Raw genomic sequence first — 72,089 nt, 5'->3', positions numbered from 1 at the left:
AAAAGAATAGGTTATATGATATGAAAAGTGCATGCTGCATACAAAGTTATAATTATTTCAGTTCATCATAACATTGTGCTGAAAAGATATATGCTATTATATAATTCAGCTACAATAACCAAGTAGGTCTCCGAACCTAAAGATTCAAGAAAGATGGAATTACTTGGAAGCATACATAAAGTATTTCAGGTGTCCAGCCAATTATTACCATAAATCATATCCAAGGAGTATAAATGCCTTAATATAATTTGCAAGCTCCAATCTACTACTTACTACTTCAGATAAATCAGCCAGATTTCCTTGTTAAACAGAAATAGCCACTATTCTATAATTTTTACTATGTATAATTTTTTCACATGCTATTTGATGCAGTAGCACTATTATAGAGACTATTATATTCACCCACGCTTTACAGGAGAGACAGCTGAAGTTCAGTGTCTAAAGCTCAGCTTATAGACCTGGAGATCATGATACAAAGCCAGGTCTCCAGCCTGCAAACTCCACACTATATCTTGCTGTCACACATGAGCTCTAAGTTGACCATTTATTATCTATTGCCCTCAAAGAAATCATGACAAATAAAGTAGGATACTTCAGATATGACCCATATGTAGAGCCCACAACAAATAATTAACCCAAGTAGCAGCTATTTATTGAGAGCCTACTATGTGCTACGTAAGCAATGGGCAAGACAGATGAAAATGCCTGCCTCATGGATTTTAATGGAAATGACTGGGGTAGAGAGAGAGAGGACAATAAATAAAATAAAATAAGTAAACAGATGATGTGTTCAATAATGATCAGTGTGAAAGGAAAACGAAACAGAGAGGAGAGTAGGAAGCACTAGCAGGTGCTGTTAGTTTGAATGTTAGGGAAGATCTCACTGAGAATGTGGCATTTTAGCAACAATCTAAGGGGAGAGAGATGAAAAAGCTGGTAAACTGTCATTTAAAGGATTATAAGGAACAAAACTGAGAACATGACTCTATCACAGCTTCCCAAACCTCCAAAATCTTCTACATCCAACGTGAAGGTAGAAGGTAGGAAGATAAGCCATGGTCACCATCCACCAATGTGGCTTAGTAGGGTCTGAGGAGAAAGAGAGCTTTGGGGTGACTCTGGGTGGTGTCGGGGTGAGTGAAGTGCCAGCAGTGAAACATAGGGGGCGCTGAGCTGACAAAATGCCATTCACTTGAGGGAAAGGATGCTCTTCCACTCAGGTTGGGAGAGAGCTCCAGATCAAGACTCTTTTTATTCCTCCATCTTTTTTCCCCCTAAAGTTTTCATCTTTGCTTCTTTTGTTTCTATCATCTTTTCTTTCTAATTTTCATATAATGGGAAAAGGAAAAGACCTTGAGAAATGGTAAATAACTGGAAAGGAGGGTCAAATCAATTCCTCCTTTCCCACCCCCTCCTCCCAATAATTTCACTCACTGCTCATCTTAAAACTTGCATTTTTCCTGACTGTATCTAATCCCCTTTTCTCACGTAAAGCCATCCTGTTTGACAGTTAAAAAAATAAAATCTACGTTTGCATCCATAAACCATTGATTCCACTGGGTGATCAATGAGTTTAATCTTTGAAGGATTCAGCCTAAACCATTTTAACCCTTGGTTTGCTTTTATTTAGTGAATTATTCCATTTGACTGAACTATGACACTCAGAACGGCCAGTTTGAGTTTGTCAAGTGTGGGCATATCCTACAAGGAGAAATAAAATTGAACCTAGCCATCCATCTTCAGTTAATTTGGACTATCTAGAAAGAAGTTGCCAAAAATTTTTACTGTAATATTTCTGGATAATGTTGGAAGATAAAATATTTCTCACTTTTCTCCCTTCTTCTACCTCCAGCAGGTGTATTCAGTATTACACCAGATTGCCTTCCATGATGCTGTCCCAAGGAATCATCCATCTGGGTTGCCTTTATACATTTTAAATCACAGTGATGAATACCCGACTTTAAAATTTTACAGATGGTGTCTTGTTTTGGCTGGTCTTACTTTAAGAGAAAACTTATGATTTATCTGGGGGGAAAACAGCTCCTCACTTCACAGATTTCTCAAACCTTTCCAACATTTAAAATATTTGCTGCAATAGAAATAAATGGAATGCCCCAACCTGATTCACTGATGCCAGTAGGGTTAAATTCTGGGCTTAAATTATGGATAGAATTGGAAATGATATTTTGAAAATTTAGTTTCTGTAAGTTTAGAAATGCACAGACTTAGAGAGAGTCTAATTGGAAAGGCTATTAGTAGTCATCAATCTGTACTCTTACTCGATGTATAAAACCACTATACAGTGGCCCAGTAAATGGTTGTCTAGTTTATGCTTGAACACTAATAGCTTGTCTTTCAAAATATACCAGATACTCATGCTGTGTTTAGTTGATGGAGAATTAATTAGAAATATGATACCCTCTACTGTCTCTATAGAGGTGAATACCTTTGTCCTTTCATTTAAACTGTGCAATTTCTGGACACATCTAAATACCCTCATGTGTTTTCAAAGATTCTTGAAACAAACTTGGATTGGTAATAGAGTAGTGACTGTATTTTCAAAAACAATTTTTTTAACATTTTATTTTATTTTTGAGACAGAAGGAGACAGAGCACGAGCTAGGGAGGGGCAGAGAGAGAGGGAGACACAGAATCTGAAACAGGCTCCAGGCTCTGAGCTGTCAGCACAGAGCTCATGCAGGGCTTGACCCACGAACCGCCAGATCATGACCTGAGCTGAAGTCAGACGCTTAACGACTGAGCCACCCAGGCGCCCTGGGTAGTCACTGATATTCAAACAGTAATAGCCAAGAAATCTAACTTCTGCAAAATTCTAATGTGGTCTATTTTTTCTAATGCAGATGCTTCTCTGAAAAGGATTCTGAGGTTTACATTCTCTTTGAACTTCTTTTCCCTAATTATAATGAGAACGTAAAGTGTGTTTTTCTGAAATTATATTGCCCAAACTATTAAGACCGATATCTGAATTATTTAATTTCCTTTTTCTCTGTTTTAAGCACATGGAATTCATATGCATTTTTCATTGCAAATATGTTAGTCACATTTCTTTAAAAATGGAATTCTCAGTATCAGGTCTGTCTTAAATGTCTAACTCCATTTTACCTACTCCACTTACGCCACATGTCTGTATCTCAACTCATTAACAATTTGAGATAAGAGTAGTTATTCCATGGAAAATAGTACAACTTTGTTATTCTTAAGCACACAATTGATGTTTTTTTCTATAGTTTTCAAATAATTTTAAAGACTTAGTGTGTATTGGTGCTGTGATCAAAAGCTCAAGTCCAGGAGTCAGACATCCTGTGTTTGAATGTTAGATCTTTTACTTTTTCATTATGTGACTTGAGCTAATTCGTGAATCTCATCCCTAAGATGCGTAATAATTATACTTCTATTATAAGTCTAGATTTAAAAGTGATATTCCGCGTGAAAATGTTTATCCTTCTGCCTATCACAAAGTAAACTTAAATGAAATTTTAGTTATTATTACTTGTAATTTTTGCTAAACACAAATTTGAATTGATAATACTCACAAAGATAGTTTTCTGGACCATGCCACATTGGTTAAGAGTCAACAACATCATCTACCTATTTGTTTGACCAATTAATCCCAGTTTCCCAGAGATTTCCTGGGTGTTAGTGCTGATAGCCCTATATCCAGGGGATCTTCCTTTCACCTGGGAAAACCATGGCAATTGGTAAGCATACCCAGAATCCACATCTCCAGCCTGTATATATAATTCCCTAGTCTCATTTTCATCTCTGTATTTTTTTTTTCCTATGGAGTAACTCCTGAATTATGACAATTAATTTTTAAAAACACATAAGATCTTAAAATATGTATTATTTAAGAATGTAAAGGTGTGTGTGGGGGTGCCTGGGTGGCTCAGCCTATTAGGTGTCTGACTCTTGGTTTCAGTTGTGGTCATGATCTCATGGTTGTGGAATCTAGCCCTGCGTTGGGTTCCCCACTGAGCGGAGATCCTGCTTGAGATTCTCTCTCTCTTCTTCTCTCAACCTCTGTCCCTCTCCCCCAATTTTGCACTCTTCCATGCTTTTTCCTGCTTTCTCTTTCTCTCTGTCTTAAAAAAAATGGAATGTAAATGTTTACTCTAATTATTAAGTTTTGAATTAAAAGAAACATGCTACATTGTTAGCACAAGTATTATTAAAATGTGTGAGGGTGATTGTTTTTCTCTCCACACTCCTTGTGACAAATTTAGTTCTGACTGCTTCTCAGGGTTGGGGGCTAAAATGCCTGCATTGGTTGAAGAAATCTCAAAGTATATCTTGAGTTTGCTCCAAGTAGTGATTATTTACTTGGAGATCTATGAATTAACACTCATGGCCAACACCTGGTATCTGAAAAACTCTTAACAATGTAATAAAAATTCATGTGAATGTGTTTGTGCATTTTTCAGGGACAATATTAATAAATTTCATCATATATCAAAAGGAAACAATGGTGCCCAAATGTGTAAGTTTCACTTACTGGAGAAGTTTTGCTTAACATATATATATAGGTTGGGTGTACCTGATGCTATGAGTATATACCTCCCGCCTGCCCCCCACCCCACATTGATTCCTTTATGTTTTTATGTTTATTTATTTATTTTGAGAGAGAGAAAGTATGCATGTGAATGGGAGAGGGCAAAGAGAGAGAGAGAGAAAATCCCAAGCAATCTCTGTGCCATCAGTGCAGAGCCTGGGGTGGGGGTGGCTCAATCTCATGAACATCAGACTGTAACCTGTGCCAAAGGTCATGGCCCAAGCCACTTGCTCTGTGGCACCTGAGTGGTTCAGTCTGTTAAGTGTCTGACTCTTGAGTTTGGCTCAAGTCATGATCTCATGGTTCATCAGTTCAAGTCCCATATTGAGCCCTGCGTCAGGCTCTGTGCTAATGGCACACAGCCTGTTTGGGATTCTCTCTCTCCCTCTCCCTCTGGCTCTCTCCGCCTAAAAATAAATACACAAACATAAAAAAAAATAGTCACTAAACTGACTGAGCCACCCAGGTGACACCACACTGGTCTCTTTAAATCCTTGGATGTAATGATTGAAGTCCCCAAGGATCACTTCAGAATAACTATTCAAGTCCTCTTGGAGATTCCTTCCCTCACTTAATATTAGCCAAGTTTTTGAATTGGTCCCCCCAAATTTTGATTTTATGATTTGGACAACTTGTATTTGATAGGGTATTTCTGTGAGGGCTTTATTATTAGCAACAACAACTAATATTGTTATTACTAGAGTAAAAGAAAATGTGTTAGATGAGGGTAGGCAAGAAGTCTGCTCTAGGTTGTACAGACAGTGTGGTTGCTATTTATACTAATCATGGCTTAAGTCAGTAACTAAAAAGCATTTCTAATTTTCAAATAAAAATTATTTCTTTATGGTAGCATGAAACAGCATATGCTGAAAGATCATCATAGCTGAAAACCATGAGAATTTGGTGTTTGAGAGGTGGACTGTACTTGTAAACACAAATGATCCCAAGTTCCAAAAAATGGGTTCTGGACAAGAAATGGATTAGAAAAAGTAGTTTCAAGACTACATTTGGGAATAAGAGCATTAGAGGATCATCTTTATGTGGTAACAATGCATGAGTGCATGGATAGACATGGCAATTTACAAGGGTATGTACTCAAAGTTGCATGGAGATGTAGCAGGAAATGAGAAGTTCTCAGTCATCCAGGCAATAATGCTCCATTGTTGGATGTACTAAACTTGGTTGAAAAAGCATTGCAGAAGCTTACAGATTACCTCTAAATTCATGGTCACCAATGTTAAATGTACTTTCAAGATTGATTGGCAGACCTGCTTTTTTTTTTATTAACTGACTTGTAATCCCAGTAAACATGATTGTTTATTTTCATATTCCACAGTACTGTCAAACCTCTAGCCTTCCACGATTTTTCATGCTCAGTAAATGATTACTTATTGCCTCACAGAGAAAGTATAAGCTTCTAAAGAGGAAGATATTCAATTCCTGAAACCAAATATGCCCATGTGCTACAATGGAAATGGTATATCTTCTACACTATCTTCCATTCAAGTTCAGCTTCCTCTCCTTTGCTGAGTCCCTCTCTTCCTGCCACCTCAAGAATCTCATAATTTACATTACCTACAGTCTCCTGAGTCTTCAACTTGTTATTCTACTTAAGCTTTGTTATCTCAGCTAAACTTGCCTCTTTCATAGAAAGTCAGACAGACAGACAGACAGAAAGAAAGAAAGAAAGAAAGAAAGAAAGAAAAGAAGGAAGAAAAGATTTCTTTTTAAAAAAGAAATCTCCTGTTTTGTAAATAATTTCATTTTCCCAAGGAGCTCACACAGGGAAGCAAAACAGTGCAGTGTTCAGCCATAATGGTGGGGGGTAGGTGGGGGGGGCAGGGGATGGTGTGGGGAAGGCAGGTGGCTATGCTTTTTAGCATTCCCATGGAGAATTCCCTCTGTTTCATATTTCTTCCCATACCTGTACTTTACTTTCATTCTCTCCCAGTCAAATTTTAGGAGTTGTCTCTACTCATAGTTTCCACTTACTGTACTCCATACTATCTTCTGACCCAAGTTTTCCATTCCCAAACTTCCCGCACTCATGTCACCAATGACCTTGGCAACAAAAAGCCAAAGGCACACTTTCATCATTAGCTTAGTTGATATCTCAAGCCTACTCAATGCATTTGATTTTCCTTAAAACAGTTTCTTGATTTCGCTCCACTGAAATCAGATACTTCCATTTTTCATTCAACTTTCTGTTCAGTCTTTGCTGGTACCCTCCCCCTTCTGTCTCCTTCTTTCCCACTCAGTCTTAAAAAGTTAACTTTCCATTCAAAGCTTGACCTTTCCCTCTCATTTTCCCTTTCTAGGCAATGTCTTATCTTCCCTTCCCTCATACTCTACTGTTGACCTGGTCTCTGTGTTAAGTACCTCAAACTCAAGTCTTCAAAACCAAATTAGTTTTTTTTTTTCCCCACACCAACCTGCTCTTTACTCAGGATTCTCCATCTCAATAAATGATATCATCAACCAGTTTTCTGCTCAGCGTAGAATCCTGGTTAACACCTTTGACACCTCCTTCTATCCACCCAACCACATTTGATTAGTCTTTATTCTCTCATTTGCTTACCTCTCTCCATATGTAACATCCTAGGCTAAATCAACAATGTGCTGGATTTGTTCTCCTCTGACTCATGGTTGTTTCTTCAACAACTTGCCTCTTTTTCCTTCTTCTCTCAACAGCTAGAGTTATCTTCACAAACACAACTTTTTGTCATGTTATCTCTCTTCCAACATTCATCAGTGATTTGCCAGGGCTCCTAGAATAGCCTCCAGAATCTTTACCATGAACTACAGAGTCTTGATATTATATCACACATTGATCTCTTAATCTCATATCTTACCATCCTTCAACACATTGTCTATGGTATAGTCACTTTGGTGAAATATGGATTTTTTAAAAGTAAAAGTACAACCTCCAAAATGTAAATTTGCCAATGGGATCTTTTTTCAGGCCACCATGTGAAAAAGATACAGGATGAAGTTTTTATGAAGACATGAACAACATGTAACTGGTGTCCAGGACTAACAGAGAGTTAATGCCACATACATGATAACACAGGGATGTGTGTAAATGCTTGATGCCAGAAGTGAAATTTATTTGGATAAGGCAATATGGTAATAGGCAAGAAACAACTGAGGTAGATAATATTCAATAAAATAATGTGTAACTAGAGTATAAGATTTAATTCTCCCTTGGAAGCCACTTAAATATCTTTGTAAGTCAAGACTTGTGATTTTACAATTTGGATAGCTGAACTTGTCGATGTCATCTATGTCACTTGGAGAATGATGCAAAAATGGTGTTGCCTGAGGATAGACATTCTGTTAAGTTGACCCATATGAGTTGCTGACAATTTCCCACTTTGACCCATTTTATTATTTATTTTTTATTTATTAAATTTTTAAAAATAGTTTATTGTCAAGTTGGTTTCCATATAACACCCAGTGCTCATCCCAAGTGCCCTCCTCCATGCCCATCACTCCCTTCCCCTCCCCCCATACCCATCAGTCCTCAGTTTGTTCTCAGCATTCAAGAGACCCATTTTAAAACCATTAAACGGTGGCACCACCTAATATATAAATGCATGTTAGCTTTGTGAGTTTTAAAATAAATAGCTACATAAATACATGCATTGCTGTTTTCTGATATTTATTAGTTTCTTCAAAATACTTGGTTTTTAAAAAAATGGTATCCATTTATTTGGGAAAATACTAGCAATTTTGAGTGAAACATACAATACTTGTATTATAGCCAACAAATAATGTATCTGTGCCAGAATTAATCTCTTTGACATAACGCTTTCTGAAAGTAATTTGTTTATCTCTTCCATAGTACATACTCGTACAAAACTCTTTTGTGAATATAACACATAGATTCTTCTTTTTCTTTAAGCACTTTGAATGCAGCCAGATGCTGTAGTGATGGGGGAAATTTCAAATCTCTCTAATATATTAAAGAAATAGCTACTATTTCTTCTTTGACATGTTTACTATTTATAAAAATGTGCTATGGATATGTTCTCTTATTCAGTTTTCATGTTTTGCTTCTATAGAACTTAACAAGAGTTGAGAGTGTTAATGCGAATGTCCTTTGGTAGTATTTTTCAAAGCTCCAATTCCAAAGACTTCTAACTACTTCTCTGTTATTGGAAACAAAAGATAATTTTAATGAGTTAAAGACTTAATAAAAACATGTATAATACCTATTTTTATAGCAAACTTTCTCCCGTTGGTATTATATGCTGTATTTTTGTACAAGGGAGATATGAACTACCATCTAGAGAGAGGTTTATATTTAGGCTTATGATAATTTGTAAGGCAAATGATTTGCTTTGAAACTGATGTTTAAAACTATTCATATGACAAAATACAATCTAAATTAACTTCCAAAATAAACCACATTTTACTCTAATAAAATGTAGTGTTTTTTTTATGGTTCTGGGTCTTAAATAAATAGTAGGAGATTGAAGGCAAATATGATGTCCTTAATTTCATAAACTGTTCATTAGCACATCTCAGAATCTTGTTTCACTAAAAGCAAACTCCATTGTAAGAAAACAAAGAATAATGAAAAGAAAACTCATAATCAATACAGAATAATTGCAGGAATTATACCTTGGTGTGTTGGAGAGTTTACATGTTTCCTAAATTGGCTTCACCCTTTCGTTGGCTGGAGATGGCAGGTGACACTGACCCGGGTCATGTGTTGTGAGGGATGATAAAAGACTGGAGCAAAGCCCTCCCTCATTGCCTTGGCAGGCATTTCCCTCTCCATCACCATGGGTCCCACTTTTGTTTTCAGAGAAGTGTAGGTGAAAGCGAGGAATCTGAGGTTATAGCCAAACACGAAGCAAGGCAAGTTACTGTAGCAACAGCCACCTCTGCTCAGGGTTAGCTCAGAGGTCAGCTCGACATTTGCTCAGGGCAGGTGGTCTCAAAGATTTGGCTTCCAGTGTGGTTTTCCAACCCTTGGGGGAACTGGAGAAGCTGCCAAAAATAAGACAAGAGTATGTGAACCAGGCTGTTGGACAGCTGATCGACCATTCTCTGTGTGCTAACACCCAAGTCATTTCATGTCCCCAACTCTTCACATGAAAACGTATCCATCTCACTGGCCTCAGGACTGTGCTGTGGGCTTAGATGAGACACTATATTCAAAAGTTCTGCAGCTCCCAGTTATGTAGGTGGAAGGTGTAGGCTTACAATTGTTTTTAAGAGCTAATTTGAAGGCATTGATTTGGAAATCTTTTCTGGAAAAAAAACAACAACAGAAGACAGAAGTTCAAAGAAAGTGAACTTTTGAACTTTTTTGAACAGTCTCTCTTCCAGGGGCTATTTATCTCTATTGTGAAGTTTCAGTCTATGGCTCTGGGTCTTTAACATAACAAGTACCTGACATACTTAAGAAAAATGCAGACTCCCTGGCCACAATCTTAGGTATTTAAGTTTTTACCAGTCTGGTGATTCTGGTGAAGAGGTCAGAATGGAGTGAGACTACCCAGCTACACCGTGCTCTAATGGAATATCCTAGCATGTAAGGGTGTCAGCTTTTGGGTCAGTTGTGACATTGATTCCTATGTACTCTGAGGCAACAGTATGGATACTATTTTTTACCTCTACAAAATTTGTTCACCAATAGGATGGAATTTGGAAATAAAGCCTTCAGGAAGGAATTAAGTTCTGAGGATGGAGACTTGGTATGAAGCTTAGTGTCCCCATACCAAAAGACAAGAGAGTTTCCTCCTTTCTTCTGCTCCCAGCCTTGTGGGCATACAAATTGAAGACTGCCTTTTGTAAACGAGAAATACTGTTCACACCAGGACCCTGCCACGAAGACATCCTGATCTTGGGCCACGAAGGCACCCTGATCTTGGACTTTCACGCTCCAGAACCATGAGAAATAAATTCATGTTTATCTAGGCCACCCAATCTGTGGTAATTGTTACAGCAGCATGAACTAAGACAGGCAAATATGCTTATTTTCCCATTCGTTTATCATTCATGCCTTCATTCAATATTTACTGAGCATCTATTATGCTAGATACTAGCCTAGGTACTGGAGATAAAAAACAATCAGGTTGAAAAACTCCTTCCTCCTGAAATTCTGATGTTAGTTATAGGAAGGCTGATAACTAGCAAGCAAATCTAGCTGACAATTCATATTGGCAAAATATCAAAGCATGTGTTAATAGACGATAGTCAGCGGATTTGTTTCAGTAAGGTGGTCAGAATTAATGAAAATGCGGTATCCTTTGGTCACTGACTATATTCATGATGTTCAATCTGAGGCTACAACTTTTTTTTTTTTTTACAAATAGTTTATTGTCAAATTAGTTTCCACATAACACCCAGTGCTCATCCCCACAAGTGCCCTCCTCCGTGCCCATCCCCCCTCCCCCCCCCACATCCATCAGTCCTCAGTTTTTGTCAGCATTCAAGAGTCTCTCATGGTTTGCCTCTCTCCCTTTCCCCCACCATTTCCGCCCTTCTTCTCCCCCTTGGTCCTCCGTCAAGTTCCTCCTAATCCTCCTATACGTGCAAACATATGATATTTGTCCTTCTCTGCCTGACTTATTTCGCTCAGCATAACACCCTCAAGGTCCATCCATGTTGCTACACATGGCCAGATTTCATTGTTTCTCATTGCCATGTAGTATTCCATGGTATAGATAAACCACATCTTCTTGATCCATTCATCTGTTGATGGACACTTAGGCTCTTTCCATGTTTTAGCTATTGTGGAGAGTGCTGCTATGAACATTGGGGTACATGTGCCCCTATGCCTCAGCATTTCTGTATCCCTTGGGTAAATTCCTAGCAGTGCTATTGCTGGGTCATAGGGGAGTTCTATTGTTAGTTTCCTGGGGAACCTCCACACTGTTTTCCAGAGGGGCTGTACCAGTTCACATTCCCACCAACAGTGTAGGAGGGTGCCCGTTTCTCCACATCCTCGCCAGGCTACAACTTTTTAAACATTTCCAGTTTTCTCATCTGTAAAATGAGAATAAATTTGGGAACGGCTTCAAAAGGTAGTTGGGAGGATTAAATATGATCCCTGCAGAGCAGTTAGCAGATTGTCAGGAACATAATAGATGTTCAGTAAGGGTTAGCCACTACTATTATTACGATTACTGTTATTTTGGCTCTTACTATAGTGGAGAAGCCCTATATTAAGCACTAAATAAACAAAACAAAGCTATTAGGTAAACAATGTGATAACTTTCCTCCCTTTGGGAATTTTATTAGTGGCTCAACAGAGAAAATGGCTACATAACAGATTTATACCATATATAAATTAAATTATATATGTATATATCATATATATCTGTTTATATATAATATGTATATATATGTGTATATATATGTGTATATATATATATGTATATATATATGCCACAAGATAATCTGTTTAAAGTGGTTGAATAAGTGAATTCATTGCCTCACTGAAGATAAATCTGTGATTAGGGTTTCAGATCCAGTTCACACCAGGAGGATAGATTAAGCTTCAGATCTAGTTTCCCATCAGTCTCTGGTTCTACTTGCTTCTTTAGGTGCTGTTTTCATCCTCAAGCAACCAAACAGTGCTACTCGTGCTGGGCTTCGTATCTGAACCTAGTTAGATCCAGTGGAAACTAGCTGATTGTTTCCAAAGGATTTTTCATAAGTGAGAATTCTTTTCTTTCTCAGAAACCTCAAGCAGGCATCTCTCTGCATCTCCTTTCGCAATCGGGGAACTTGCTTTGTTTTTGACCAGTTTCAGTAAAGAGGAGAAATGTCACTTGATCATTGGCGTGGACCTTCCCTTCTCTCTCCAATCACTATGGAAAGGGCAATTATCCTAATTGCTCTGGGCTAATCAGGGCCAAACCTGCAGTTTGGAAAAAAATTCTTAAATCATTTGACTATACAGTACAGAAGGGGGCTGCTGAGGAGACCATCACACTCTATAGGTGATTCTGGAATCCTTCTTAATCTCACACGGGGCTTTAGTGTGTCAGGTTAGAAGTCTACAGGAACAGACTTGAAGTGCTTAGAAAGCAAGGAAGGATGACTTGAGGGAGCAATACTTTGACCTTAAGAGCAGAGCTGGTATCGCTGCTGTGTGTGCGTATGTGCGTGTGTGTGTGCATGTATGTGTGCGTGCGTGTGTGTGTGTGTGTGTGTGGTGTCAACCTGAAGTTCAGAGATGTGTAAGGAGAAAGCAGTTGTTCCTTCATTCTTACATTTATTAAATGCCTAGACACTAAATGCCTGGGATACACTACCTGCTCTCCAGGATGTGGACGTGAGGGTGAGAAATGTGGGGTGGGGGGTAAGAATGGAGTATAAAATTGGGAAGTAGAGGGGCACTTAGGTGGCTCAGTTGTCTTAACAACCGACTCTTGATTTCCACTCAGGTCATGATCTCACTGTTCCTGAGTTCCAGCCCCACATTGGGCTCTGCGTCAACAATGGGGAGCCTGCTTGGGATTCTCTGTCTCCCTCCCTTCTTACCCCTTCTGTGCTCGCTCTCTCTCTCTCTCTCTCAAAATAGATTAAAAAACTTTAAACAATTTTAAAAATTGGGAACCTAGAAAGGAGTCATGGTGGTGCAGTGAGTAGATAAATTGCATCATTTTGAAAGGTAAGTTAGGCTAAAATAGGGTATTCTACACCCCCTATCTCCTGAGAAAGGAGACAAAGGGACAAAGGGAAGGAGGGCTCATTGTTTTACCAAAGGATGCTAAGATATGTTCCAGCGTTTGCCACCGTCATTTGCCTATTATACATGTCATTTGGACCATTACTTCCTTACTATTTTCCTTAAATAAACTCTTTTAAGCTTAATTTTATTTTTATCTTAGTAATGCACAAACTGACCAGTTTATTTTTTTAATGTTTATTTATTTTTGAGAGACAGAGAAATAGAGAGACAGAGAACTGGGAAGGGGCAGAGAGAGAGGAGAAGACAGAATACGAAGCAGGCTCCAGGCTCTGAGCTGTCAGCACAGAGCCCAATGTGGGGCTTGAATCCACGAACCGTGAGATCATGACCTGAGCCAAGTCGGATGCTTAACCGACTGAGCCACCCAGGCACCCCAGAAACAGTTTAATATGCTTATTATATTTTGGTATGTATACATTAAGTACATAACCCAATTTTTAATAAGTAAAATGAAAAAAAAATCTTTCTGCATACCACTTGAAATAATCGTCCACCAGTGAACCTGTCTCATGCTTTGGGAAGCAGAGTTTTATTCTGATCATCCCTTTGGGAGACCTGAAATCTTAATTTCAACCTAAGCAACCCATCCGCAGGACTAAACCTCTAGGTTTGGATGCCGTTTAGCTTAGAAATTCTTGGGGAAGCATTTTGTGGGAATTTCAACTTTTATTTTTAAATCTCCCTAAGCCATTTTCACTATTCCTTGTGGGTGAGTCCCAAGAAAGTTCCCTTTCGTATTTTCCCAAGATGGAGTTAGAAGTCAAGTGTCTCTATTCTCCATCTCTGCCCACAGCCTTGGTGCTGGGACTTAGCATGTGGAGCAAACACTTTCTCCATTGCAGCTTGGTTGGTGCGTCAACTATGACATTTGCCTTTTACGGATTAGAAAAAAAAAAAAAAAAGAGGTCTCCTTACGTGCTGCTTCTGCTAAATCTCTTGACACATTTATTTTTGATTTATTGCATATTAGATTTCAGGTCTTCAATTTGCTTCTTACTGGAAAATAGATAGCGTCAGAAGGTTATGTCTTAGCATGCGTCTGGAGTTGTACGTACATAAGACACAGGCACATTCAAATGGCAAAGCTCAAAGATGGATACAAAGGGCACGCCATAAGTGCTTGAACTGAATTGTTTCACCCTTTCTGTTGCATAAGTGTCAGAATATAATGTGGCATCGTTTAAAGATACTGGAGGTTACTTCTGAAGTTATTTGTTGGTAGTTGTATTTTTTCCGCCCCTGGATTGAAAGTAATGACTGACTTTCGGAAATGTGTTTTTTATTGCAAAATATACAACACGTACCAAAGAGAAGCTTTAAAAAAAAAAAGTTTATGGCAATTTTCACATTGTGTCATGATGAGTAAAATAGAAAAACATGAACAAATTCCTTCTAACAGGACTTTGATTACAATCATTTTTAAAAGTGGGTTTTCTCTCCTCTTTGATTCAGTTAAGAAGTGCTGTTCAGACAATGATATACATCTAATAGAATTCACTATTTCTTTTGAGATTTCTTGTTTTGTTATTCATAAGCATAGATGGCTGGCTCCTGGCTAACTTTAATTAGTTCAGAGTACAACAGCCTGAGCCAGGCACAACCTCTCAGGCTCTCAGTTTCCATAACTTGAAAATGGGCACAATAATAACTGAGTTAGCAGCTGCCTTATAGACCTGTGAAGGGAATTGAATGAGAAAAGTTACTTGAAACGGGCTTGTAATTCTATGGGACTATAAAATGGATAGCAACATTGCAATATATCTATAACACACACATAATATATTTATACATTGTATAATTTATATAATATAAATTAGTATATTCATCAATTACTTAATGACAGTCAATGATACCACACTACCTTACACATTTAAAGTGTGGCCAGGATTAATAAACATGCTTTCAACTTAAAATATTATTGTCCATCTGTGTTTGAAAGGTCACTGACATATAGTTATTCTACTGGTTTGCTCTTTAAGAGTACTTCTGTATGATTTGTGAGTAACATGGATTTTAATACTGAATTAATTGCTACGGTTGCTTGGAGTTTGAACTTTTATTTTGTATTTTTTAAATGGCTTCTGCTGGAGTAGCCTTGTTAAATTGGGCTGTATAAACATGTAATTATTTATACCAATTCATGTCAAGGCTATGGTGTGACTACTGTCAACTTCCCACTGTTGGAATTTTAGGCATAACAGGTCTTGAGTTATTTGAATTAAATAGTTCTCTGTTTTGAAGCCATACTTTTTGAATTTGCCTTGCAAGTCATAACTTCATTAGATTTTTAAAAGTAAAATTACTTTATACATATATGTGTTACACATACAGAAATTTAAACGTGTATGAGATGTAGTCACAATTCTTAAAATAGTTGTTGTTGTTAATTCTGACCTGCAATGTATGTTTCAGAAACAGTGAATAAAACTTTCATTTAAAAAGATGTTCTTCATACTTTAAAATAACTTTAATTTCCTTGGATGTCAGTGCTATGTAATTAAGTAATCCCTGTTCTACAGAAAAAAAAGTGTTAGATGTAAATACATAATTCTGTCACCGCAGTTAACAGAAATGTTATCATTAAGGGTTTTCTACATTCTTGAGGAAGGTAATAAATACCCCCAGGGCTTTTTTTTTTTTAAGAAGCATTAATCATATCTACTATCCAGTTCTAGCAGGGAAATGGGAAAACACAGAAGACATAGCATCACATATTTTGAGGGGAAACGTTCTGTTTGTCAACCTTGGCTATCACGAATGTCGTTATTAACCAAGATTTGCTATCATAAAATATCTGTTGTAGTTCTCACAATTTTTAATTCTCTAAGTTGAAATAGATGCTCTTCTCAATATTACAATTCCCAAATTTACTCCTGCTTTATAGATATTTTTTAACAGATAATTTTAGGGGCGCCTGCGTGATTCAGTCGGTTAAGTGCCGACTTCGGCTCAGGTCATGATCTTGTGGTTTGTGGGTTCGAGCCCTGCATGGGACTCTGTGCTGACAGCTAGCTCAGAGCTTGGACCCTGTTTCAGATTCTGTATCTCCCTCTCTCTCTGACCACCCCCCTGCTCATGCTATCTCTCTTTCTCTCTCTCCCTCAAAAATAAATAAAACATTAAAAAATTTAAAAAACCAGATAATTTTATTTTCTTAATGGTTAATTTCTACCAAAATTAATTCAACTTGCCATATGGGATACAGCTAGTATATGATGGTATGACTTGGTTCTAAGCTTGATCTTTTGCCTACTTCTGAATCATTAACAAAATTCACATAATTGTGTCTAGGTAAATTCAGTATCCACTGAATTTGTTATGTTTTCACCATTAATTCTGGCAAAGCGTTTTTATAGCAGTGTGGAATGTTGGCATAATTAGACTTTTCAGGGTAGATCAAAGAAGTTGGTGTCCGAGAAAGGAAAGGTTGACATGATGTACTGTTACATTTCAGAGCCAAATATGTACATTAGATGCATTTTCAACAAGCTCAAGCCGCTTTCAGAATGTGCCTGATTTGGATCAAACTGTCTTTTTTTTCCCCTTCAGAACTTGGCTTCACTTATCTGTTTCATATTTTTCTTAGAACAAATGAGCTAAGAAATTCCTGAACAAAAGTTGTGTAACTCCATAATCACCCACTAAACAAATTTAATTTAGCAGTTTGTGTGAAAACTATTCATCAAAAGGGGAAAAATACACCAGAAAAACATTTGTGGGTCTATGTCTTTTTCCAACATTTCCTAAATGAATTTTCTTGATTGTGTATGCTGAATCATTTGAAGGCACACATAAAAGAAATTTGACATACATGTAAGTGATTTGTAGGCAGAGACGATATTTGCGCTCAAATTTGAGCTAATTTTCTCTATAGCTTCATTGCTTTGCACTCATAAAAGATTACATTTAATTCATTCAATTCAGATGATTTCAGACTTTGTCCCTGTAAGTAATATTAATTGTATTTGAATTGCAAATGACCACATAATCTTATTTTTAATTTCAAGCCTGGGGACCAAAAGATTCTACTAAAATCCAAACAGATGTTCAACATGAAGAATGTTTACAGACGTACTGAATAAAATATTTTTGGTCACTAAACTTTTTTTGATATTAACAAAAGGTTTTTAAGAAAAGAAACCCATTTTTGTGTGTGGCCTCATTTACACAACAATTGTGTGTGCAATAAATTATTAACATTATAGAGTTTGGAGGACACAACAAAGTATTTATAAAATCTGGGCTTCAACTTGAGGCAGGATGGGATAAAAGGGAGAACTTGTACCCTCCAGCCATCAATAAAATTTTATTTATTTAGGGGGAAAAACATAGGAAATAATGATTTTCAGATCCTGGACAATAAGCAGTGAAGGTCAGTGATACTGGAAAAGAGGGAAATAAAGACGCTAAGACCTAGAGTTGCCTTACCTTACTGCTTGGGGAGATTCCAGGTCATCGTATAGGAGGAAATGGAGGCAAAACGAGGTGGTTATGCTACATGAAGGAGAAGAATTGGAAAGTTTAGGAGGAAAAGGAGGGGGGTTCCTAGCACAGGCAAAGTGAGAGGATAAAAGTGAATGAGCTTCAGAGATATATACCAAGGGTTCTCTCCTCCACGTTTTCTGGTGAATGCTGATCAGTGCATGCATGTAAGCAAACTACCAGTCCAGGAAGAGAACAGAAGACACAAAAATCCTGGAGGTACACTGAGGCTTAAGAGTTGATGTTCTCAGCAGTAAAACCTTCATAAACCATGGCTTATTGAGTACAGTGTTGTAAAGTATAGCCTTGGTAGTGGAGAAAAATCAGCCTTGGACTAAAAAGGTTTTCTGGTTCTATGTAGCAAAGCTCACAATTAAGTTTTGAAAAAGATCAAATGATTTCCACATGACCCAAGAGTACCATGAAAAAAAAAAAAAGAAAAGAGAAAAAAAAATCTTCAGTACTTTCTATTTTTAAAAATTTTTGAGTATTTTTATTATTATTTTATTTATTATTTATTTTTTACTGTTTATTTATTTTGAAAATGAGAGCCTGTGGGGGAGGGACAGAGAGAGAATCCCAAGCAGGTTCGATGTGGTCAGCACAGAACCTGGTACAGGGCTCCATCTCATAAACCATGAGATTATGACCTGAGTTGAAAACAAGAGCTGGATGCTTAACCAACTGAGTCACCAGGGAGTCCCTTTCGAGTTGTTCTAAAACACATAATATTTGAAGAAATAATCAGAAAAATTTCGAGAAATGAAAAAAGAAGCTCAGAAAAAATAAAGCACAGAAATATTACTCCAAGAAGGCACATCTTAATTAAATTGGTATCATTAATACCAATGATAGAGAAGAAAATCTTCAAAGCAACTAGAGAAAAAACACAGTGCATATAGATAATAAGAATTAAGATGACAAATGATTCCTTGTAGGAAACAATGCAAACCAGAAGACTAGCAATATTTTTCAACTACTCAAAAAAAAAAATCAAACTGTCAGTCTGGAAGTTTAAATCTAGTATAAAATGTTTCTAAAAAGGCAAAATAAAATATTTTTTCTAGAATACAAAAGATGAATAATTAATTACTATTAGACTTTGAATATGAGAATGTCAAAAGAAGTTCTTCAAACGGAAGGAAAATTACACCAAATAGATATTGGGATCTACACAAAAGAATGAAGAACACCAGAATTAGTAGCATGTAGATACATACAAACTAATTTTTTATTTAAATAATCAATTTAAAAGATAATTACTTAACCATAAAGTAGTGTAATACCATTTGAGGGTAGACCATAGTAAAGATAAATGCCAGGAAACCTGAAAGCAAGGGCCAAACCAATACACACAGGAAATTAAAATGAATAAACTAACATGGAGATAAAATGAAATCATGTAAAATAATCAATTCAAATAAGCCAGAATAAGAAGGAAAAAAAGGATCAAAAAACAAGACTGAAAAAAGAAAAAAATCCCACAAGTAATAGAGTGGTAGATGTAAACCCAACTGTATCAGTAATCACATTATATATAAACAGTCTAAACACCTCAATTAAAAGGCAGAGATTGTTAATTTCTTAGGCTATATAAAAAAGCAAGGCTCCACTATTTGCTGCCTATAAGAAACTGACTTTAATGCTACAAAGAAGTTGAAAATAAAAGGATAAAAAATGATATATCATTCTAACACTAATGAAAGGAAAGATGGAATGTCTATATAATATTAGAAAATGTTGGGAAACTTGGGTGGCTCAGTCAGCTGGGTGTCTGACTTCGGCTCAAGTCATGATCTCATAGTTTGTGGGTTCAAGCCCTTCATTGAATCTATGCTGACAGCTCAGAGTATGGAACCCGCTTCAGATTCTGTGTCTCCCTCTCTCTCTGCCCCACTCCTGTTAGTACTGTTTTTTCCTCTCTCTCTCAAAAATAAATAAACATTTTAAAAAAAGAAAGAAAGAATGTGATTACAGAGAAAAGAATTTAATGAGTGATAAAGGTCATTTCATAAAGGTGTCAATTAATCATGAGGACATTAACAATAATAAATTTTTTATCTAATAAACTTCCAAATGCATGAATCAAAAGCTGTCATAACTCAAAGGATAAATAAACCAATTCACAGTTATAGCCAAATATATCAACACCACTCTCTGCAATTGATAGAAAACGTACGATGAAATTTGGGTCCATAAGGATTGGACACAAAACACTTTAACAGTACAATCACCTACTTCACCTTGTTGATTATCATTTCACCCAGCAACAATAGGATATGCATTTTTTCATGCACATACAGAAATTTTCAGAGCTGACCATATTCGAAGCCATAAAACAAGTCTCAATAAATTTAAAAGTATTTATGACCATAATGGAATTGAATTAACAAAGAAATAATAGATATCTTCAAAAGTTCTCCAATGGCTGGGAACTGAAGAATCTACAACAAAAGTGAATAGTAAATAAAAAAGAAAATTAGAAAGCACAGTAAAACCTTGTTTTGCAAGCATAAATCTTTCCAGAAACATGCTTGTATCGAAAGCCCTGATATTAAAGCAAATTTCAAGAACCGTTGGCTCACCTGTTACCATGTGACATTCGACATCACATACTACTCGTATTGCAAGACATCACTCATTTAAGCATTTAAAATTTATTAGAAATGTTTGCTTGCTTTGTGAAACACTCACAAAACAAGTTACTTGCAGTCCAAGGTTTTACTGTATTTTGAGCAGAACAAAAATGACAATAACATATCAAAAATTGTGTTGTGCAGTCATAGCATTTCTTAGAAGAATTTATACCATTGAAAAAGACCAGAAAATTTATAACATCATTAAAAGCTGAAGAATTAGGAGTAAATTAAACCCAAAGTAAGCAGAACAAAAGAAAGAATAAATATAACAATAGAAACCAAGGAAATATAAAACAATAGTAACAAATGAAAAAAAATGACATAAGCTGGTTTTCTGAGAGAATCAATAAAACTTATAAATTGCTAGTCAGACTGATTGGGAAAAAAAAGATTAGACGCAAATTCCCACTATCAGAGATGACAGAGGGAAAGGTCACTGCAGAAATGGGAAAGGATGATCAGGAAAAATTATAAATACATTGATGTCAATTTATTTTATAATTTAGTTGAAATGAAAAATTTTTCACAAGACAGAAACTGCTAGAGCTCCTCAATAAGAAAGTAATAGAGATAGAAACAATAGAGAAACAGAGATACATGAATAGCCTATATCCATTAAAGAAACGGAATTAGTAGTTACAAATTCTCCACCAGAGGAAACACCAGATCAGGATCAAGTTACTGTGACATTACCAGTGAATTCTTCTTAACGTTTAAATATAAACAATGCCAATTCTACACAAATGTTTCCAAAAAGTTAAAAAGGAGGAGATACCTCTCACTTTTTTAAATGAGACAAGCATTGACCTGAATTTGCAACTAAATAAAGACATTAGAGGGAAACTACAGAGCAATCTTCACATAGATGTCAACATATTTAAAATTTAACACATCAGGAAATGTGCTAAAACTGTGGGATACTTAAGGTAAGACAAATAAAACTCTAAAACAAAGAACATAAAAGGAGTTTGATCTATACCTTGTACCGTATATTAAAAAAAACTTCCAAGTAGATAATAAATGTAAATACAGAGCTAAAAATTATAAAATTTTGCAAGAAAATATATGAGAAAATATTTGTGATCTTAAATTAGCCAAAGATTTCTTTAAAAAGCACACAAACATAAACCCACAAAAGAAAAGTTGATAAGCTGAACTTTATTCAATTAATAACTTCTGTTACTTGGAAGATATTGTTAAGAACATTAAAGCATGGGGTGCTTGGGTGGCTTAAGTATCTGACTCTTGATATTGGCTCTGGTCATGTACCCCACAGTCACGTGGGGATAGATCCCCACATCAAGTTCTGTGCTGAGTGTGGAGTCTGCGTGGGATTCTCTCTTTCCCTCTCTCTGCCCCTCCACTGTTCAGTCTCTCTCTCAAAATAAATAAGTAAACATGTTTTTAAAAATGAAAATGTGCTGAGATGGGGAGAAAGTATTTGCATGTCAAATATCTTAAAAAGAACTTTGAGAATACATAAAGAAATTTCAAATATCGGGGCACCTGATGGCTCAGCCAATTGAGCATTTGTCTTTGGCTCAGGTAATGATCTCAAAGTTCGTGAGTTCAAGCCATGTGTCATGCTCTGTGTTGATAGCTTGGAGCCTGGTACCTGCTTCTAATTCGGTATCTCCCTCTCTCTCTGCCCTCCCACACTCATGCTTTGTCTGTCTCTCTCATAAATAAATTAAACATTAAAAATAAAAAATAAAGAAATTTCAAATATCAACAAGAAACCAATCAGTCAAAAAATGAGCATAAGATTTAAACAAATTATTCACCGAATGAAATACAGGGATGGCATATAAGCTCATGAGACATGTGCAACATTGTTAATATTTACAGTAAAAGAAATTAAAACCACATTGGGATGCCTTTCAATACCTATGAGGATAATAATAATTAAAAATAGAACAATAAATCCAAATCCTGGTGCAGATGCAGAGAGCAAGTAAAATGCCCCTATCCTGCTGGTAGGAATGTAAAATGAGGAAGCCTCTTCAGTCAACAGTTGGGCAATTTCTTATATTCCTAAACATACACTTACGATGTGGTTCAATGACCCTGCTCTTCGTTGTTTAAATGAAACAAAAAATTATGTTCACATACCAGTCTGTACTCAAATACTTATAGCAGCTCCATTTGTAATCATTGGAAATAGGAAGCAATCCAAATATTCTTCAACTGGTCAATGGATGAACAGTATACCATGGAATAAAACTCAGTAGTAAAAACAAACAAACTATTGACACATGCAATAACTTGGAAGAAGCTTATATCTGTTTGCTAGGGCTTTTGTAACAAAGTGCCACAAACTGGATGGCTGTAGCAATAAAAATGCCTTTTCTCCTAGTTCTGGGGGCTAGAAGTCCTAAAATCAAGAGGTCAGCTGTGTTGATTCCTTGTGAGGGCACATCTGTTTCATGCTTTTCTCCTAGCTTCTGCTGGTTCACTGGCAATCTTTGGTGCTCCTTGGCTCATACAAGCATCACCCTGATCTGTCTTCATCTTCACATGGCATTCTCCATATAAGCCTCTCTGTGCCCAAATTTCCTCTATGACACCAGTCATATTGGACTAGGAGCCCATTCTAGGCTATTATGAACTCATCTTGACTTAACTAATTATATCCGCAGAGACCCAATTTTCCAAGTCACACCCTGGGGCACTGGGGATTAGGAATTCAACATATGAGTTTGTAGGGGTACACTTAGACTCATAATAAACATCACGTATATTATGCTAAGAGAAAGAACCCATGCTCCAAAACTACATACTTTGTTTTAACATTTATATGCCTTTCTGGAAAAAAAAAACTATAGGGACAGAAAACAGAGCAGTGGTTGACAGGTTCCCAGAGAAGGGAAGGGACTGACTGCAAGGTTGTTGGGACAAATTTTTCAGAGTGACAAAACCGTCGTGTATTTCGATTGTGGTGGTGGTTACATGCCCTCATTTGCTTGTTAAAACTTATCTAACTTTGCCCAAAGAGGGTGAATTTTAATCTATGCTAATTGTACTTTTTTTTTTAAAATATTTTTATTTATTTCTAGGAGAGAGAGAGAGAGAGAGACAGCTTGAGTGGGGAGGGTCAGAGAGAGAGGGACTCACAGACTGAAACAGGCTCCAGGCTCTGAGCTGGCAGTCAGCACAGAGCCCGACGCGGGGCTCGAACCCACTAACCGCGAGATCATGACCTGAGCGAAAGTCGGACGCTTAACCGACTAAGCCACCCAGGCGCCCCTAATCTATGCTAATTGTACTTTAACAAGAGTGTGGGGGAAACAAAGAAATGGTTACCAGTTACAGATATTTTTCATGTAAAACCTTCCATTTCCATGAGCGGGAATTACCTTGACTGTTGGGTGAGACTGGAAAAATAAGGACTTCCATTCATCACCGGCCATCAACTAAGTACAAAATTGATGCAAAGAAAAGTATTTGGACAAACTAAAAATCTCTATATATGCACAGCCATTGAACCATTTATGGAAATTTTTCCTGACAAAATAATGTTGTGTGTTACGAAAGAAATACAATTTAGGAATCATGGATGAAAGACAAATATAGGGGCGCCTGGGTGGCTTAGTCGGTTAAGCGTCCGACTTTCGCTTGGGTCATGATCTCGCGTTTGTGGTTCGAGCCCTGCATCGGGCTCTGTGCTGACTGCCAGCTCATGAGCCTAGAGCCTGTTTCAGAGTCTGTGATTCCTTCTCTCTCTGACCCTCCCCTGCTCACGCTGTCTCTCTCTCTCTCCTAGAAATAAAACATTAAAAAAAAAAGACAAATATAAAAGACCCCTCACTGAAAATGGTTTCTAAAGATTTTATTTATGCAAATGTTAGGGGCCAGAGTTACAAAATTATTTAAAGTTATTTCACATAACCAAATCAATCTAGTCTATAGAACCAGGTAAAGTATTAAAAAACACTATCCTCAGTAGGAATAGGTTAGCTGTATTATTAAACAAACAAAATAAATCCTGTGTTTGTTATATTTTTAATCCTCCTTTGGGTCAATTATGTCTGTCTGCATTTGTGTTACCCCAAGAATGAAATTTATATTGGCCTGGAGCAGAATTATTATTCCTTCTAAGGTTCATCTGGCCATTTGCAGTTTTACCTGTCGGCAGATTTCCAAAGAAGATACAATATGCTCCAAAATCGATCCTCTCTTGTATTTAGGATTGCATATAGACTTTCAAATGTGCTGTCCATGCACTTGAAAAGTTTCAACGTCTCAGGCTCTCCATTATTCTTCAAGCATAAGCTTAACTGTATTTATTTATTTTTAATATCTTTCTTTTAAAAATATTTAAGTAATCGTTACACCCAATATGGGGCTTGAGCTCATGACCCCCCAAATCAAGAATTGCATGCTCTTTTAACCGAGCAAGCCAGGCACCTCAACAAAAGTTTTACTTTAAAAAATGATTTATAAGTGGGTGTCTGGCTGGTTCAGTCAGCTGAGCATCTGACTCTTGATTTCAGCTGAGGTCATGATCCCAACGTCTGTGTGTTTGAGTCCCATATCGGGCTCTGCACTGACAGCGTGGAGCTTGCTTGGGATTCCCTCTCCCTTTCTCAATGAATAAATAAACATATTAAAAATGTTTTAAATAAAAAAGAGATTTATAAAGTCCTCCATGATCTGGCCTTTGCATGTCCCACTTGTTCTGTCTGTCATGATTCTCCTGTCCCTCAGTATGCTCGGATTCAACTGGATTTATTTCAGTTTCTAGATTTTTCCACACTCGTTTCTTGTGCCTTTGTACATGCTGTTCCTTATTCCTAGAACATACTGTCCTTTCTTCTAACCAACTTCTACTCAGATTTGAAGCCTTGGCTGAGATATCCCATTTCCTCTGGGAACAAACAACATTATAACTGTTTTTACAGTGACAACACAGTACAATCACCTGTCCACCTTGATAGGAGATAGGGGTGGAGTCTCTCATTTCTCATTGCATCACCAGGTTCTAACATACAAAGGATATACACTGAAAATGTAACAATAGATATCACACAGTTTCTTTTTGAATTTTATAATATTTTCACAGGATGAATTTGATTCTGTTCTTAAAATGATTTGTAGAAGAGGCCCAGAGACGTGGAGCCCAAAGGTCCTGGTTCTTGGGTCCTGAGTTTGCTGTGAATGTGATCTCTATCGAGTAACCCAATCTCCCTGATCCTTAGTTTCTTCACCTGTAAATGGGGCCAATACAGTTACTCTTGTTACTAGTTTGACTCCAGGAACAAATCAGGTCATGTGCATGAAAGCATTTCTTTTGAAATGATGAAGCACTATACATGTGTCAGTTATTTTATTGTCCACATTTCAGCAGAAGTTTCACGAGTAACATTTGGTGGTGGCTGAGTTGTCACTTCTCGTAAATTTCTATCAGCATCGATCAACAGTAACAACAAATGGACTTACAAACTAAGTAAAAGTAGTATGTTTGTTATGCAAATGCCTCGTCATTTGCCCTGAGAAACTAATTCCAAATGTGTTTTTGCTGCTCCTGTAAAACAATTTCAGACGTATCACCGCTCTAACCTGCAAGCCTCTTATAGCTACACACATGTATAAATCAAAACCCATCCCACATGAATTTGCTTAAAATTAAATTGGCCAGATCTATTACGGAGACTCTTTCAGTCTCCTTATTCTTTCAGTGAATACCATTGAAGTGAAGTTTTGAATAATGAAAAAAGCATAATTGGGCATAGACTTAGCACCAAGATCAATAGAGGAAAAGGTGTTTTTTTAAAATGGATTTTCAAAGGTGTTATCTATAGAATAGCCTCCATTTAGGCAATGGTGACATTTGACTAATTAAAACCTGAGATCTCTCCAATGGCTCGGCTTCAACACTGTCTCCTCTTTTGACTGTCAAGGACTGTCTTTAAATAAGGTGTGTTGGGCTCATTGATTTGCATGAGTTCTTCTGGTTTCTGTCATCTAAAAGTCTAAAAGTCATGTCTTACAATTTTGAATGTTTATGGGCTTTGACAGTTCCCATCTGCTGCAGGGATGCCTAAGTGCCCCAAGCCTAGTTGGCAAAACTCAGTGAAATCTTTGTTTTTACTTGATATAATTTAAATTATTTATAGTGGTTATGTCTCACTGATTATTAGAGAGATTTTTTTTGATGACACAAGGATTTCCTGTCACCATTTTCCAGATTATGAATAAATGCAAGGTAAAATGACACACACTTCTTATTAACATGAACTTTCTGATATTGTGATTATAATTAGTTGGACTGTAGTCCCTTCATTAGTTATTTATTTATTCACCTTCATTTTCCACTTCATTTTGGAAAGGATTTGTGGTGTTGTCATTTCATTAAGAAAAGTGCAAGGGCAATTGGATCAGAAATGTCAAGTATTCAGAAATTGACGACCTTGAAACAATCACCCTTACAACGCCACAGAGAAAAAATTTAACTGTGGCAGAATGGCTTTCCACAAGAAAGGAACTAGGGTAGAGGTCAGCCATGAATGTCACATGTGTCAAGATGGCTGACTCACATGACATGGTTGCCAACTCTTAATGCCCAGTTCATGGACATTCATGCTCTTTGTACTGCTTTAGTTAATAAATATTTATTAAGAACCTACAATGTGCCATTGGCCTTACTACTGAAGAAAGATAAAGAAAACAGAGAAGATAACTGTCCTCATGGAGCATACATACTGATAAAACAAGTCACACAATAAATAATAGGCAAAAAAATTTTTTGAGGAGTTCTGTGAAGGAAATACAGAGAATTATGGCTGATAACAATGGAGATGGGGGGGTCAGACAGAGACAGTCTCCTGAATGAATCTCTAGTTGCTCTGTCTCTGTGTGTTGTAAAACACCCATCAAATTAAAATGTGAGGTTGTTATATTATATAAATAATGGACCTTGTGCTCTAATGTTATGGATTTAGGTACAACTTTTCACCTACTGTAAAATGATCATTCTTTCCAAAGATAATATTGGCCACCTGGATTTAGGCAATGTTTCTACTTCAGTTACTGACTCTGTAATAACAAAATTATGCTACATAATATTTATTAAGTTCTTATACTAAGCATGAGTTATGTATCTCTTTACAATGAGATAGGTATTTATTTTAATATCTAAATTATCCTTTTTAGCAAACTTCAATTATATAGTAGTGTTACCAACCATAGTCACCATATTATATGTTGGATTCTCAAGCCTTAGTCTTCTTACACTTGGAAATTTACATCTTTTTATCAATTTCTCCTTATTTTCCTTACCTCACTCCTCCCCTCATCCCAGGTGCCCAGAACCACTTTTCTATGCTCTGTTTCTGTGAATTTACTCTTATTTTTTTAAGATGCCACATATAAGTTATACCATGTAGTACTTTGTGTTTTTCTGTCTGGCTTATTTCACTTAGTGTAATGCCCTCAGTATCCATCCATGTTTTCACAAATGGCAAGATTTCTTTTCCTCTCATGGGTGAATAATTATTTGTGTGTGTATGTATGTATGTACATGTGTATATACCTATAACTATCTATCTATCAATCATCTATCTTGATATAAAATGGTGTGTAGAAATACATATAGATAGGTACATATATTATATATACATATATGTGTATGTATATATAAACTAGTTATTTATCTATAGATATATACATAATACATACATGCATATCTTCTTTATCCATTCATCCATTGATTGGGCACTTAAATTGCTCCCATGCATTGGTGAGAGCAAATAATGCTACAATGAACATGGGAATGTGGTCATCCCCTCAATATCTTCTTTTCTTTTCCTTTGGATATATACCCAGAAATGGGATTGTATGGTCATATGATAGTTATATTTTAAACGTTTGCCAGAGCGGCTGCAACAATTTACATTCCTACCAACTGGGCACAAAGGTTTCCTTTTATCTACATTCTTACTAATACTTGCAATCTCTTGTCTTTTTGAGAATAGCCATTCCAACAGGCATGAGGTGCTATCTCACTGTGGATTTGATTTGCATGCCCCTGATGATTACTGATGTTGAACAACTTTTCACATACCTGCTGAGCATTTCTATGTTTTTGGGAAAATGTCTATTCAGTTCCTCTGCCCATATTTTAATGGGATCATTTGTTTTTATTGTTGCTGTTAGAGTTGTGTGAATTCTTTACATTTTTTATAGTAACCCTTTATCACATATATGATTTAAACATATTTTCTCCAATCTCAGAGGATGCCTTTTCATTTTATTGATGGTTTCCTTTGTTGTGAAGAAGCTTTGTAAATTGACATAGTCCCAGTTGTTGATTTTAACTTGTGTTGGCTTTGATTGTGATGTCAAATCCAAAACATCATTGCAAAGATTGATTTCAAGGAGGGTATACTTTATCTCTTCTCTTAGGACATATGGTTTCAGTCTTTTAATTTAAGTCTAATACATTTTGAGTTGATATTTTTTTTCATGGTATAAGATAAGGGTCCTGTTTAATTTTTTTTGCATGTGTTATCCAGGTTTCCCAACACCATTTATTGAAGTGATTATCCTTCCCCCATTGTATATTCTTGGGTCCTTTGTCATAAATTAATAGGGCATATATGTCTGTGTTTATTTGTGGACTCCATATTCTGTTCTATTGATCTGTATGTCTGTTTTAATGCCAATACCACAGTGCTTTGATTACTACAGCTTTGTAATATAGTTTGAGATCAAGAAGTGTGATACCTCCAGCTTTTTGTTTCTCAATATTGCTTTAGCTATTTGACGTCTTTATGCATGGATCTCAAGATTTTGAGTTGTGGTAGTATTGCTATATATATATATATATATAATTACTATTATTATTATTATTATTATTATTAGAGAGTAGGGGAGAGGGGGAGAGGAAGAGAGAGAGAGAATCTTAGCAGGCTCCGCATGGAGCCCAACATGGTGCTCAATCCCACAACTGTGAGATCATGACCTGAGCCAAATTAAGAGTCAAATATTCAAATGACTGAGCTACCCAGGCACCCCTCGTTAAATTACTTTTAAATCATTTTGTGCAAACATAACATGGAAGTAATAGAGTGCACAAATATTAAGTGTAATATTTAATAAAACTTTATGAGGTGAATATACCAGATATGACATTACTAGTGACCAGAAAATGTCTTTCTACCAACTCTAGTTATTATCTCTTTCCAACAGCAGCCACTTTCCTGAGTTCTATCACATTTGATTACAGAATTTCTTGTGAACACATATTCTTTTACATTGGGCTTATTCTTTTCTCCATGACATATCTTGAGATTCATCCATGTTGTTGCTTGAAGCAGAAGTTTGTTCCTTTTCATTGATGTATGTTATTCTAATGTGTGACCATACCAGGATGGGCTTATCCTCGCTACTGTTGATAGACATTGGATTATTTCCAGCTTTGGGCTCTGATGAGTAAGACCAATGGGCATTCTTGTTCATGTATATTTGTGTACATTGGTACTTGTTTTTGTGGGTGGACATTTAGGACTTGGCTTGTTGACTCACAAGGCATGTTCAGCTTTTGTAGATATTGACAAGTAATTTTCTATCAGTTGATACTGTGTAATATCTAAGAAATCACACCATTATGAATGATATAGAATAAGAGATTTATTATAGTAGTTAGACTTTACTCATTGGTTGCAGCTGGATGAGAAGTCTATTGAAGATACTCTCGTTATGTCTATTGTTGAGTTCCAAATCACTCCAAGTCAGCCAGACCAGCAGCTGGAAAGAAAAGTTGAAATCAGAAGAGTACAACAACAAACTGGAGCTCATAAGGAAAACTAGAGCCCTTGAGGAAAGGTTAGAACACTCGAGAAGACCTCAATCGTGTTAGGAAAAAGCAAAACCCACTTATCACTTGATGGTTCCATTAAATTGAAAGTTAAATTGATAGATGGACACTTTCATTTGCAATCTTGATGACATGGTTCATCTGCTGGCATTGTATGCCATAGAGCTGCACACATATTTGGCTCAGGTCTCGGAGAGGCTGAAGGAAGAGATTATCCAGAGCTGAAAAGCTGTGAGTGAACTGGGGATCAATGACAAGATGTAATAACTGCCACCATGAAAGACTTCCTGCAATGACCCTAGGAGCAGAAGAAATATGGTTCCCGACCTACTCCTGTCTTCTGGATATCACTTATAATGTCTTTTCTGGCCAATGTTAGCAAAGAATCCTGTGAGAAAATAACTTATGTAAAATATAGTTACAGCTTAGTTGAGTAAACAAAAGATGAAGCCATCCTTTTCCAATGCTTTTCACCTTGACATTCATACATATCTTTACTAACTATCCTTAACTTCTTAAAAAAATCATCTTTCTACCTAACATGATACAATTATATTTATACAACTTAAAATATGCTATCTCTCTCTTCAAAACAGATAAAATTCTTTAATCAATTTTTAAGCTATGTTATTACTCTTCTAGCTGAATTAAATTTCTATTTTGAAATTCTGAGTTTAAATACTGAGATGTAAGTTCAATATCTATGAATATATCTTATGTGAGGTGGTTGAGAAATAGGAGAGGGAAAAGCAGTTAATATTTATACAAATAGTCATGTCAAAATAAAGAAGAAATGTTCATAACTATCATACATTTTATTTCCATAATTAGCCACATTATGGCAGCTCATATCTTTCAGCTCCATACTTATTCTTTCCCTTAGCAAGCACTTAGCTTGTCACAGTCCCCTGCCTGGTGCAGAGACTCAAACTTTTACTCCTAAAGGATTTGGGGGGATGCCTGGGTGATTCAGTCAGTTAAGCATCCGACTTGGGCTCAGATCATGAACTTGCAGTTGTGGGTTCAAGTCCCACGTAGGGCTCTGTGCTGACAGCTAGCTCAGAGCCTGGAGCTTGTTTCGGATTCTGTGTCTCCTTCTCTCTGACCATCCCCTGCTCACGCTGTCTCTCTGTCTCTCTAAAAATAAATGAAACATTAAAAAAAAAAGGATTTGGGTTATTTATAGTCATGCCTATATTGGGTTCTAGTTTTCCACTGATTTTTTTTCTTTCTAAGTTTTTATTTAATTCCAGTTAACATTCAGTGTAAATTTAGTTTCAGATGTATAATTTAGTGATTTATCACTTATATACATGATCTGGTGCTTACCACAAGTGCCCTTGTCAATCCCCTTCACCTATTTAACCCATCTCCTGCCTACTTCCCCTCTGGTAACATTCAGTTTGTTCTCTATAGTTAAGAGTCTGTTTCTTGGTTTTCCTCTCCCCCCTTCCCACCATGTTTATTTGTTTTGTTTCTTAAATTTCACATATGAATGAAATCATCTTGTATTTGTCTTTCCCTGACTGAGTTATTTCACTTAGCGTATAATACTCTCTATTTCCACCCTTGCCATTGTAAATGGCAAGATATCATTCCTTTTTATGGTTGGGTAATACTATACTGTGTGCGTGTGTGTGTGTGTGTGTGTGTGTGTGTGTGTCACATCTTGTCTATACATTCCTCAGTTGCTGGGCACTTGCGTTGTTTTCAAAATTTGGCTATTGTTGATAATGTCGCTATAAATTGCAGGGTGCATGTGTCCCTTCAAATTAGTATTTTTGTATCTTTTGGATAAATACCTACTAGTGAAATTGCTGGATCATAAGGTAACTCTATTTTTAACTTTTTGAGGAACCTCCATACTGCTTTCCAGAGTGACCTTACCAGTCTTCATTTCCTCCAACAGTGTAAGAGGGTTCTCCTTTCTCTGCATCCTTGCAAATACCTGTTGTTAATTTTAGCCATTCTGACTGGTGTGAAGCAATATCTCATTGTACTTTTGATTTATATTTCCCTGATGATGAGTGATGTTGAGCATATGAAAATGTGTTGGCCACCTATATATATTTTTTGGAAAAATGTCTATTCATAACTTCTGCCCATTTTTTAAACTGGATCATTTGTTTTTTGGGTGTTGAATTTTATAAATTCTTTATATATTTTGTATACTAACCCTTTATCATATATTTCATTTGCAAATATCTTCTCCAATTCTATAGGTTGCCTTTTAGTTTTGTTGATTGTTTCCTTTGATGTGCAGAAGCTAATATCCTCAATGGAGCGAGACTAAGAGTTTTTCATCTATGGTCAGGAACAAGATAGGGATATTCACTCTCAACATTGTTGTTTAACATAGTAATGGAAGTTCTAGATGTAGCAATAAGAAATAAAGAGCATCTAAATTGACGAGGAAGAAATCAAACTTTCCCTATTTGCAGTGGCAGTAGCCATTGTCGAGATTTCAATAACCTCATGTGACTAGTGTATACTATAGAGGAGTACACAGATATGAAATTTCACTAGATAGTCTAGAGATCATCAGAATCCACAATTTTGTTGACAGAAATGAAAATTTTGCTAGAGGAATACAAGAACTGATAATGAGAAGAATTCCCATTTCTACCCACTGATTCTTGGACCAATGAATTTTAGCTAGAAAAAGCAGTACTATACAGGGGCTGCTGATTCACAACATACACAGCATCTTGAAAGCCAACATTGGTTATTCCAAAAGCCATTCCACTATGTTATCAGGAAAGCTGCTTCAGGATGATGGGTGAGATGGTAGAGACTGTGTCCCTGATCAGAAGAAACCTGTGTGGGATATCATGATATTGAATGAGGTTTTCTATAAAACCTTATTGTCATTTGGCAGAAGACTTAAGGGGAAAAAAGCCAATTCGTACTCTCTTCTAGTGGTAACAAAATTCTACTCCTTCCATTGTACAATGGTCCAATGTAGTCAATCTGTACCAGTTTGCTTCATGAGCTCCTTGGGGGAAATAATGCAATACTGAGGATTCAGCATTGGCTTTCCTGGTGGCACTTTGGGCATTCAGCAGTGACTTTAGTTACAATCTCCTTGGTGGGTGGTAGTTTATTTCTTTGAGTTCATGTGTAAACTTTATGCCTAAAATCATAGCCATTTTGTTCATGGACCTATCAGGCAAGGACAGCAGTGTTTGGGGACAATATGATTGACTCATCTCCATAGAATAGATCACCTTATCTAGATAATCATTAAAATCCTCTTGTTTGAGGTTCCTCTTTGTTAAGTGTTCACATGAAGAACAACTATCTTCATAATCTGTTGTTTGCCAGAAGAAGTATTCCAATCATAATACTTTCAAATCCTCAGCCATTCATCTACTCATTAGCTACTGTTCATTAAGTAGTATAGATACATACTTTTGGTCATTTCTCCTTCCATACAAAGCAAACAACTAGGTGCATAGCTCAAAGCTTTGTCTACTGGAGGATTTTCCCTTGTTACTTCTCCAGGGCCACTCCGGTGTAGGCCTGTATAAACGTCCCCATCTCTAAAAGAAGCCGTTGTTTCTTAGTCCACTGGTTTAGGGAAGTCTCCATATTGTTATGAGGGAAGCTTAAGAGAGGGGAGTCAATGTGGTATGAATATGGCCTGTGGGCATATGGGCCAATTGCTCAGTTGAGCTCAATCTTGTACATACCACTTCTATTTGACAATGAAGTATTGTTGTCCTGTCCAACTTTATGGTTTGAGGGTCAGATGACACCTACTTCATAATGGGCAGCTAAGGTCTTATGATAATCTTGTGGTCTATGATCAAGCATTCATTTGTTGTTTGGTCCTAGTAGTAAGCCTGAAGCTGTTTCTCAAAAATGATAATAGTAGCATACAGAGGATGGTAGTTTTGATACAAAATTTTAAATGTTTACTATGTGATCTAATTATAGGGTCTTTCCAAAGTCTCTGTAAAGTGTTCCAATCTGTCACAGATGTGTCAAGCATCATGAGACCATGCAAGGTCATATCCAAGTGATAGGGAAGCTGAAGAACTTTTTTTTTTCTTGGCCCTACTCAGATCTAGCAGATTATCAAGCTACTCAGTAAATTGGTGAGCGTAGCATGCCCAAAGGAGGTTTATTGTTTGGCAAAGCCAAACAATAAACAAATAAATGAAGGTGGCACACTAAGCACTTTTGGTTCTTTGTTAAAATTTTTTTAACATTTTTTAACAAAAAGTCATCAGTCTTTCACTTTAAAAAATATTTCAATATGCCTTAGACTGCTCTGTCCTGAAAAATTCCATTCAGATGATAGGTTTCCAAATTTTTATGGGATTTATTGCCCTTTCCTCTCTCACGCATGTATTCTACCAAAAAGTCTAGAGTAGTTGCTGCTTTCTATTCATCTGTCCCAATCAGCACAATATCATTAATGTAATAGATTATCAATATAATGATGTCTTGTGGAATGAAAATGCCATATAAGGAACTGTAGGCAATATTATGGTGTAGAACTGGATATTTAACATGGTTTTATATTACTGTCCCTTCCAGAGGAAAGTAAATTCCAGAATAAAGGAAATTTCTGATAGTTTTTACTGATAGGTGGGGGGTAGAGGGGGCCGGGAGGAAGGAGAGCAAAGAGAGAGAGAAGGAGGGAGAGAGAGGCATTTGTCAGATGCTGGGACTGTGTTGATTTGTTTCAGTAATGATGGTACATCTGGACCAGCAGCTGCAATTGGATTTCACCACCTGATTAAGTTTACAATGACGCACTACCATCTGCTAAGTTCGATCTGTCTTCTGCTCAGGCCAAATAGAGAAGTAGAAGGACAATGTGGTAGAAACCTCAAAACCTTTCAAAACCTTGTTGATAAAAACTAGCTCTGAAATACCTCCAGGAATATGTTACTTGTTATTTTGGTAGGTAGAGACAGCTCTTCTACAAGTTTTCATCTGAACTTTTCTACCATATTTCTATCATAGCTTCTACCATGGAGCTACTCATGTACTTGGTCTGAGTACATGAGTACTTTAAAAAGCTAATGGAGAAGATCTGGTGGGGCAGAAGGAGATGAACATCTCACTGCTGCCCCATGCTAACTAGGGGAGATGGAAGATAGTTGACAATAGACATAAACTGCCCTGGTGCCCATGTCTTGTGCTGGTGTCAGAGTATAAGAAATAAGACTATTGTTTTACTTCGCCTTCTAAGTATCATTTCAAAAACATGAAGATCTTTTTTCTGTTTTATTTTACAAAAGATTTATAGTTCTTTATTCAAGTTTAGATCTACAATCTATCTGGAATGGTTTTTATATGTGGTTTAAGACAAACACCGAAACACACACTTTTCTCATATTGGCACCCATTTGATTCTGTATCATGTATTGAAAAGAATATTCTTTCTGGAAAAATAAGATAAAAACAGAGAGGAAGGTGAACCATAAAAGAATCTTAAATACAGAGACAAACTGAGGGTATCTGGAAGGGTCTTGTGTGGGGGGAATGGGTAAAAAGGGGGATGAGCAGTAAAGAGGGCACTTGTTGGGATGAGCACAGGATGTCGCATGTAAGTGATGAATCACTGGGTTCTTCTCCTGAAACCAATGATACTACGCTGTTTGCTAAGTATCTTGAATTTAAAGAAATGAATTTTAAAAATCCAAAGAATATTCTTTTTTCCATTGTATTGCTCTATTACCTTGGTAATAAAACAGGTAGAATGGAATACAGTTTTTGTACTTTAATAGGAAGCCATGATACTGGTAGTGTAAATCCTTCAAAATTTGTGTCTTCATTATTTTTCCCTTTTGTCTTTTCATATATATTTTAGAATTCATTTGCCTATAACCACAAAAATCCTTGTCAAAGTTTTGGCTGGGGTGCATGGAATGTATACAACGATCTGTTGAGAATCAACATCTTGACAGTATTGAGACTTCCAGTCTATGAACATAGTGTATTCCTCTATTTTTAAAGTCTTTTAATACAGTTTTTTTGGTTTTCTGTCCAGAGGTCATATGCATGTTGGATTTATTCTTAGATATTTGATGCCTTTGATGCTATAAGAAATGGTATCTCTTTAATCTCTTTATCTCTTTAATGTTTAATAGTTTTGTTACTATGTCGTACACAATCACCTTGTAACTTTCTCCATTTAATTATTAATTAAATTTACTGAAGATTCTTCTTCTCAATTATGCCAAATGAAAATAATGATCCTTAAATTTCTTCCTTTCTGATTCTTATAATTTCGATTTTTTAAAAAAATTTCCATTTTGAGGGGCACCTGGGTGGCTCATTCGGTTGAGCGTCCAACTTTGACTCAGGTCAGATCTCACAGTTTGTGGGTTCGAGCCCTGCATCAGGCTCTGTGCTGACAGCTCAGAGCCGGAGCCTGTTTCAGATTCTGTGTCTCCCTTTCTCTCTGCCCCCACTCATTCTCTGTCTCTCTCTGTCTCAAAAATAAATAAACTATAAAAAAATTTAAATTTCCATTTTGAACTGTCTAGGACCCCCAGTACACATTTGTCTAAAGGTAATGATAATGGAGAGTCTTTCCCCTTCCATAAAGTTAGCTGTACATTGTCATTTTTGTTGTTTATAGTTTCTCTTGATCAGACTGAGAAAATTTCCATCTGTTCCTTGTTTTATACTATTTTTTAAATTAACAAGCATTGATTGTTTTTTCTGCAAATTGCAGATGACTATATGGTATTTCTTTATTTTTCTGATGGTATAGTAAAATCATGGCAATTGATTTTAGAATGTTAACTAATCTTGCACTTCTTCAATACATCTAACTTTTCTAACACATTATTTTGAATGTGACTGCTGTCACTTAGTTTGGTATGCATATGTATATATTTGTATTTATGTTCATGAAATTGCTGTTAAGTTCTGTTATAAGCCCTACACTACAGATTGGAATACAGGTATAGAGACTCTAAATAAATGATTAAAGCCAGCAGGCAGTGATTCAGCATGAGGGAATTTGATTCAAGAATATATTTCCATAACATTATATTATTAAATAGAAGCTACTGATTATAATGTTTTCAGAAAATGACATAAAACGATGCTGTCCTGTGAAGTCCCATATATTAAAGGTTATGAATTTGTATTTTTCTAGAAATTATACCACTTTGACAAACGTGACAGTTAATTCTATGTGTAATTTGGCTAGGCTAAAAGGATATTTAGAGAGCTGGTAACAAATTATTTTTGAATATGTCTGTGGGGTGTTTCCAGAGGAGATTAGCATTTGACTCAGACTGTGAAAGACCATCCTCACTAATGCAAGTGGGAATCATCTGATGCATTGAGGGCCTGCACAGATCAAAAGGACAGAGAAAGGGGGAATGCGTTCTCTTTGAGCTGGGACAGCCTTCTTCTGCCCTCACATACGTGTGCTCCTGGTTCCTGGACCTTGGACTCAACTGAATTACACCACTGGCTCTTCTGGTTCTCCAGATCATGGGACTTCTCAGTCTCCATAATCACATGAGCCTATTTATGTAATACATATATATTATTTATATCCCTGAAACAATATTATATATTATCCTGTGTTGTTTCTCCAGACAACCCTGACCAATATTGGCAAATCTTATTTTTTTTCCGTACAGTGGTAGTGCATTTTTACCATGGCTTACAAAAGCTTAAATAATATATCTTCCTGGGATGCCTGGGTGGCTCACTCGGTTAAGACTCCAACTCTCAATTTTGGCTCAGGTCATGATCTTGTGAGTTCAAGCCCTGTGTTGGGCTCTTGTGTTGACAGCGCAGAACCTGCTTGGGATTCTATCTCTCCCTCTTTCTCTGCCCCTCCCCTGCTCATGTGAGCATTCTCTCTCTCTCTTTCAAAGTAAATAAACATTTAAAAAATCTATCTTTCTTCTCCTTTTTTTTATGCTTTTAAAATATGATTTATTGTCAAGTTAGCTAACATAACAATGTGTACAGTGTGCTCTTGATTTGGGGGGTAGATTCCTGTGATCCATTGCTTACATACAACACCCAGTGCTTATCCCAACAAATACCCTCCTCAGTGCCCATCATGCATTTTCCTCTCCCCCCACCCCCCATCAACCCTCAGTTTGTTCTCTGTATTGAAGAGTCTCTTATGGTTTGCCTCCCTCTGTGTTTGAAACTATTTTATCCCTTCTCTTCCTCCATGGTCTTCTGTTAAGTTTCTCAAGTTCCACATATGATATCTGTCTTTGTCTGACTGACTTATTTCACTCAGCATAATACCCTGCAGTTCCATCCACGTTGTTGCAAATGGCAGGGTTTCATTCTTTCTCTTCTTTCGTATTCATACACATTCACTATAATTCTTCAGCCATACTGATCACTTGACATATTCTGAAGATACCAAAACCAAGTGCACTCCTGTGTTCATGTCGTTGGATGCAATATTCTCTTTGCCTAGAACTTTCCCCCTGTAGACATCTGCATGGCTCAGTTCCTCATTTCCTTAGCTTCTCTGAAGAAATGCCATCTTACTAAAAAGGACTTCCCTGACTCACGCCACCTTCTAACGTAGTATTAGCAGAGAATCAGATCCATGCTACTCCCTTTCCTGCTCACCCATAAATTAGTTCCCTTTACTAGTTCTCTTTACTTGTTTCTTGCCTCCATAGCCTATATCAATACCCAGGACTGTAAATTCATTTCATTAACTTCTCCAAGATAATGTAAACTCCTTAAAAAGATGGGGCTTCATTTCGGATCTATTTCTACAGCCCAGATGAGTATCTGATATATTATAGACTTTTTTTTCATAAATATTTATTGCATGAATGAATAAATAAATGAATGAGTTTCCAAGTGTCAAAAGTTACATCATTTCTCAGAAATGTTGCCTTTTATTTTTTTCCTGTGAATCTAACCCTGAAGACAGACAAGTGTGGTGCCTTCTTTATTATCTTCTTTTTATAGCAATGATTCAGAAGGTGTTGATAGATATTTAACACATCTTTGAGATACATCCTGACTGTGCCCAAGGTAACTTGGAGGTGGGGGCATTCATCATATGCCTATGATAAGCTTCTGCTGTTTGCTTGTAGTGCAAGGGATTCATAATGCCCACTTTATATGCAATATGCTTGAAAAATGAAAGATTATTGTTGATGTAAAAGTAAGATATACAATATTATATGTAATTCATTTCCCTCAATGTATGCCCTTTAGCTATATTCAACCCTGTCCTTCACACCTAGTCCTGAGATAAATGTAAAAACTGGGGGTTCTGTATATAAATTGTGCATCTATCTACCAAATTGATTTCTGGGGCCAAAGAAATAATTGTAATTTATGAGATATACTTGTGATAGTCATGAATGTTAAGCAGAGCAGATAGGTCTGGGTGACATGACTTTGATTTTTAATTATAGGTCAACTCGGCTTAATTCCATAGTGTGACACTCCATCCCCCTTTCTTTAAACTGAAAGCTAAAAGTGCAAATGAACTAACCTTTGAAAGTCAACCTGCATTCCAGCAGCTAAATATGCAACTCTGAGCACGCAACTTGACTTCCTGCGCCTTCAGTTTTCTTAGCCTGGCAAGAAATTATAATTTCTAACGTCCATCCTTAAATCTTCAAAAATTCAATGGCCCTATATCGTCATTTATTAAGGGAACCAGCTTGGGAATTAGAACTTGGATGAGAAGTGTTTTAGTCCTAAGTGTCCTATACAGCTTGCTGGAAAGAGGGAGAGGGAGAGTAATGGGGTAGAGAGACAGAGAGAAAAAGAGAGAGAGAGAGAGATAGGAGAGAGAGAGACTTACATCAGAAATCTTTTTTTTTTCCAAATAGTTTACTGTCAAATTAGTTTCCACATAACACTCAGTGCTCATCCCCACAAGTGCCCTCCTCCATGCCCATCCCTCCCCCCTCCACATCCATCAGTCCTCAGTTTTTGTCAGCATTCAAGAGTCTCTCATGGTTTGCCTCTCTCCCTTTCCCCCACCATTTCCCCCCTTCTTCTCCCCCTTGTTCTTCAGTTAAGTTCCTCCTAATCCTCCTATACGTGCAAACATATATTTGTCCTTCTCTGCCTGACTGATTTTGCTCAGCATAACACCCTCAAGGTCCATCCATGTTGCTACACATGGCCAGATTTCATTCTTTCTCATTGCCATGTAGTATTCTATGGTATAGATAAACCACATCTTCTTGATCCATTCGTCCGTTGATGGACACTTAGGCTCTTTCCATGTTTTAGCTATTGTGGAGAGTGTTGCTATGAACATTGGGGTACATGTGCCCCTATGCATCAGCACTCCTATATCCCTTGGGTAAATTCCTAGCAGTGCTATTGCTAGGTCATAGGGGAGTTCTATTGTTAGTTTCCTGAGGAACCTCCACACTGTTTTCCAGAGGGGCTGTACCAGTTTACATTCCCACCAACAGTGTAGGAGGGTGCCCGTTTCTCCACATCCTTGCCAGCATCTAGAGTTCTCTGATTTGCTCATTTTAGCCACTCTGACTGGCGTGAGGTGGTATCTCAGTGTGGTTTTGATTTGTATTTCCCTGATGAGGAGGGATGCTGAGCATCGTTTCATGTGTCTGTTGGCCATCTGGATGTCCTCTTTGGAGAAGTGTCTGTTCATGTCTTCTGCCCATTTCTTCACTGGATTGTTTGTTTTTCGGGCGTGGATTTTGGTGAGTTCCTTATAGATTTTGGATATTAACCCTTTATCTGATATGTCACCCTAGAGGAGAAAGCAGGAAACAACCTCCTTGACCTCCACCGCAGCAACTTCTTGCTTGACACATCCCCAAAAGCAAGGGAATCAAGAGCAAAAATAAATGATTGGGACCTCATCAAGATTAAAAGCTTCTGCACAGCAAAGGAAACAACCCACAAAACTAATAGGCAACCAACAGAATGGGAAAAGATAGTTGCAAATGATATATCAGAAATCTTTTTTAAAAAAACATAGCCTCATGGGACGCCTGGGTGGCTTAGTCAGTTAAGCGTCCGAATTTCGCTTAGGTCATGATCTCGCGGTTCGTGGGTTCAGGCCCCACGTCGGGCTCTGTGCTGACTGCCAGCTCAGAGCCTGGAGCCTGTTTCAGTCTGTGACTCCCTCTCTCTCTGACCCTCCCCTGCTCACGCTGTCTCTCTCTCTCTCTCTCTCTCTCTCCTGGAAATAAATTTAAAAAAAACATTAAAAAATATTTTAAAAAACATAGCCTCAGTTTTAAAACACAATCTTAGTTTGCCAGACCTTGTCCATCCAGGAGGACAGCTGAGGTCAGAGTCACAGAGTACTCAAGGTTTAGGGGATCTTCCCTTTGACTCCAGAATCTCACTGTCTTCTTGAATATCATTCTTTTTCTGCTTGAAGATGTGTCTAAAGTCCCTAGGGAGTGTGCTTAGCTGTAAGGAAGGGAGCTGGGGGAAGGCAGAGGGAAAGACGTTTTGGTGATGTCAACAATAAGAGTAAAGTTACCATGACCTGGTGGAGTTTAGTGCATTGAAGTTAAGACGTGGTTACAGCCCAAAGAACGGCAGTGGAGGTTGTAAGTAGGGAAGATAACATAAGACCAGAAAGTGAGGAGGGACTAGATCAAGCAGGGATCTATAGGACAGCCATTTTAGCTTTTATGTGTGATACCGCTGCTCACCATTAAGTCTAGGTAGAGCTGAGGTAGAAGGAAGATTTGAGTGCCAAACATCATGCTATATTCGGGTAGATCATTCTCCCACTGCCAAGGTCTCCTTACTAGTTCAGTTTCGTCCTGGGTGGTCCCTTCTTACCCAGGTGTAAGAGACCTCCCAACAAGTCTTAGACTGTTCACAGATTTTTTGGAGATTGGTCCTGCTAACACGTCAGGGATGCCCAGTCATGTCAGAAGCACATTTTAGGTACAAAGTGGAAAAACTTGTACTCAGACTACATCATAATATAATATCATAATCAAAATTTGTGATCCGTTCAGGAATCTAGAAACTTAAATGCTAAATGCATTTTAACACCTAATTATGTGAAAGATTATTTAGATAAGGTTACTGCTTGTGTCTTTCATTAAAAGGATTTTTTCATTAGTTCCTTTGCTATCTGCTTGGCTGAGTCACTGATCCTAGCCCATCTCAGGGATCTATCACACAGAGGAAGCCATGCTTCTCTTGAGATCTATCTCCTTATTAATAGGATACTCTAGTACCCGGGGGACCATTTTCAAATTCTCCTAGAAAATATAGGCAAACCGTTTCAGAAGAGCGGACAGAGAAGATATACTTGTGATAGTCATGAATGTTAAGCAGAGCAGATAGGTCTGGGTGACATGACTTTGATTTTTAATTATAGGTCAACTTTTTAATTATAGGTCAATTATTAGAAGCTGATATTTAAAACAATGATCTAAACCATTTGTATCATCCTGAAGGTTCACTGACTTTATGCAAACAAGTTGAGGGTGCACTGCTTTCCCATTAGCAAATATGACCAAATGCACTCTTGTATGACGTATATGTGGTAAGGCTAGTTAGTAAGGACTAACAAAATACTTGTTTCGGGCACAATGATGAAAACAAATGTCTGCATTTGGGAAGCCTCCACTAGTGAAACCAATCATGTTAATGAACAGAAATATGTACTGCTCAAGTTGTGTTCTAACAGAAAACATTTATTTGTGGAAATGATACTTTCTTTAGCCATTGCTAAAGCTTTCAAAGCTCGATGAGGAAGGGAAAGGATTAACAAACTTAAGTGTAGTATTAATTTCTTTGTATAATATTTTATGTGACTTAACTATTTAGTGGGTTGACTTAGTGGGTTTTTTTATGAAAAAATATTGAAAGCCAGTGCCTTTGAAATTACATGTCTGTAAAGAATATCACAATAGTCCCACAACAAAATTTGTTTCTGGGGGAAATACCTAGCACAGCTCACTTGAATAACAATTGGGGGTCTGAGGCTCCTTTGTGTGCATGTGATTGTGCTCTTTGATTAGATTTGTGTGGGGGGGGGGGGTTGGGGGATGGACCGAGAGAAAACAGTTTTAACTAAAAATACATGCACAGTCGATTAAAATTTACTAAAGAACAAATCTACAATTTTAGGCTATCTTTCAAAATCAGTCCTCTGTTCTGAATCATCTATTTTTTTTTTTTAAACAGCCAAATCCGAGGCCATAGGCTTTTTTTTTTTAATGTTTTATTTATTTCTAGGAGAGAGAGAGAGACAGCGTGAGCAGGGGAGGGTCAGAGAGAGAGGGAGTCACAGACTCTGAAACAGGCTCCAGGCTCTGAGCTGGCTGTCAGCACAGAGCCCGACGCGGGGCTCGAACCCACGAACCTCGAGATCATGACCTAAGCGAAAGTCGGACGCTTAACTGACTAAGCCACCCAGGCGCCCCTGAATCATCTATTAACTTGTGGAGATTCAGGTTCATCCCCTCCCTTATTATTAAGATACATATTCATAATACTTTCAGAGCTGTGCTGTTCTAGTTACAAATGGCTTCTACTTTTCTAGGACATAATTTCACTTTGCTTAAGCAAGGATTCTTGACTTAAGTGGTTTTTGGTTTTGTTTTTAAAGGGAAAGAATTCACTTGCTGTTGTCTCCTTATTGGGCTCATCAAGTGATTTCAGGCACATTATTTCAGGCCCTTAATTGATAAGCTCCTGTTGGTTAATATTACATTTATCTGTTTCCAAGAGTTGATTCTCTGAGTATTTGGGGTCAATTTGTAAACATGTAGATATTTTATGAAAACAGCAAGCTTTAATCACAAAGCTGGGAGCTAGACATGGGGGGTTGGTAATCTTTGCTTCCCTAGCCTCATTCTTTGGCAGAGAAATCCAATAAGCACCCTTTGATTTTTGCCACACACCACTAACAGAGTTATTAACTAAGAGATGTATGTTATTATGTAGGACCTCTCAGCGCAGATAAAGATGTAATGCAGGATTCCCCCTCTACCACTGATGACAGCATGAAGAATTACACACTGTGGGATGAGTTTTAAAATTCCCAGCAATTTCTGCAAATCTATGGAAGAAATAGTTTAAAAAATAGCTTTTGTCAGCTCATTGTGTTGATTTCAATTGCTTAGAATGGAAGAGTATATAAAGCTATGTAAGGGTAATAACGACTCTGTTGAAATAAAATTTTCTTAGATGTGGAGATACAATATAAAACCTAAAATTCAAAGGAAAAAACCCCACTATTTTTGGTGTTATGGATTCTTGGAAGGTTCATATGTACTGGCCAAGGACCAGTGATGGCACAGCATGCACAGAGTTGCTCCATTAGGGAAGGTTTGCTAACTTGTATCTGGGGCTTACACTTTATGTATATTATATTAGCTCATTTAGTTCTGACAATAATTCTCTGGGGAAAGGTTTACTATTGTTATCCTCCTTTTAAAGAGAACGAAATTAGGGTGTAGAGATTAAGTACAACCATGTGTCCAAGGCTAAAGAGAACAGACGAAGGAGAGTCTGAACCGAGGACCTCTGACTCTAGACTCTGTGCTTCTTAGCACAAATCTGTACGGTACTAGTAAAAGAAGTTGATTACTGTCACACTCTTTGTGGCTGGGCTTCAATGCTGCTGGCACTTGTCTCGGTTTGAGAAGCTGCAAAGATACTTCAAACTTAAGGTTTCCCTGGTTATTCTAGAATCTTCCACAAGGGTCTGACCCTCTCATCCTATTTCCTGTCTTGGTAGAAGGTGCTGGCAATCAGGTTCCTTTCATGAATCATGTGATGGGAGAGAGGAAGAGAAATCCACACTGACCTTTTTTCAAGCTAAGCCTTGAAGAAGGACAGCTTCAGAACAGAATCATGACTTTCTTAATAATCAACTGAGGGGGAAAAGGTGATGAAACTTGTTGCGCGTTTTGTCATGGTCTAGAATAATGGCTTTCTACTCGCAGTTCAGGTACCGTCTAAACCAAGGCTTCTTAACCTCAGAACTGTTGACATTTTGGAATGAATACTTTTGTTGCTGTTACTGTTGTTGCAGGTGGCTGCCCTGTGCATTGTAAGGTGTTGGCCAGCTCTCCTGGCTTCTCACTAGATGCTGTTAGCATCCCCCCATGTGACAACCAAAAAAAATGCCTCCAGGCACTTTTGAAAGTGAAAATAAGCTTTATTACATAGAGTAATAAATACATACAAAGAAGCAAACAGTTTTAATCATTTTCTTCCAGATGTTTGGATCAACTTACAGGAAAGGCAGGACTGAAATCCACACAAAGTCTTAGTAGGAATATTTTCGGGGGTTCTCGTTAGGTTCGGTAGGTAGCTCTTTCTTCTGTATTGATAACTTGTGCATTTTAAAATTTGACCTCCAAGCACTAACAGTCATGCGGGCAAATGCTTAAGCACAAAAGAAGTTACATTAAGCAGAATCCACACCATGTGGCAAACATATGTGCTAGAAACAAAATCTCCTGGAGGCAAATCATCCCTGGTTGAAAATGATCAATATATATAGTTGTATGTGTTTACAGTTGTCATCTAAGTGAGATGACTGGCTTTTATAACTTTAATTAATATTAATAGAGTTCCTATGAATTTTTATATTTTTAGAAAAATGGGAGTTTTAATTTCTGTACGGATTAGAATTAGTACTTATCTTTTAATTGATTAGTTGATTGTTTGATTACTTGGTTTTTAATAGAGTAATTAATGGAAGGTAAGACAGGAAAGGTAGATTTTTCTCAGAGCATGGAATCACAAAGGACAAAGCAACCCAAAAGGCTAATATACTAATGTGTTGAGAAATTCCAGAAACAACTCAATAGGGATATCTCTAATCCAGGCAGAGTGAAAGTTTATCATATAAAAAGGTAGTAAGAGCTCAAGCCATTGTATGAACAAACAGTGACAATGGGGACTTCATCAGCTTTCTTGAATGATGAGTATGATGTCATGTAAGACCCAGAAGGCGTATCATCCACTTATTCAGTTCTCTCATTTTACGAAGAAATGAGATGTAGGGAGTTTAATTTACTTGACCAAGTTCCTGGGGGCTAAGATAGGGGTAGAAGGTGGATCTCCCAATTTCTATGTCTACTAAACATAATTTTTAGGGAATGAGTGAAATCTAGCATTAGCAGTCAGAAAGTGTCTTCCATTTTCACCAGTAGGATGAAAGGCTTTCTTTCTTTGCTCATGTTATTTTTTTCTCTTTAATACTTCTGCTAGAATGCTGTCATCCTGTGTTCCTCTTTTGTCAGGTAAGTTTTGTTTTTTTGTAGAGAAGAGACTATCTTTATATCATCTCATTAACACAGTTATGCAAGTGTTTAAAGAAACAATATTCTGTGAACCTTAAGAATGATGAATTCCAGGGGTGCCTGGGTGGCTCAGTCCATTAAGCAGCCGACTTTGGTTTAGGTCATGATCTCGCGGTCTGTGGATTTGAGCCCCCCATTGGGCTCTGTGCTGACAGCTCAGAGCCTGGAGCCTGTTTCAGATTCTGTGTCTCCCTCTCTCTGCCCCTCCCCAGCTCTTGCTCTGTCTCTCTCTCTGTCTCAAAAATAAATAAAAAGCTTAAAAAAAAAGAATGATGAATTCCAGGCATTGTGGATTGATACAAAGGCTATCACAGCTAAGCACCTAGATGACACCCATGTTTTCCCAATACAGGGAAAACTATTATGGATGCTAATGTTTTATTTTATTGATTTTCCTGTCCTCTCCTCAGATTGTTTCCATGAGAAAAGCATTTTTTTTTTTCTCTGTTGGTCAATCTTGGTTCCCCAGGACCTCACATAGTGATTGGCAAATAGGTGGCCCTTGATAAATGTATCTGTTGAATGATGAAATTGAGCAGTGGATCTGCCAGTGCAGACACAGTGGAAATTTTCAAAATGAACTTGCATGAAATACAGTCTCTTGGCAACCATTGGCCAAACAGAACATGCATCATAACATTTACAAACAGCAGACACAGTCAGCCAGACTGGGACAAAAATTCTAGTGCTGAATCTTAGGAACCATGTGACCTCAGTCAAATTGTTTAACTCCCTGAGCCTGTATGTCTGCATCTGGAAAAAGGTCATAATAGAGTATTTATCTCTTAGGGTTCTTATGAGGATTAAATGAAATAATGCAAGTAAATTGATTAGGTGAGTGCTTGGCAGTGAGTATGCACTTAATAATTGTGAGCTGGGTGGGAAGGATACTTCTATCCCATGTGGCAATGTTGCCCGTGGAGAATGTTTTATTGGCCAAACCCCAGGTTTTGAGAAGGATTGCCGTACTGTAAATATCAAGAGTTATGCCAGGCAAGCTTGTCATTGTTTCTAGCATCCAACTCTCCCTGCCATAGGGGTGTGGCATGGGCCAGTGACTAGTGTAAATGGACTAAGAACTTTACCCACAAGTCAGTAACTCTAGATTCATATAAAGGGTGAACGAAACAGTCCTTTGAAATTCAGCCTGAGACCCTTGACACAACAGTGCTTTCCAGAGAAAGCACATGAGGAGACATATTGAATGTTCAGTAACTATCAATAAAATGGACTTGATTTTCCACTTGGCTATTTTCTTTTCCTTTGTTTCAGGGAACTCTAGAAAGCACTGAAAATAAATTACTAAGACCTACTCCTTTCAATTATTATTAGGATCCTACCCTCTATCTAAATGACAAAATAAAATATAGATAATAGTGACTAACTAAAGGATGGAATCTATATTTAACTGGAGAAAATTGAACCTACAATATTTATTTATTTTAATTTTTTCAATATTTATTTTTGAGAGAGAGAGACAGAGCATGAACAAGGGAGGGCTAGAGGGAGAGGGAGACACAGAACTTGAAGAAGGCTCCAAGCTCCATGTTATCAGTACAGAGCCCAATGTGGGGCTTGAACCCATGAGCCATGAGTTCATGACCTGAGCTGAAGTCAGAGGCTTAACTGACTGAGCCACCCAGGTGCTCTGAACATACTATATTTAAATGATGAGAAATATACTGAGAAATGTTGGTCGTATTTTAATCCGTCCCCCACCCCCATACATACTGTCATCATGTTATGGTAAATTGTATTAACATCTACTTACTTCTGAATAATGAAGTTATTTACCTCCCTGATATGCGACTTTAGGGTTGCATATATAGACTTTTTGAGTCATTCAAGATGGGTTAGGGAATAAGAACATGGAGTGTTGTGCTAAGGCACAAGGTTGAACCAAACAGCATTGCCCTGACAGAGATGAACAAAAGCGAAGGAACAGTCAAGCCTGAGGAGAGCAGGAGGTAGGAGTGTTTTAACAGAAGGCAAATGTGGTCACCGAGAATGGCTACCTTTTGATGAGCACTGGCATTGCCGAACTGAGTAGATTGTAAAAGATGAAAATAAAATTAAAAAATACTTCATTTGTTTCCTCTTGAGCATGGAAACTTCTTTATACCTCTGGAGCCACTGTAGACAAGAGGCAGGAAGTTAACAATTTTGAGACTTAAACAGGCTTTGAGTGCTCAAAGAAAGTATTCATTCATTCGTTTCCTCATCACGCACTCACTTATTTATTCCTTTAATGAATATTTAGTGTGTTTCTTCTACGTCTTAGACAAGACAAAAATTTGAAATACATGTCTCAGTTGTATCAAAGCTCTTAGTGAAAATCCTGGAGATAAAAAATGTGGAAAGGTTATCGCAATCCAGAGGTGGTATAAAGAATAATTGAGCTGTAGCTATTACTGTAAATGAAACATAAGAAAAATATAATTCATAAAAGTATAGAAGAAATCTTCTTTTTAAAGTATTTTATATATTAGAAAAAGTTATGAAATATTTAATATATAATATAAATATATATGTGTACAAATGTCTGCATGCATTTATTGATGTCCTGAACAGGCTTTAGATCTTTGACTATTATTAAGTTTTTTAAGATAATAGTTTTACAAAGCTGACACTCTTTATTTAATTGTACTGCTCTATTTTATAAGATAGAATGATGAAAAGAAATATATGACTTTTTAAGATTAAGTCCTCTATCACCCACTTATAACTGGGTGAAAGATGATGAATATTAGTTCATATTGTTGATTGGCCCTTTATGATAATTGCTTTTTCATTGGTTTATGCAAATTAGAACTTGAAACTCCAAGGTAAGATTTATAACATCAGGAAGACTTTTATTAAGCCTTGAACAACAGCAAAAAATATGTTTGTAAAGTGAACTTTAATTATATTCTTCTGCAAAAAAAAAAAAAAAAACCAGTTCATATATTACAATTAAATAAAAACTACTTAGAATTAAGAAATTTTTATTGATGTAATATTCTGAGTTCCTCTAGGAAAGGTAAGCTATAATATAATAGGGAATTGAGTTGTGGGAAAATATTTATTATCACTCTATTAATCAAAATCACACCTAAATCCCATAATCGCAATAAGAATAATAAAGGTAACTCACATTTATGGATCACTTAGGGTGTACACAGTTCAGCGTCAAACATGTGTCCACAAGTCATTTTTCTTAATGCTCACACAGCCACATGAGACAAGCACATTTACTTATCTCATTCTATAGATGAGACGCTGTGGCACTGAGATGTAGAGTTCTTTGTCCAAAGTCACACAGCTGATAAAGAGCGGAGGTTAGATTCTCCAAATCTGTCTGGCTCCTAAACCCACTGGATTAACTATGCCAGATGGCAAAATACAGAAATACCTTCTTTTTTTTAATTAAAATTTTTTAATGCTTATTTACTTTTGAGAGACAGAGAGAGACAGAGCATGAGCAGGGGAGGGGCAGAGAGGGAGAGAGACACAGAATCTGAAGCAGGCTCTAGGCTCTGATCTGTCAGCACAGAACCCAATGCGGGGCTTGAACCCACGAGCTATGAAATCATGACCTCAGCCGAAATCGAACGCTTAACCAACGGAGCCACCCAGGTGTCCTAGATATTACTTTCTTTAGGAGCACATGGGTGGCTCCATCAGTTACGTGTTTGACTCTTTATTTCAGCTCAGGTCATGATCTCACAGGTTCATAGGTTCCTTGGTTTGAGCCCTATGTTGGCCTCTGCACTGGTAGTGTGGAATCTGCTTGGGATTCTCTCTCTCCTTTTCTTTCTTCGCCTCCCCCTGTTCATGCTCTCTCTCTCAAAATAAATAAATAAAACAACAAAAATATAGAAATTAAGGGCACCTGGTTGGCTCAGTTGGTTAGGTATCTGATTCTTGATTTTGGCTCAGGTCATGATCTCATGGTTCGTAGGACTGAGCCTGGAGTCGTCAGCACAGAGCTTGCTTGGGAGTCTCTCTCTCCCTCTCTCTCTGCTCCTCGTCCACTCACACTCTCTCTCACTCTCTCAAAATAAATAAATAAACTTGAAAAAAAAGAAATTCCTTTCTGATGCTATCAGCTGACATGTGCATTAAGGAAAGAAAAAATGTCTTACTAAAACTCTTGCTTGATTTCAGAATGTGGAGGAGAAAATGGAGAGGAGAGTGGACCCTGTCTCTTGATGAATCATAAATTCTGTCTCAAAGGGATTTGCCCTTTAAGTCTCCTTCCATTCTGAAGCACAGCCGCCCACACATCACTCAGAATCTACTTAGTGCTAAGACTATCACATTCAAAACTCAAAACAAAAGATTGTTTGAGACAATTTCCCTTAAGCATGTATTATAGGAGGAAAATCTCAAATGTAACCCCAAATAAAATGAGATGAACAAAAGAAAATGAGGAAAAATCAGCTCTATTCCCCCCATTCTGTCCAGCACTCTTTGCCCCAACTGTTGTCATTTGGAAATGCTTTCCCGGCCTTCTTATGGTTTGAGCACATACTTAACATTTTGAGAAACTTCTATTTGTCCTAAGCTACAATATCCTACATAAACATCCTCTTCCTACTTTCTTAGAACAGCTCCCATTTCTTCTCAGTTCACTATTCGTCTTCTAAGTCCACTATTGTTATAACAATCCTACTCCCCAAACAATCCTGTTCCCCAAAATGTAATAATTAACCCTTAGTAATAGGAATGTAGGGAAGTTTGTTTTTGCTCTTTCTAACCCCCAAATGAAATTGCTTTTGCTCTACAGTCTCAGGGGGACAGTAGGAGTGTGGCAGTATTCTTGAATTTCCAAATCTCATTGCTGAAGAATTCCAGGGACAGAGATCAACCAGCTGGCATTAGGCTCAGGACTGTGCTTCCTCCTGAAAGCTCTTGAATAAAGAATGCCACAAAAAGGAAATTTTAATCAGAGATCTCAGACTGGATTGACTTCCTCCTTTCTCATTGTACATGAGCCAATCAGAGATGATGGTAGCATGTGTTCACGTGGGATGACAAGGCAGACAAATATCAGGTTGATCAAACAAAGATGAAAATAGAAAGTGGAGTTGGAAGGTAGCCTGAGCGTGAAGACAAATATGCTGTGGTTTCAAATGAAACATCAAATCTGTTTGCAGTATGACCCCAAATATCAGTTTATGAATAATGTATTATTCGGATAATAAGTATATTTGGAAATAGTTGGAATTCTTACTATGATTTTCGAAACTTTATAATATTTTTATTTTCAGCGTCATCTTGATTCTTTCTACTAGTCATTCAGCTGGATGGCTGATCCACTTTTCCTAAAGTTGGTTTTAAGATTAGTTTCCAAATGATTCTCACAGTCCCTGTTTAAGTGGTCTATACCTCTTAGCATGTCCTTGCCACCATACTAGTATGAGTCCACTCTCTCTTTACAATGACTCATATGTCCGTTTCATACTTTCTACTTGTTAACAGTTTCTGGTACTCTCTACTTGTAGGAATGTTTTCTTCCACTTTTGTGGGAGGGAAAAAGATTTGAGCATTGCTCCTTTCTGAGCTGAAATGTCTAGGTTATGTAACTTCAAGACACCACCTTTTGTGGTGTCTTTCAATTTTCCCAAGAGTGGTCAAAATTTTCAGTATCATAGAAAAATGTAATTGTTCCCTCATGAAAGTACAAAACAAGAAAGTATATAAAATATTTGTTTCTCTTTCTCTGTAAAACAAAGCAGCAAAAATATACTGGGCTTCTCATTCTTGCCCTGAATGGTCATTTGTTTCTGGGACGGTTGAAGTGTTAGCCACCTGTCACAGAGCTTCTACCCACAAGATGGAGAAAATTTCCATTTTGAAGGTGTAGCTTGAGTTGTGGTTGTTATTCTGTTCTTGAAACACCTATATCTTTATGACATTTGTGAAAATGAAAGAAAGTAAACAAACCTGAAGATCCAACCTTTTGAGAATTGGTTGGTGAAGTCATCAACATGGGATGGGATTTGAAGGCTCTAGAAGATTCTGATTCCTGATTCTCTTCCCCAGACATTCTCTACCCCTTCCTATTCAGAGCCAAGTCTACATGTGAGGTTAACCCTCTATTTTTTCCACTTGAGTTACAACTTTCTAATTTATAGTTTTAAGTTCTATTAAAATGCAAGAGAATCTTTTTTTGTTGTTTTGGAAGAAAACGATGCACTTACTTTGCAGAGATAGCACTATGGTTGCTGCAGAGCTTGAACATGATTAATATAACATTAAAGTGTTGCCCGGCCCAGATTTGCTTGCGTAGGATGTAGCTTCATTAAGATACAATCTCATTCACTTTCCAAATGAAGAATCTGGAAGAAGGTTTTGATAAGAGCTTGGGGGTGAATTTAAGTACCTGAAGTGCAAGTGGCAAAGCCAGTGAATGGGTGAGAGGGCACAGAAAGAGGAAACACTGAACACGCACAAACTTATCCAACCTTACAATTTTGCTTACAACGGCTTTGACAGAAGCTTTCTTTTGTTTTCACCTAACTTGTTTACAGTTTTTAACCCACATTTTAACCTCACCTCAAACTGCAGACATCAGCTAAGACACACGATTCTATAAATAAGGACACCTAGCATACACCAATAACAAACTGTTGGGTCCCGAGAAGCTCAGATGACAAATGAGAGTCTTGAACTGATACAATTGGGAATTTATTTAAAACCTCGTGTTTCATTCAAATCTGCTCATTCTGTATTTTGCAGGGAAGGCATTTGCACAGAGGTATCAGAATATGGGGCACATGGGTGGTTCAGTCAGTTAAGCCTCAGTCCAACTTGGGCTCAGGTCATTATCTCACGGTTTGTGGGTTCACGTCCCGCATCGGGTTCTGTGCTGGCAGCTCAGAGCTTGGAGCCTGTTTCAGATTCTGTGTGTCTCCCTCTCTCTCTGCCTCTCCCCCACTCATGCTCTGTCTCAAAAATAAACTATAAAAAAATTTAAAAAAGAAGTATCAGAATATAAGTGGTTAATGCCTCTATTAAAACAAGATTTTAGGGGTGTCTGGGTGCCCCTAAAAGTCGATTGAGTGCCTGATTTCAGCTCAGGTCATGGTCTCATGGTTTGTGAGTTCAAGCCCTGCATCGGGCTCTGTGCTGAAAGCTCAGAGCCTGGAGCCGGCTTTGGATTCTGTGTCTCCTCCTATCTCTGCCTCTCCCCTGTTCATGCTCTGTCTCTCTCTCTCTCAAAATTAAATGAACATTAAAAACAAAACAAAACAAAAAAACAACAAAAGACAGCATAAAAAGCTTTTAGATGAAGCTGAGTTGTTATTTTTCACCTCTTAATGGTTGGGTATTTTAAACATAAGTATATAAAGTGTCTTTGTACCCACTGAATAATCTATCATATTATTATACATATATATAATACATACACATATGTAATACACATATGCAATACATATATATAATACACATGTACATAATACACATGTACATAAATGTGAAACAATTTTATTTTCCTTATTAGCTTTAATGCTAGTAACACATGATCTCTTATGAGTCTGCTTACTAATATTGTTTCTCATTTGACAGAGAAGTTACCTTGGATAACCTACCCCCACACAGAGTTTTATGGCCTACTTTCCAAATTATACAAATTACTCAGAAGTGAAAACCACAATGGAAATATTACAGAATCACATTCCTGTCCCTGGAACACAATGCCTTGGTTGTTAGCCAATTTTCTTTTCTTCATCGTTCAGGGTAGTTTATAAAAATGTTTTTCTATGCCAATATTGAGTACTGGCACTAATGTGTTCTTTAAATTTATTGCTGGCAGCTACAAGGGTAATTTGGAAGGAACATATTGATATAAACTGAATAGTACATCTCAATCCAGGAGATCTCTCATTATCTTTAAGAGATAATTACTTTGTATCATGGAGATTCCATCTAAAATGTATGGTCAAAGAGTAAAACAATGAACCAAAACTTATAGGAACCTGTTGACAGAGCAAATATATTACTGTTAATTGAGGGTCTCACCATGGTAAATTTTCTGTGTCTCAATAGTTTTATTACCAGTGTCATTAAATAGTCATGAAAGAATTTTGTAGAATGTCCTGGGCATTGAAATAGTACTAAAGAAAGGAGACAATGCAAAGAACATATATTCTATGATTAACATCTCCAACAACTATAATACAGTATTACATTGAAAAACACAAAACAGGATTAAGTAAAGTTCATTCAAGAATGCAAAGGGGATTTAATATTAGAAAATCTGCTTATCTACTTATATAGCTCATCATATTAGTAAGTTAAGAAAGACATACAACTCTTTCAATAGATATTAAAGACGTTTGATAAAATTTCATAACATTTTTGTCAAACAAGTTTTTGAAATGATCATGTATATTTTATTCATAGGATAGGAATAATAAAACAATCAGATAATTGCATTACAGTGGATGAATTCTCATTAAAATGAAAAAGAAGGCATGAATGCCACCATTACCATCCCTATCTAGCATTTTCCTTTTAGAGTCTGCTTATCCATTAGAAAACAGCAACAACAAAAAGAGGTGTAATAATGAGAATAAGAAGGCAAAATTATCAATATTTGATTTTTTATTGTATATCTACCCCCAAGATAAACAGTTAGGTGGAAGGAAGGGTATTAACATAGAAGCCATTTAAACATTAATTTACAAAACTCTTTTTATTCCATTTTGACAAACATCGGTTAAAATATATTAGAAACCAACAGAATTGTCTACGAATAGCAAAAAGATAGGTGGCATCTTTACTAATAAAATTATTTAAAAATTTTTGAAAACAGTTTTTTTTTAATGTTTATTTTTGAGACAGAGACAGAGCACAGAGAGGGAGGAACACAGACAGAAGGAGACACAGAATCAAACAGGCTCCAGGCTCTGAGCATTCGGCATAGAGAATGATGCAAGGCTTGAACCCACCAACCAACAAACCATGAGATCACCACCTGAGCCAAAGTTAGACGCTTAACTCACTGAGCCACTCAGGTGCCGCAAAAAATTTTGAAGCACAAAAACAAGAATTGAGATACAGATAGCTGTTTTCTGAGGAGGTTAATTTCCTTTCAATTAAGTTAATTTAATTCAATTCTAATAAAAATATTTTTTCAGGAATATGATCAAATGATGCTACGGTTCATCTGGAAATGTAAATATCTGATTATAGGCAAACTTCTTCTGAAAAAGATGACTCTTGAGGGGGATCATAAAATTGAGGGGGACCATGAAAAGCCATGGTCATCAGAAGATGCCGGCACTGGAATAAAGAAAAAGAAATAAGGGAATTTATATCCAGTCTTGTTCCACTGTGATACTCCCTGAGTACATGTTAAGCAGAAGTATCAATTCCTAGTCATGATTGATAATCACTACATTGCCATTATTCCTTAGCTATATATACAACCAATATTCACTGGCAAATGTACAGTTTTTGCTATTCAATCAGCTATTTTTCTTCATATAGATGGACAGATCCTATAGATGCAAACAAACACCACTTTTTAATGTCAAAGGTGTTAGGGCACCTGGGTGGTCAGTCGGTTAAACGTCTGATGTCATCTCAAGTCATGATCTCGGTTTGTGAATTGAAGCCCTGTGTCAGGATCTGTGCTGACAGCTCAGAGCCTGGAACCTGCTTCAGATTCTGTGTCTTCCTCTCTCTGCCCTTCCCCTGCTCACACTCTGTCTCTGTCTCAAAAATAAATAAACCTTAAAATAAACTTAAAAAATAATGTCATGGGTGTTAATTTTTTAGTTTCTATTCCCTATTAAAAAACCACATTTCATAACCAAGTATATGTTTAATAATTTCAAAATACTTTAAAGCAAAAGAAACACATATTTAGAGACAAATTAGAAAATACCTTTACCCATCTTAAGATATTCTTTATTCATCGGTAACAAGTTGAGGGCTAAAATTAGTATTTAAATCTTTAAATTTTATATTTAATTACTAGTGAGTTTGAAATTTTGCCTCTGTTTATGAGCTACTTATGTTTTCCTGTGTGGATTGTATGTTTATATTTTGGACCATTTTTCTTTCCAATCTAAGTTTATGTTTTAAACATTTCTGAAAATATAGCTACATACTAAGGTTACTAGACCTTTGTTTTTTAAACACATGGCAACCATTTTCTTATATTGTCATTTGACTACTTATAATGCATTTCATCATAGAGAAATTTTAATTTTTATGTGGTCAGATTTACTGATCTTTCTCTTGTGCCTGTCATCCTTAATGGGAACTTCCTCACTCTTATATTCATTTATACTTCTCTTTGTAAACTGGTGGTTTCATTTTCACATGTAAATCTTTAATCCACTTAGATTTATTAGGGTGTCAAATATTAGAAGGGAATATAATTTTTGTCTGTTTCCTTCTATTATGAAATGGGATCACATTGCTTGATATGAATAAATATAATTTGATATATACTATTACATACTATATTTCATATAGTATATATTCATTATTTAATATAATTTGCTATATTAATTAACATTAATTTTAAGTATCATAATATACACACACAAGTTAAACTCTGCAATATCTTCCTTTCTTGCCTCTTTGGCTACAGTGGAAGAATTGTAATGCTGATGCTGGATGAGAGAAAGCAGCTTCCAAAGGGGTCCAGATGACACAACTTAGGAGCACATAGACCTACTACATTTCACACATGAGCAGTCAGCATTTTGAAGGGCATATTGGAATGGACCTCAAGGACTTTAATTTCACATACACTCCAATTCCTCCTTCCCTTCGTATCTGTACTGCTATCATCATCACCACCATCGGCAGCAAGGCCTCTCCATTATTCCACAAAGAAACCTCAAGTAGCAATGATGAATCAATACATACAAACAATGTACTTGGTTGCTATTTTGATATACACAAAATATCATTGGTACTATTTTTAGTTAAAGCATTACCTAAATTAAAGTATTTTATGTGAACATACACATTTTTATTTGGAGAAGTTGTTTTGTTTTGTTTTTAATGTTTTATTTATTTCAGAGAGAGATTGAGAGAGAGAGAGAGAGAGAGAGAGATAGTGTGAGCAAGGGGGTGTCAGAAAGAGAGGGAGATACAGAATCTGAAAGTGGATCCAGGCTCTGAACTGGCTGTCAGCACAGAGCCTGACACGGGGCTCGAACCCATGAACCTGAGATCATGACCTGAGCCGAAGTCGGATGCTTAACTGACTGAGCCACCCAGGCGCTCCTGCTTGGAGAAGATTTAATCCTCCAATTTTTCTTCAAGACAACCTTATGTCCACTTGAACAGGTTCTCACATGAAAGAGAAGCCTGGAAGTTACCACTTTACTTATGTGATCAAAGCAAATATTATTAGTCATGGGACCATTCTAAATTACTGCTATGGTCTAATGCAAAGAAGATAGCATTATTTCTGTAATATTACTGACAGAATGGATAGCATGAACCTAATCATGAGAAAGCACCATAAAGGCCCAAATTTGGTTTGTAGTCTTCAAAAATGTCAAGGTTATGAAAATCATGGAAGACTGAGAAACAATTCCAAACTGAAGAAGATTGGAGAGATGTGTCAATTAATTGTAATGTGTGACTGTGAACTAGATGTTGTTGTTGTTGTTGGTTTGTTGTTATAAAAGTCTTTTTAAATTTAACTGGAAAACTTGAGTGAGAGTCTGAAAATTAGATGGTAATGATACATCTGTTCAGATTTCCTGCTTTTTGATGGTAGTATTGTGGCTATAAGGAAGAATGCTCTTATTTGTAGAATACGACAGTAAACATTTAGGGATGATTGGGTTGCATATCTTGGTGGCAACTTACTTTTAAAAGAAAAGTTAAGAAAAGAAGAGCTATATCTATAGTACTTTTCGGTAAGTGTGAGATTGTTTCAAACTAAAATAGAAAAGAAATGATTAAGCCTAATTTGATAGTCAGGCAAACAGATAAGGTGTAGTTCTTGTTATCCTACACTGTCGCTAGCATTCTACCGTGATCTATCAGTGATGGATACTCATTATTTAAGATATGCTTTCTACCCTTGAAGTGTACCACAGTTTACTTGAGCATATCATATATGAAATATGATTATTTAAGGCTATTGGAGTTCTTCTACATTCAACAGTCATTTAGAGATTGACTGATGTATGTAGAAATCAAAGAGAGTGGCTTTGGGGAATATTTTGCATGAAATGTTTTTTAAGAGTTACAAAGAAACCTCTTGCTTGCATCAGTGAATTGCGGTTAAAGCAAGGGACAAAAAGTGACAGTGATGCTGGGTAGGTAAGAATGGATGATTGAGCTACTGGTTGAGCAGGGAGGCTCTGGATGGGAGCTTGTGTATTCAGACTCCACAAAATCCAACACTCCGCGTCGAAATTGAAATAAGGCACACGGCACATGGCACGTGGCATGTCTTCATTATTCTTTCCAACGTAGAAGGTTTTCACATGTCAGCGATTTTAGAAGTCAATGATTAAGTCATATGTAAGGAAAATTTATATAAACTTAATAAACCAATATATAAGAGGAATAGAACAGGTTTTTTATACTTACATTATTTTTGTAAAGAATAAAAGTGACTGGCTTCTTGAAGGCTGTCCACGATAATCAGCTATACTGTTCTTTCAAACCACACTCATGTTATTTTCTTAATTATTTGCCTCAATCACATTGCACTGCTTGATTTTCCTTCCTGGACATCATTAGTTACCTATTAGCAATATCCTATTTTCCAGAAGGGATTAGAGAACAAAAGGAATTGGAAGATGACAATAAATATACAAAATCACTAATCTCAATAAATCATGTGGCATTAAAAACAGAGGGAAATATAGAGATAGAGGTGGAGATACTGATAGAGATAGATACATCTTTAATTTACAGCCTCTGCTCCCAATGTTAATTCATGGCCAACTAGAGTTTGGCTGATGCATCTTCAGCTCACATATATGCTGCTGTTTGAACAAGTATCTATATGTGTGTGTCTGTGAGCACAAGTCATGACACAAGAAATAACAGCTTTCACGTTTCTAGAAGATTTTCCTTTTTTCTTGTCTGGAGGATATAAAGCGTGTTAGATGATTTTTGGAGCTGTATTCAAATACACTATCATGCCCACGTCCTTCAGATCTCATCTTTAATATAATAAGTGAGTAGCACCATTGCTATTTTAGATCCATGAGGCTCTTGGGACAGTTTTTTTTTTCCCCAAAAAAGATTAAGTCATTTCCAGAGTCTGCATCTGCTGACTGGTATTGCCAGCTCTTTTGAATCAAGGTGGTGCTATCATTTGATATGAATATATTGAGCCAGGTTAACATATTCCCCTGCCTGGTCAGTTTGAATGTTCTACCCGCAAGAATTCCCTCTTCACGTCTTTCTTTTTTTAAGGTAATTTATTTATTTTGGGGGGGGGGAGGGTGGTAGGGACAGAGAGAGAGGAAGAGAAAGAGAAAATCCCAAGCAAGCTCTGCATTGTCAGTGCAGAGCCTGATGCGGGACTCTATCTCATGAACCTCGAGATCATGACCTAAGCTGAAATCAAGAGTCAGATGTTTAACCAACTGAGCCACTCAGGTACTCCATCTATCTTTATTTCATTGCTTGTACTCAGAGTCCCTAAAGGTTTCAACTACTTTGATCAATGTAAAATGGTTCCCAACATTTGTGACATATTAAAATTATTTGGGAAGTTGAAAAAAAAAGTCTATGGCTGATATTTTTAAAAAAGGTGAATTAATTGATTTGGAGAAAACGCCAGCTATTGTTAATCTGAAATATTCCCTGAGTTCTAAAATACAATCAGGGCTGAGCATTGGATGGATTAGCTGGCAAAGGCTTCCTACAAAGTTGACTTTTCTCATCCATCTTGTTGTACTGCTCAAATGGCAATTGATGTGTTAATTACCCCCCCCCCCCCATGGAATGGATGTGGTATACTCAGAGTGTATGGATACTTGGAAACTGCTTTGATGGCAGGAAGAGGAAACTCCATCTTGACAAATCAAGTGAGTGTATAGATGCAAACTCTGCAATGAGGGTATTCCCTGGACTAGCTTTAAATTATGAGCTCAAATGTGAAGTTATTGAGCACGAAATAATATTCATTCTAAATAAACTTTTTGTATTAACCCACCACCAAACATGATCCTTGTACAGCGCTAGACATTTAGGATTGAGGGTTGAAGCAAATTCCGTCTCTGCCTTTACAGAGCACACAGTACAGTAATGGAGAGTGAGGCAAACACAGGGTAAATACCTTGAAACCAAACCTGGGACCATAACAACATGCTGTGTAGGAGAAGGAAACAGCATATTTGGTAACAGAGAGGGAAGAGCATTATTCTCCCTGAAAAGTTAGATTTTTTGCAGTATCGCTGGTCCTTATTTATATATATATATATTTTTTTCTCTTCCTTGCTTATTTTTGTTTGCTAAATAACAGAACATCATGATCTGATTTGAATAAAAATGTTTATTTATGCGAGCTTAAAAAAACAACAATGAATGAGTCAGGTTCAGCGAATTCTCTAGAGGCTTCAGCAATAGTTAATTGTTTCCTTCCTGGGGCAATTCCCAAGATTATGACTTGGAACTTCTCCAGAGGTGGTTGATAGGCCTAACTCCAGCAGAAGTTTCCAAGTCAAATGAATCTGGGGAATTATGGATTAAGGAAAGTTACATATGTTTGTTTACCTCAGGATTAGTTAGATCCTTTCAGATTCTAGTGTATAATATGACTCACCACAAGAGGGTATTTTGTTCAGGGGTTCCCAAACATAAGGAGCTCTGGACCTTTTTGATTTCCCCCCTTAGGACTGGCAGTAATACAGCTCTCTGAGCTCTTCCTGTTATATCTTATAAAAGTCTATGTTTCAATGTCTTCCCAACAGAGAGACTTCTGCCAAGTGCCGTATCTAAATTAACATCAGGCTCACACCAGTTTCTACCCTCTCACCTTTTCACTTTGTTCTTCACTGTGTGTTTCTCACGCCCCCTCAGAATTTAAGGTCCCTGCTAGAGCAGAGCCCTGCTCTTCTTCAGTGCTTGCTCCACAGTGAACACTCACAATATACTTGTTGACTGAGTTGATCCTGGGTCACCATCTTTAGTGGGTGGCTTTCGTTTCCATGGCCACAAGATGGCTGTTATTAGGGAAGAATAAGGCTACACGGGTATTATGTATGCCATTAGTCTACATGCTCACTGGTCCCCGGAGGCTCTGATTGTCACATAGTTGGCTTCACCTGTGTTATTTCTTTGGTTCCCTGAGCATTTGAGTTTGCAGCCTTGAACCAGACATTTCTTAGTCATTCCCAGGCTTTAAAGGCTATGATTTTATGATCTATCCATGCCAGCAAATGCCTTAGACTTATCTGAATACAGAAAGTTTTCACGTGTTGCATTTAAATTATTAACTTAATGATTTCTTTTTTTTTTTTTTTCCTGTAAAAATCTCCCAATAAAAAAACAAAGAAAGCACTTTCAGGTAATGGTCAGCTTTGTTCTGAAGTCATTCTTGGTCCTGTTCACTGAAGTAAAACAAATGCTGTGGAACACGTGAGGGTCCCTCCCCTGGGAAGGTTTGGCATGCAACTGTCACGAGTCCTAATCACAGTCTCAGGAACAATGATGACGCTGTCACTAGAAGGTCAAGAGAGGAAGCTCAGAGGCTCTAAAGTTTAAGCCAGAGCAAGACTGATGAGAGGACCCAGCAAAAAAAAAAAAAAAAAAAAGGCCCGCATAAAAGAAAATGAAGGCACCCAAAGAAAACACTGTGTGAAATGTGTTGAAAATTGGGATTTTTGGTTTTATAAAATATCCTGTCACCTCCTAACAATTTTCCATTTTGCCGTTTGATAAGTGACAAGTTTCACACCGCACAGGTGACCAATTCCACTAAAAATAGTTTCTGGAGCCTTATCCGAATCATTTATCAGAAGCCATAGAAACTGTTACCAGTGCGCTAGAGATACTCATTCATGGGAGTATAGTCCTATCTACACTCCTGAAAGGCTAGTGGATTTCAGGATGGGCCACTGATGTAAAGGTGATATTTACCAAGTGCCTACTAAATGGTAGGCAGAGGAGGAGACATGTTCACATTCATCATATTATTTCTTTCTTTTAATAACCTTGCTAGCCTCTTACAGAAGAGCATATGGTATAAATTTAGGCAAACAACTTGCACCTGCTGATCGTCCATTATCTCTAATCATATTGGCTTTGGACTGGTTGATACCCTTTTTCATTCATTCAGTGATTGTGTTTTGTAACACCCTCATGTTATAAAGGTAGTTTCTTCATTAGTACAACAGAGATAATAGTATCTGCCTTATTGCAAGAAGGAAGGGAGGGAAAAGGGAGGAAGGAAGAATAACAAGAAAAGGAAGAAAAAATGAGAGAAAGAAAATCAGGGGCATATATAAGTTTAAAATCAGACTACCTTTAGATTTCTTAAGAGGAACACTAGAAATAAATAAATACATACATACATAAATACACAATAAGTAAATAAATAAAACAATCGCTTCAAAACCCTGAAGGAGAATTCTTTTGTCCTTGAGTCTATATCCTGGCAAACTGTTAAGAAGGCAGAGGGTAGAATAAAAATATTTTCAGACATGGAGGGCTTCCAAAAATTCACCCAAGCTCATGTGACCCCTTTTCTATCATCTCTCTGTCCTCCAAATATCGCTATATATGTACCCTTCTTCTCTTCATAATTATTGCAGCCATGCTTCCCATGCAATATTCCTTTGTAAAATACAATTAAAAATAAATTACTAGAAAAAATGAAATACATCTTCAATTTTTATTATTAGAGTCAAGAGACATTAGGTTATATTTTAATAAATATGATGTGAACAAAACTAACATAAGGATAAAAAAGAATTACAAAATCTGTACATGTTTTTCATTAAAAGGGAGTGAGTGCAGAAACCATTAAATTGAATCATTATTACATTTGAAACTTTGAGGTGTTCCATATATGTAACATAACAATGTTATCAGGGACACAGCGATTCCTTATTTAGACAGAAACATACATAGTTTAACACACCAAGCTTTTATCAATGTTCTATGTTTTTAATGTTACAAACACTTTTCACTTGTTAATTTATCCATTCTAGGCTGAATTGGTCACCAGTGATACCCCAGGTTATAATGTACATCTAAAATATTTCTAAATTTTGTGTCAGTAACATTTAGGAGGAAAACTAATCTCCCCAAATATGTGACAGAAGGCTTTCAAAGTAATTTCAGCCTGTACAGGATATTCAGACATTCATGTCCTTTATTTAAAATGAAGGAGGTACACCTGCGTGGCTTAGTCAGTTGAGTGACCAACTCTTGAGCTTAGCTTAGGTCGTGATGTCAGGGTTGTGGGGCCCTGCATTGGGCTCTATACTGGGAGTGGAGCCTGCTTAAGATTCTCTCTCTCTCTCTCTCTCTCTCCCCCTACCCCTTTCCCATGCTTGCTTGTGTAATCTCTCTCAAATAATATAATAAATATACTATCATATATAAAATAAAATAAAGGAAATGATAATACATTTTCAACATTCATCTTTAATTTTTCACCAATAGCTGGTTCTAACAATATATCCTATAAAGTTTCACTTAAGTTAAATTATCTTTCAGCGTAAGAAAAAAGATTCCAGATCCATAAATATCTTATTGAGTGAACCATTTACATGTATATGTATATATATGTTTTTCAAACTTCTAAGGTATTCAGAGATAACTTTCACCAAATGTGCTCTTGAAGATTATCCCCTATTTCACTGATGATTCTGTTAAATTACAAAATATAACAATCTGCAAAATTCTTGAAGCAAACCTACTATCATAAAGCAGGCTACATTCCTTCTTCAGAAGAGAGTAAGAATACCAATGCTATCAAACAAAGGAGCAAATCTGAAGCATCTCATTTGTGTCGTTAGAATTTGGGACCTAAACTATTTTTTTTATTTTGTAGGAAAACCAAGAGTTCGATCAGTCTACACAAAACTTTTCCCCTGAAAGCTGATGAACATCAGCATGCATGGAAGTCAACCTAAAATCAATTGTCATATTGTTCCATCATTAGTGCAAAAAAACTAAAATTGAATACATTAGTCTTTACATAATTCACACAGTATAACCTGGAAGACTTTTTTTTTTTCCTAGGGAGCCACTTAGGAGGAAGAATAGAACACAACTTCCAGATTGGACAGAGACAGCATACTCAAGGAAGTGGCAAGAAAAACACACACACGTGCCCGTACACACACACACCCTAGTTGAATTGCTCGCTTCCTGAAATGCTTGACCATATGATAAAACATTCCAAAGTTTTTTTAAATTAAGTTGGAGGACTTGAAAGTATTAATGATAATGGCAGAAAATCATGACAGCAAAACAAAACAAAACAAAAACAAAAACAAAAACATACACTTATTAGCTGACATAAACAAAATAAATCATGCTTAAAATGATCATAGTGAAAGTCTGATAAATTTCATGGGAGGATGTAGAGAAAAGGATGCAGGGTGTGACGGGAGGTAAGGGTGCTTTTTGTTTCTGGCAGAAAGTTAATAGATGATGCCTACAAATTATAAATGAAGCGGTAGCAGGAAAAGTTATCAAAAGGTGAGTATCCCAATAAACTGCTAAAAGAATTGTAAGTAGTCACTTGTGGGGCGTAGGATAAAGAATTGTAGTGAAGTAGAGGACTCTGATATCCAGATAAGGTTTGTAAAACATTTTGACTTGTAAAGCTCTGCACATGTTTAAAATAATTTAATAAAAGCTGCTACTCTGATTTAGTATTTTTATTCTTCGCTTTATCAAAGCCTTGATCTCCTAAAATATCTGTTTCAAAGTTTTTTTCTCTAAGTATATGGATACGTCAATCTCTAGAAACTGTTTAAAAACTACTCCGTTATCCTGACTCAATCTAATGTTCCAATATCATTTTGAGTCGTTCTTAAAACTTTTAAGATTATTTTATCTGAAACATCAATTGATTCTCATTCCATGGATCTTTGTGTTTAAAGCTCAAGAATTTTGACATTTGAAAGGTTCAGTGGGGGTTATTTCTTTTTGTGCTTATGACTTTAAGTGGTTCAGAAGACTTCAAATTTTCTTTTTAGAAAGTCACCTCACCTCTGAGCAGAGAAACCCCTGCCCCTTAGAGGGAAAGCTTTTGTACAAATTTCAACCAAGAAGAAATGAGGTTAAAGTGGAAAGTATTTGGCAATGATACGTTTTAGCCCTTGCCAGAATGACAGTTATTGTGCTTTAAGTTTGTAAAACTTCATAGTGTCATGCTTAATATGAAATATAAAGTTGTTCTTTGGGATGCATAAGTTAAATTTTATATTAAAGCAGGTAAAGCAAAGATAAACTTGCCTTCATCAATTTGCTCACAAATTCTGACTCTATCTTTGTGGAGATCTCTTTTCCTATTTTTATTTTACTACAAAGACAATAAAAGCATGAGACAAGTAGCTTGGATCTGAAATGAATTTCATTCTCTTTAGTGACCTGAAACATTTCCCTGGGAAATTTTTACTTTGGCCAGTAGTCCTCCATAACCTGAAACCTTTCAGGGATTCTCATCCTTCTGAATGAAAAATTATTCCTTGGCTATAATTTAGAGCCTCTGAAATTCCCAACTGGAATTTGGACTTGAGGGTGCCTAATAAAAACACATGGGAAATTGCCTTGAGTTATTCAGAAGCAAATGACACTTTGTATTTAAAATGGAGAAGAGATTGCTTTCTTGTACAATACCTATGCTCCAAGTAAATCATACCCTCTGTCTGAAGATTCACTGTAGGGTTCACATTGACCTAGAAGCAATTCAATCTACAGAGATCAAGGCCAAGGGGAAAGGGAGATACGACATAAAAGCCAATTCATTATACTAGTCATCCATTCCCCAAATGGGTGTGCAGTTGCAATCAGGTTAGTATGAACATCGGGGTCACACAGCATATGGAGGCCACATGAAATTGCAAAAGACAAAGCGACCTGGTCTGCTTGGGTCATATAATGGAAGATAGATTTTCATCTTATGCTGTGTTGGGAACATATTGTGATGATGAGGGCTTCTTTTCTACAGGCTACCTCCCCAAGGCACCTCTGCATCCTCCGTTGTTAGAGACTTCCAGAAGGCTCTGGGTTTAGGTCTTCCACTGCTCTTCCCACACTCTTGTTGTGAACAACGGTAGGGAGTGTAGCAAAAGAGATTTTAAGGGTCCATCAGATCATCATTGATTTCCAGTCTCTGAATTACTCCAACTCATATAGTTTGATTTCATTCAGTCCTACGTTGCCCCCCCCCCCCACACTTTGGAGGTTTAATTACTAGAACCATTTGTGCCCTAAAGATAGAGAATCTGAACCACTTCGAAGCATGTGAAGGTAACTAAGCACCACCATCCCTTTTCTCTGGAATCTCTTCAATACAGTGAATTTCAGACCAGATTCATAATGATCCCCAGTTCTTCTTAATCTCAGCCTCTACATTTCTGTGACTCGTCCCACACACCAAACACACTAGGTCCAGGAATTTGTCTGGACATTAAAAGAAACCTTGGAGACATTAAAAGAAACCTCAAATGCAAAATATTTCAGATGCAGTCATGATCTTTTCTCCCCTCCAGGCAGATCTCTTTTTCTGCTTGCTTCCATAATTAGGGACATTGCCTCCCGCCTTAATCAACTAAACCAGACACGTTTGTCTTTACCTTGAGTCCTATTTTTCCCATGCCTTATTCCCACATCCACTTAATCACCAACTCTTGATAATTCTTACTCTATCTAGTTTCTGTTATTAATATACGCTGTCACCTCCCTATTTTACTATTGTAAAATCTTCCTTACTGCTAAGCTCACCTTGCCTCTAGCCTTTTCTCACTCTTCATTCTGCCAATGTAAATCACAAATAGAATGATTGCAACCTTGCAATGGCTCCGTATTGCCTCAGGATAAAGTACCTTTTCCTTAGTTGAGGCCTGAAAGTCTCATCTGATTTGACCGGTCTTTGCCCTACCTCATAACTTTTATTCTACCCAGATGAGCCATTCATTTTAATGCCTTGATGATGCTTGTGTTTTCTAAGCAAACTTCTTATGTTTTCTAAACAAATCGACTTGTCTCATACCTCTGTGCTTTGCAGGTGTTCTTCCCTGTGAAGCCTCTTCCTTGTCCGGCTAGTGGATTATCTAGTCTTCCTTCAGAGGCTATTAAGCTTCACCTTCTTGTGGGTCTTTCTAACACACAGAGTGGGGTCCAGGAGAGCTTAATCCTGCTGTCCCACTATGTCATTTTCTTCTGTCTTATTTATTTCTCCTCCCACTGTATTCTGGCTTCTCCTGTCAGTATTCCTCTGAAAGTGCTTTTGCTAAAACCCCAAATGACCTTCAATCTGCTAAGCCCAATGGGCCTTTTTTGGTGTTTACTTACTTGGCACAAGCTGTGTTGGAGACTGTGGATTATGTTCTTGTTTTGGAGCTTTCCCTACACTACTAGATTGTGGGGACCCCACATTATCTTAATTTCCCCTTCCCTTCCTCCTTCCTTCCTTCCTTCCTTCCTTCCTTCCTTCCTTCTTTTCTTCCTTCCTTCTTTTCTTCCTTCCTTCCTTCCTTCCTTCCTTCCTTCCTTCCTTCCTTCCTTCCTTCCTTCCTTCTCTAACCAGTCCTCTCTCTAATCTTCCTCTGTCTACTCTCTCAATTGTTGACATTCTCGGGCTATGTTCTTAGTCCACCAGGTTACTTAGCACCTTAATCTTATCCACATTCATAAATCTTACACGTATCTAATAACTTATTAGACAACTGCATCAGAGCTTGAGATATAGATCTGAAGTTTATTAACATATATGTTTAGCTAAAGCTATGGAAGTCAGTGATATTGACTTTTAAGAATGGTTGAAAGAAGAGGGCAATGGTGGTTCTAGGAAGATCAGAAAAGCTGTTTTAATAAAGAAGGTGTCAAATATAGCCAAGAAGAGAAATAAGAATTATTTTGGGGGGCGTCTGGGTGGCTCAGTTGGTTAAGCTTCTGATTTCGGCTCAGGTCATGATCTCTCAGCTCGGGGCATGATCTCATGACTCATGATTTCAAGCCCCACATTGGGCTCTGTGCTGACAGCTAGCTCAGAGCCTGGAGCCTGCTTCAGATTCTGTGTCTCCCTCTCTTTTTGCCCCTCCTCCATTTGTGCTCTGTCTCTCTCAAAAATGAATGAACATTCAAAAAAAATTTTTTTTTAATTATTTTGAGGTAGGGGGGAGGAGCATTCTGTGTCAAGGATAACATTAGTGAACTTGTGGAAGCACTTTTAGTAGATAGTTGAGACAGAGGTGGACTTGCTTTGTTCATTAACATGCCTTCACATCCATTCCTTGGATAGGACAGGAAGCAACAGTCCTGGCCGTGCATTTGGTGGTGGTTATGGGAAGGGTCAAAGACTACAGGCCACTATACCTCACTTGTCTTTTTCACCATAAACACAGGTCAATTTTGACACTTCTATCTTTTGGAATCCCAAGTAGCCTATGAAAGATGGTGGCAGTAAAGCCTTTTTACAAGTATGAGTACATTAGGCTGTCTGCCATAGCTGGCTCTCCCAGATCCCACGCTCTCCTAAGGATAAAACTATCTGCCATCTCCTCTGTGTTGAAATTCCATTCATCTTCAAGAAACAGATCAAATAATCACTTCCCCCTAAAGACATCCTTGTTTCACAAAAGAATCATTGCTTTTCTTCTGTGTTCTCAGAGGACTTTGTATACAAATTCACTATGTGTTTACAACATTCTCCTTCATAATATAGTTATATTTGGAGGTCTTCTCTCCCCTCACAGGACACTGACTAAGTTTTCTTTACACCCCAGATTTTACCTAGTAAATTAAGGTATTTAATCCTTATTAAATTAACTTGAAATGTCTATATAGCATGATTTGTCTAATTATAACAAATTATTTTAAAAGTCGAGACCTAGTTTTTCAAGAGGGAGAACTACATTTTTATAGAGAAGAAAAAACACAAGGCAGTTGAAATCACTTCTGTTCCCTTCTCATATTATGATGGCTACGACCTTCAGGTATAATTCTGAATTAGGTAGAGCTCTACTCTTCACCTCTGAGAAAGGCTTGGCTACTATCTTCCTACATACAGAAGGAAGAGACTTATAAGTAATATTCTGTGACTATAGTCTGTTAGCAGCATTCTGAATAGTGTACAGTCAGCTTGGCTCTGCCTCTAAACTGGATTTGCTTTGGATGGGCATCTTACATCATATGACAAATATGAGAGTGATGGTCTGATTTATAATCTTCACCTTCAAGAACATATTGAAGCTGGATTGTGCTCCTAAGAAATTTGAAGTTAATGTCTAAATGAAATTTAGGTTTCCTGCCAATCTTCTGCTTTTAAACAATATCATTCTATGTATGTGGTCTCCGGCCTGGAAAAGTTATGTTTGGTTCTTTAAGCTAATTATTGCCAATATGATGTCAGTTTTGTGACATGGTTTCTCACTGGTGGGGCAACATTTGAAATCAAGTGTCAAATGGATTCTCAGTGTGCATGAATATCATAACATCTTCAAATCAACTGAAAATTTATGTCACTTCACAATGTGGTCAGTTGCCTTAAAGTAGTTGTGAATTGCTAGATTTTTGCCTTTTTATCCAAAATAATCGTCTTTTTGTGAGCAAGCTGGTACTTGGCAGAAGACCTGATGAAAATAAGTAATATTGGAAAGTGCTAAGAATTCTTGAAAGGTGCCCATGCTTTAATTGCTATTTGACCCCATTCCTCTTCCCACCAGACAGAGCACAGAGCAAATGATATGATGGATGCCGAATGCAGATTCATAATTCACCACAGTTAGGAACACTTATAATGGCGCATTTTCAAACTCAGTGAAAATGCCCAAGCAGATCAACATCTCATTCAATAGAGTCAGTGCAGATATAATGGAGTGTCTTCTTCAGTATATTCAGTGAAGCAGAGTAAGGGCCAGACTCCAATTATTTCTTATGGTGATGGAGACAGGGTGTGTTCACAAATGCAAATGGGGACATGAATCAAATTTGTGTCCTCTCCTATATACACACACACATACAGAGACACAGAGAGAAAGAGAGAGGGTGAGGCAGGGAGAGAGTGTGTGTATGTGTTTGAGAGAGAGAGAGGTGATTCTAAAGAAAAAAATCTATATTTATGTATTAAAAATGGCTTAAGTGTCCTCAAATGTCACACAAGGAAGAGAATATCATTGAAAAAACAAATGCCTCTTTGCAAGGGTTATGATAATGTATTTTAATGAATGAGTTCCCTGTCATTAATGCTTTAATTAGAATATTGAGCAAGAACTTAATAAAGTGGAATCATTTCTTCAAGCTAACAATGAAACTTTGCCGATAGCTGCTTACAATGGAAACTGACAATAGACATTTTAGACATTTTTAAAAACAGTTCATTGAAAGTTTTCCATGAATAAATGATTTCTCCCCCAGTGTTGAAATTCACTGCCAAAATATTTGGGACTGGACACCTGGGGCATTTGCTTCCTTCTTGGGCACAGGCCCCCTTCTCATTTCACATACTGTTGACCCAAGGAGTTCCATCTGTTATGGTCAGAACCCACATTCCAAGAGAAAAAAATTGGCATCGGCGTCCACAGCATCACATCCCGTTTCATTGACCCTACTGGGTGGTGCCCCTTGAAAGCTCCAAACTTCCAAGGAGCTGAGGCATGCCTGATTTCCCTCTGCCATCTTTCACTAAGCCTCGGGCTGGGTTCTGCCACTTAGGGCTCATTGTGAATTTTATCTTACTGCTACAGTGTCTTTGCATTTTATCCAGGCTCTGACTGGGGCATGGACGAATGGGGCTCTGCTTTCCATTATAGGATTTCCAGGCGTCAGTATACAGGTGAAAAAGCAACGGTCCCTTTCTGGCCCTACAAATCATCCTACACAGGCCAGTATTGACCTCCATTGACTCCCATTCTGCTGGCATCTAGGACCACCGTGTGTATGTGTGTGTGTGTGTGCATGCATGCGTGCGTGTGTGTTCTTCTGACCTTTTCTTGGAAGGACCCTTCCCGTTGATTCTATTTGTTCCCATTATTCAAATTTAGCTGTGTTCTCTGTGGCCAAACAAACCATTAGATCCAATGTGGACCAAATTCCAGGGTCTTTTCTCCTGTTTTTTAAAACTATGTGCACACAGTTTTTATGGGCTTCACCTCTGTTACGATTGGGCACACAATTCTGCTGAAGCCACAGTTATTTTGCAAGTCAGCGAGGACTTCTCCAGCCCTGGGTTGGAGTTACATTGGTAACTTTGCTCTAAATTCTCTCTTTAATGGAAAAAAACATGGACGGAAGGAGGAGGAGCATAAATCTTGCAAGTTGCTTTTCCCCGAGACGAGCCAGAAGGAGCCCTAAATGAAGACACTGTGCGCGGCTGGCGGCTGTATTCGTCTCATTTCGATTTCAACAAGTCGTTCCAGCCAGGGAAGCATTTAGAAGGTAAAAGGGGATCACCCGGTTGTCAATCCAGTTGTGACTTCGGTGTTGCGTT

Source organism: Hyaena hyaena, unplaced genomic scaffold (assembly GCF_003009895.1).
Source record: "Hyaena hyaena isolate Hyena2069 unplaced genomic scaffold, ASM300989v1 scaffold_117, whole genome shotgun sequence".
NCBI classification, from domain to species: Eukaryota; Metazoa; Chordata; class Mammalia; order Carnivora; family Hyaenidae; genus Hyaena; species Hyaena hyaena.
The sequence above is the reverse complement of the archived record's forward strand: the minus strand, read 5'-3'. Positions refer to the sequence as shown.